At 43.1% G+C, this 65,903-nt stretch overlaps 1 protein-coding gene across 1 annotated transcript; it reads left to right on the top strand.

Annotated features, from left to right (window-relative positions):
* Positions 1 to 7,341: 7,341 nt before the first annotated feature.
* Positions 7,342 to 32,683, top strand: wnt10a (wingless-type MMTV integration site family, member 10a). Its single transcript, XM_062403419.1, has 4 exons — positions 7,342 to 8,014; positions 9,938 to 10,203; positions 16,098 to 16,471; positions 29,980 to 32,683. The coding sequence occupies exons 1-4, from the start codon at positions 7,953 to 7,955 to the stop codon at positions 30,535 to 30,537; spliced, it is 1,260 nt and encodes a 419-aa protein (XP_062259403.1). The 5' UTR covers positions 7,342 to 7,952; the 3' UTR covers positions 30,538 to 32,683.
* The last annotated feature ends 33,220 nt before the right edge of the window (positions 32,684 to 65,903 follow it).

Genomic DNA, 65,903 nt, shown 5'->3' with positions numbered 1-65,903 from the left:
TGAAAATAAAATAAGTAATTAGCGTAATTCTAAACAAAAGTGGCCGTATATTGATAGTAGTAATAAAGTAAATAAATGTGGATTATTGCAAATGAACATGAATATGTTGGGGAAAATACACTTTACTATATAAAACAGAGGATTATTGCACATAAGTGGTGGTATTCATTCTCAGTGTCAGACAATGGCCTTTCACTTCTGTGTGTCAACACAAGATGGCGTCCTTGTAGCAGAAAGTTGATAAACTGTACCGCTACACCCCACCATGCATGGCACACTGCACTGAGAGGACTAATCATAACAATGACCAAAATAAGTATGTTAAATATAAAAGAAAGAGAATTGAATTTAACAGAAATAAACTAAATATTTAAACATAGTGTTTATGAAATCATGAAATAATGGATTAAAACGAAAGATGGCAGAAAACCCAGACCTGGCTTCAATCCCCTCAACTCTTCTGCCAGAGCAGCCATGTGTAGAATATTTACATCATGTTTGCTTATGTTACAGTGAGTGTGTGTATGTCCACTTTCACAAGTGTCAGACAGAGATGGAGAGACTTTCTATTGACATTTTGAGCTAAGTTACACATTAGGGTTTGTAAACACATTCATGGATTGGCTGGGCCCGCTACCTTGTATAGTTCCAGAATAGAGTTACACACACACACAGACACACACACACACACTCTTAGACTTACAAACGTTTGGAGTAAACAATGTCATGCAAACTTGTTGTAGCCTGATCATTCCAAATAAGAGAAACTCAGAGGTAAGTGCAGCGATGAGGAAAACAAGCAATTTCAATCCCTGTAAACAAACAGACTTGGTGAGTGTGTGCGTGTGTGTGTGTTTGTGTGTGTGGCTGTGTGTGTGTTTGTAAATTCATACATATATGCATTCCATATGGTATTTGTAAGAGCAGCTTGATTTTTGCCCCTACTTCTCCCAGACTCTCCCCGAGGCACATTCCTCACGTTTTAACATTTTTGATTTCATGTGATTTAGATTTTTGACACAATACCAAGAGGTGACAGGTGGAGTTGAAAGTTGGAAGCACAATTAGAATGTTTTCCTGTGAGGGACGAGGTTCGGCAAAGGTCACGGACTGGGCTCAAATCCAGGACGTCATACCACACATCACCACATGGCGTGACACTGAGCCCCAAACCACTTCCATGAGCCAAAAATTGTGTTTGGTGATATAAACACCTGACTGCATAGGTGGCTACATGCACAAAGTACATCATTTAAACAGTTTTAAGCAACATTGCAGAATAAAATCTGCAGAATGAAAAAAATCCAACAAATTCTAAGAAATGTGTTATCGTGTCCCCTTTTAACAAATCCCAACGTGAGCTGTTTTTGAAATTCACAATTACTGCTCGAAACTTTAGTTGAACTGAGCTCATAAAAAACGACTTTCACCTCGTCCCTTTCCCAAAATACACAACCTGGGAACTATTTTCCTTTCCAATCGCCAGAGGACAAAAAAACACAAGGAAGTTTCGTATCCCCACTGTTTTTGTTAAAAGGATCCTGGGTGAAGTTTCCCCTTCCTCTGGCGGGTGTCCTCTGTGCATCATCAGGGATCATCCAAAATAAAGCCAGTTCTCACAGCCCCGGGATGTTCCAAGTCTCCTGCAAAGATGGGTTAATAGATTAGAGCCACGCCGCAGTCTGGACATGGGGATTGCAACACACGAGACAGCACATTACACCGAGAAACAACTTTGTGACAGTTCTAATAACATCCATGTGTTCCTGGCATTGGGCAGGTACGGAGAGCATTTGATCCATGGCACAGCGGAGCATGTTTGGGTGTGTGTGTGTTTAGCAGATTTCTAAGATAAGATGAGATGAAGCGATTCGAGACACAGTGCGTGAGAGAACAACACAGTGGTAGTCATAGTGAGCGATGTCCCACTTGTGCTGTAAGAGATGGAGCCACACAGTGTCGTATTGTTGTGTCAGCCTCGAAGACTCCAAACCAAGTTTCAGGGGGGGGGGGGGGGGCAGAAGAGCACAAACGCTTTCATACACATTCTCTTCTTAACTTTCTCTTTTCCAGACCAGCACTTCCATCACTGAGGCCATCGATCGTCCATGCTGATTGTTTAACGGGCAGCCCTGTCATTTGTCCCCGGCTCCCTGTGGTGTAATTGCACATCTGTCCCTTCCTCTTGCACTGTTTGTCCTGCTCCCCCCATTTCACACACAAAAAAACATGTGTCCCTGCATGCAAAAACACACAAACACCCGTCCTCCATTGACAGCCCCCGTGCACCCGTCCCGCACACACACACACACACACACACACACACACACAGACGGAGAGCCAAGAATTTGCTTGTTAGAAGTTAGTTACTAGTGTCGAGCCTTGTAATTGACTAACCTCTGCTCCGCCGCGCTCTCCCCAGCTTTGCTTATTTTCGTCGGCCCGGGCCAAAACTCTCCAAGAAACGTGAACTTCGCGTGAACTCCCTTCACCGGGAGAGACGCGGGGAGAGAGAGAGGGTGTGACAAGCATAACTCCTGTCAGTTAATATATACGGCACAGTGTAGTGTCCCAGTGTTGTCGGCCCCGTGTGCTGAAAGAGAGAGAGAGCGATGTGAGGAAAGGCCAAGGTAAGGGGGGGGGGGGGGGGGGGGGGGGGATGCAGAGAGAGAGAGAGAAGATTTTTTGCAAAATGGCCACGAGCTATCTTTAAATGACTGCGTGCTGTAATTATTTCTGACCTCCTATCGTAAATCCCATCACCGTACCTTCTACTTAATTTGGGACGTATGAGATCCCAGGTCGAGAGCAGCAGTGGTTTTGGTTTCACGATGGTTCCTCCACGAGTGCATTAACTGGTGAACGTAGCCATGACACCGGCTCGGCTATTTTCTGCTGCAGTGAGGTCAATCTTCAGAAGTCCGCGACCAATAAACGGATGTCTAATGGAAGCGCATGCACTGTATAAAGAGGCACAAGGTCACGGCACAATGGGAGCCCTCTGCAGTGTTGAGGGCAGTACTGGACAAACTTCTCCCATTTTAACTTCACAAGTGTATGACCGACGTAACCAGACCAAGGGGTTACCATGGCTGTCGCCCAAGCATGAAAGCGGCCATTCAGCTGAGCATCGGAGTTAACAGGAAGGAAATAATCTGCCAGAACCAAGAGGCCTTGACAAAGTGTTGGAACCTGTTTCCTCCTGCTTCGTATTAAGATGCATTTATTTATTTATTAGTCCCAAACACATGCAGAGACATGCAAAGGGACACTCATGCAGGTAGGGACATTTAATCTCTGCTTTTGACCCATCTGGTGCAGGACACACAGAGCAGTGAGCGACCATGTACGGCGCTCGGGGAGCAGATGTTGGGGGAGTAAGGTGCCTTGCTCAGGGGCACTAGACAGGTTAGGGAGAATCCTCTTGTAGGACGAACCTACAGATCAATATAGGTTTGTCTTTTGTTGTCTCTCCGTGGAGTCGAACCAGAGACGAACCAGAGACCTTCTCTGCCCATAGTCCAAGTTTCTGCCACTAGTCCACCGCCTCTTGAGCATGAAGATGAGAGAACGGTACTGATCTTCTCTTCACTCTTTGAATGAAAACAAATAGGTGTGTTTCCCAAAATGGTGCACTCAATATTAATATTTGGCCATATATGTACAGCGACATTAAGAGGGCATCTCAATAATTTTGAGGGTCACTTCGATTAATTAAGTTATTCTTTAATTTCTATGGTACAAGAGGAATGGGAAAACATTTTGTATTTATTGCAGAAGAAGGTCACATGATAATTAAAGGTGGGTACGGTCTTTTTCCTGGTCAGATTCTTACAGTATCAGGAAAATATCCGAACATGGAGAGCATAATGTTCAAATCCTGCCGTGGTGTTTTTGTTTGCAGCACATTAACAATGTCATCTGCACTTATCAATAAAAGCTCTCGAATCTCTTTGTCTTTCAGGTCGATCAAGAATCTTTACATCCAGATATATCTGTATTCTTTTTGCCTTTTCCCCTAACTCTGTTCTAGATATTTTCTGTATTCTGATCAGTGTCCTCACATGGGCTCAGTCAGACATGTTTTGGGACCGGGGAAACTCTCTGGGCCATTTGCATATTCACATGCAGCCCCTCTGGAAGACCTCAGGAAACTGTCTGGAGCTCAGTGCATGTCTGACTGTGGGTTTTGGTGTAGGAGACTTTATGTTGAGCCTCAGGCAAAGGCTTCATGACAAATCCAGTTTTAACACTTACTGTGTTAAGGCCTTAAGCCTCATGTGAGCTTAAAAACTAAAATTGGAGCTGACAGAAGACAAACAGAAAAGACCACAGAAAAAAGTCATATATATTTATGTATTTCACTGTACTGGTAAATCACTGCTGTTCCGTGATACCACACTAAAAGTTAATGGTGTGACGGCCATAGACTATATATTCGCAAATACAGTATGACATAATGTATTTACATGGCACTCGGCACGACTGTGAAAACTTTGCTCGGCCGTGTCTCTCCCTGCAGGACAATAAAGTTTCAATTGAAGCAGACGTAGCAACTCCACGAAAACACCGGCTCTATTGGGAAAACTCCATGTTTTAGTTTGTTATTGAATTACACGTTCAGCAGGTTCATATTTCGTGTTGCAGAGCGAGTGGGTGTGAGCGGTGCGAGATAAAAATAATAAAGGCTTCAAGGGCTGCAGGAAAAAAACGTGTTGAAAGAAAAAGCTTTAGGCTCAAAATAGGGGAGAATGAAACGAACCCGGGACGAGAAAATAAACGAAAATAAAGTCCTAACGTCTCCAGACACAGGAGTCGAGCTGATCTGAGACCAGCGGGGGAACGATTCCCACATCACTTTTAACGAATGTTACTGAACAGGAACACACTCGCCGGTGAAGAATGAAAAACAATTAAAAGGTAATGTGTGTGTGTGTGTGTGTGTGAGAGAGAGAGAGAGAGAGAGAGAGAGAGAGAGAGAGAGAGAGAGAGAGAGAGAGAGAGAGAGAGAGAGAAGAGAAGCACAAAGACAGCAGACCCAACTCTTTGGCTGAGGCCTGCAGACCCGATGGAAGTTGTGTGCGTGTGTTGTGTATCAGCCTGTGCACATGTTTGTGCAAGATATCCTTTTTCACAATGAATGATGGGCAATAGGTTGACGGCATGAATATGTAATGCATTTACATGTCGCCTGCTGGGGCCTTACATTTGTCATTCAAATTAAAATAACAAAACAGAAGGCGGCCTAAAGGTCGTTATCCCTGATATGTTTTGCAAGTTCCAACGCTCCATTGAAAACTGCCCGAGACTCAAAAACAGGTTAATCATCGAGTTAGTGACGACAAAGATAAAGTCACCTTTAAAATGCCAACAATAAATTAAAGGTTAGAATAAAGTACACACACAGTGCACATGCATAAATTTTTCCCTCCTGTTTTACAATAATTTTTTAATTGCCACGTGTGGGCGCAGCAGCCGCTGTTTTATTAAAAGTTGCGTAAAACCAGCTTCACACGACAAACAGGTCGCTCACCGATAGCACAAAAGAATCAAGTCAATAAACGTGTCAGTCAGCCGAAGCAGTAGGAAGCTTACTCAACAGAGCAGGTGTGTGATTATTAAATATGGATTCAACTCTCTATTCTGGATGTGCATCTGCAAAACCTTCGGGCAAGGCTCAGGAATTTGGGTTTCACACAGGTTAACAGTCTGTGTGGAAATTAAAAGATTTATTTATTTGTATTCATACGCAATAATTATGTTCATGGACTTACAATTAACATTTTCTGCTTTTAACATTTCATTTTGAAACCCACTTTTATTATATTTTCGGTTCACAGGGTCACACATGATTTCTTCTGTGTGTGATCCTCCGAGTGGAGAGAGGGGAGCGACACATGAGTCACGTTTCCGAGGAACTGGGACTCGGTTGGTGATGTTTTTATTAGTCGTGATGACAGCAGGAGACGCAGAGAGACGCGTCCCAACTGCAGAACTCAACACAAAGTCACAAAAGCCAATAAATCTTCTAACAAGCCCGCTTTCCTCACAGGCCTTGAAATAATTAAGCACAAAGTCGTCGCCCCGGCCAAATCTTGCAGATCAGGGAGCTGTGTGATGAACCCCTCGAGGAGAACTTGATGTGGTATTGTTTCCCTGATCTTCTAAATTTGTGTACGCGACTTAATTGCGTCTGAATGCTGAACCCGTGTAGGGTTTTACTACTCGGGTGACTCCGTGCTGGCAGAATGCTCTCGTCCCTCCACTGGTGGCGGGGGGGGGGGGACCTTTTTCATTTGTGGTTTCTGAAATCTTTATTCTTTATTCTTTATTCTAAGCTACTCATAAAGCGCTGAGATGAGTGATATCATGTGGTCTCCATCAACAATGGAGCTGTTTTGTTTGACTTTGTAGACGTTTATATCGTGAGATTAAAGGTCGGACACAAAGGGAAGGTTAGAGAGTAACGAAACCTTCAAGCTGACAATTTCAACTAGCGCCGATTTCTTTACAACCCTTTTCTTAGAGAGGACAATGAGGTCTCCTTGTTGACAGAAATCCCTCCAAATTCACCTCCAATACACATTCTGTTGGAATATAGATAACACAAAAGTGTTAGAGTGTCAAAAACCACTGGAAGAGCTTTGTTGGGTCTGAAGAAAAAACCTTTCTCCCCAAAAGTGAGGCTCTAGTATCTCGTTCGTCACCTGCTGGCAAAGACCATAAGTGCATCCTCCTCCATGTTGGTGGATGGGTCTTGAAAAAAATCTAGAGGACACGTCAAATAATTGTTTCTCAAAAGTTGGTTTCTGTCATTTTAGGTTGTTCTTACCACACTGATGTTTGTTCAAGTGCTTTATTTGATGATATAAAGACATCATGATGACAATGATAGTCTGAGAAAGTGGAGACATGGTGTCCTTCTGCTCTATCGCCTAAAGAACTTGAATCTATAAACAAATGTCTCTTTTTTTGACTCACCTGAAGTTTCTTGAGTTGTCTTTTCAAGTCGCAGCAGAGGGTGAAATAAGTCTTGATTTGTTAAAAGGTTTCTATACATGTAAAACTTATAAGGGTGACATTTAATTCATTAAAGACCGCAGTAAAGATGATCACGGTTAAACCTTCAATCTGCTCTGTGCAATCCATCTCATCATCATAAATCCTCCTCTTCATCATCGTCATCCTAACTTCGACCAAATCCACGAGCCTCAGTTCAAACCCTTTCCTCCTCCTCCTCTTGCTCATCAACCACCACCCTCCTCCTCCTCCTCCTCCTCCTAAGCATCGCTCCTGCAGTGGATATAAAACTTCCTTCCCTCACAGAAGTGCGCACGCAAAGTGTTTCTTATCCGAGGGGATCTCTATCCTGCGCTAACGAGCCACTTGACCTCCCTCGGTGCGCGCCCCTGCTCCCGGAGTGACGCAAAAAAGAAAAAGTGGGCTGGCGCAGCGCTAAGTGCAGCAGTTTGGAGGAGAGGGCGAACTATCACCAGTCAGGCAGACTTCATCCTGGATCGGCCGGCTCTCCCTCTCTCCCTTTCTCTCTTTCCCTCGGATGTAAAAACCAATGCAAAGTCCTCGTGTGGCTGGAGATCCCGGGATGTGTACGGATGTGTGTGTGTGACAAAGTCGAGGCTGCACGTCCCCCCCCCCCTGCCCAACACTTCACAGCAGCCTCCTCCACTCAGTGTAGCCGAGAGGCGCTGGATGAAACTTTTTTCTTGAATGAGTATCCCGCCTCTGGCTGGCACATCTGGACGCACGGCACACGGAGCTGTCAGGTCCTGCGCCAACTTTAAACCGGACCGGACCCGAGCTACCCCCGCCTCCTCTCCCGCTGTGTCCTCTTCTAAACTCCAAAGCGGAATATTGGACTTTTTTTGATTTTTTGATTTTTTAAACTTTTGTTTGTTCCTATTTGTTTTTATTAATAATTGAAAGGCACAACAATGGAACAGCCGGTCCTCAGAATAACGTGCGTCCTGCTGGTTGTCTGTCTCCTGGATACAAGGTGAGTTGGAATAAATGAGGGGTGTTTGAATCAAAGCTCAAAATCTGTGAAAAACTTTAAAGAATATATGTAACTCCACATTTTCTCACTCTATGTTCTTCTGTTCTTTTGATTCTGATTTACCAAATTTGTTAAACGACTTAAACTTCAACAAAGTCAATTTTATTTTATGTTATTAAATGTCAAATGAGTCACACTTATTCCTCATGTGATATTAACCTTTACATACGAAGAAAACATTTAGAAAGTAATTAAAAAGAGATGAATCATCGGCCTCTATCTTAGTTTTATTATTCATTCCCAATCCTCTGCTCTTTCATTCCCAGAACAAAGTTGCCAGTTAATAATCTATATTTGGAGTGAGTTGTTGAAACAGGTCTCATCTCAAATCAGGAAACACAACAGGTAGTGACAGAAGCCGAACTGGAATCACACGGTTCAAAACGCTGCTGCTGACAAGTAGGGCACCAACCGTGCCACTGAGCACTTGATGCCACAGCAAGTTGTATCTTTGATTTTGTGACTCATGTCCAAGGCTGGGTGCTTTTTGCAGGAGGTGATTAGTGAGAGTTTCAGTCGGTTTCTCTGATGTGGACACTTGCAGAGTAGGAATGTGCAGACGATATATACACTTTGACAAAACTGGGTAGAGAGTTGTCATGCAAATGTGCTGCAGCTGTGTGTGTATTTTGTGTTTGTGTTACCGTACACGCCTCCTCACACCTGGGTATTTGCGTGTGGGTGTGCTGGGTGTGCATACAGATGTGTGTTTGCCCACAGCCGCGTGCATGCACGCTCCACGCCTGCATGTGAGTCTGTGTGTTTCCCAGTCGCACAAACACTGGGACACGCAACCCTGTGTTTTACTTGTGTAATGACAATGAAAAAGAAAAGCTGTGCACCTCTCGGCTCTCAAGCCATCATCAGAGCAGCCTGTGTTTTCCTTGTTACTGCTCTTACTGTTTCTCTGTGAAGAAGAAAAGGGGCTTTGCTGAATTACTGTGTTTCACATGATTGATCTGCAGCAGGGGCAGGAGACAGCTGAGGAAAGACACACACACACACACACACACACACAACAGCTGTAAAAGTTACTCAGAAGATTTTGTGAGGCGGATAAGTTGCTGCAGGTAAAACTGTTCCAAGAACTTAGAGCAACTTTAGATCAAAAATCCTGGTTCCAAATCACAAGTCTCTTATTCTGTCAATCTAATATCAAAGTCATGGCCAGGAGGCAAAACTGAATTAGAATCAAAATCAGAATTGCTTTTATTTATTGCCAAGTAGGTTTTACACAACATGGGATTTGCTGTTTGTGCCTAAACATAGATATAACAATATCAAAATATAAAAATAGGAAACAGTCTGTAATATAAACAGAAAGAGATTTGAACGCTTCTAGACTCTATGACCGTTATTGGGCCTGGAATCAGCACTAGGAGCAAACATTCATGGTTCATCTTATATGTCCAAATGCACATTTAATTGTGCCTTTATAACTTCAGAAGCCCTCGAATAAGACAACTCTCCTGTAAACTCAGCCTCGGATGTGAGAGCCATTGTTTTGTTTTTTATCCACTGTTATTTTGGCAACAGTTTTACACGATCGTAAAAGTGAATCCGTCTCAAAAGCTAAAAAACAACAAATAGTGCATTTCCCCTTCCGTCAGCATCTGGAGATGGTTTTACAAGTGTTAACCCACATCACGTGTGTTATTGAGGTTTTTACAGCAATCAACTGCACTGGGGATCATCAAGTCCGGGCGCCTGTCTGCTGCTGTGGGAACTGAGTGTCGCTGTGACGCCCATGGAAACTTTCCCAGTTCGAACTAGACTTGTGTTAGCAGCGAAAAGTGACCGACCAGTGATGAAGGAAGTTGTGTCTCCATCTTGTCAATAACCCGACCTGTGTGCTCCATGCAGGGTAGACTCCAATGAGATCCTGGGCCTGAAGCTCCCCAACATTGACCCGATCCTGAACGCCAACACGGTGTGTCTGACGCTGCCGGGGCTGACGCGGCGCCAGCTGGACGTGTGCATGCGCAACCCGGACGTGACGGCCTCGGCGATCCAGGGAATCCAAATCGCCATCCACGAGTGCCAGCACCAGTTCCGAGGGCACCGCTGGAACTGCTCCAGTCTGGAAACTCGGAACAAAATACCCTACGACAGCATCGTCTTTAAGAGAGGTCAGCTACATGGTCACCATAGCAAAACACAGCACACAATACACTCATGGGTCATTTCAGTTCAATTTGTATATATTTTGGTTTTGTGGGCATTTTACATCCCGGTTGTGAAAAGTTGCAGTTACGAACTTTTCCATGTTCTAAAAGTTACAAATAAATAATTACAGAAAATGTATATTTGTCTTAGGGGTCGTGAAGTGAGCTGTCACCACAGGCTACCTGCTCTAAAAAACTATTAAGATCAAAAGTTTGGTCTTCAAATAGGCTGTGGGTTTTTATTCTCAAACCCTCTGAAAGAAAAGGCTTAGAAAGATAAGCCACCACAAAGATACACGTCCCTAAACAAAAGGATATTGATATTATACCGTTATTCTTTAATCATGGCTTTAAGAAGAGATCGTTTTACCCCAAACTGACAACTCTTCAATGCTGTCCCACAACAATAAGCTCCTCCACGTGGTCAGGTTATCTGTGGTGACCAGCCGGCCGGTGAGCTCCGTCTAACCGCCGCTCCTTGTCTCCTCAACAAACCCGTTCAAAGGAGCAGGTAACTTCAAAAGCAGTTAGTCACCTACAGATTACCAAACCCTCCCACAGATCGGTTTCCTCCGAGGCTTTGTAGTGATCGGAGCTTTGCAAGGCAGCTCACAAAGGATGAAAGAGGATCTTTAAAGATGGGAAGCCTTTCGGACGGACTCGTGCCAGGTTATTGACTGGAAGAGGGCATCCATTTCTTAGTGGCCTGAGCACCTGAGCAGATGAACGACACACTGTGGAGGTTGAAGTTTGAATCTTGAGTTGAGTTGCAAAATGAGGAAGCAAATTTTTTAAAACTTAATATTATAAGACTTCTATAGCAAAACATTTAAATATTTTCTGAGAAATTATTGAGATTACCACTCAGATACATTTAACTTTGCTCGCCCATTGCTTTGATAATTTATAATAGCATTGTGTCAATAAAAGTTTTGTCTATATGTTATAAAAAGTGTACTGACAACTTTCAAAAAGTTAAGCTTCTGATTAAATGGTTATAGATCCCTCGATCCTGAAAAAATACTAACTCATTATTTATTAGCTTTGTCCTGGATGGGTGTTTCCATAAATGTATCTTCTCCTTAATCTGTGTGCTGTGTAATCGTTAAACTCTAGTTTTATCTCCCTCACTCCTGTTACCACCACAGAAGACTATCAAACAACGACAGTACAAACTCTCAACAACGCACTGAGCTTACACACCTCTGTTACTTTCACTCCTCGCTGACTCATTGAGAGGCTGTTTGTCATTATTAGCAGAGGCAGTTGCTTGTTGTCTGGCATCCCTGGTTTGCCCCGGGTGCAGAAACTCCAAACCACTGACATAAACAAGCTCTTTAAATCGGATGATTCATCTGTTACATGTTGATACATTCCGCTCCACAGAAGCTGAAAAATGGATGTGAGTAAACATGCTGCAGCCATTACGGCGTGCAGCTACTGGCAGCGCTTTAATTGAGACGTATTTACAGTCGTGGATTAGGCTGAATTGTGGTGATCAGTGAGAGTTTTCGGGTGCAACTGCCCATAGAGAAAATAAACAATCCCGTCTCACACGGCGTACGAGTAGCAAAGCTTCTGTTTCTGCCTGATGGATCATCTGCTATCAGAAAAATGTATCTGCTGCTTTTTTTTTAAAAGCCAGCAGAGCCGTGTCTGCACCTGAACAACTCTTGGGAAAACTGAGGGGGCTATCAAGTGCTTCACGTTTCAGTGTTTGTTTTGGTGTCAAATGTTTCGACACCAGAAGCTGCTCGGATCCTCTCTGGCGCTGCCACGGATCTCTCAGCTGATGGTCTGTAATAAAATTCATGGGCCTCTGTTCCTTCGCGTTTAGCTCTGCATAAAAAACTGGGCTAAAGAGGACGTCAGGCGAGACATGGACAGACAGAAATAGGAGAATCTCCCTCTCCTTCTGTGTCTGTGTCTGTTTCCTCCCTCGCCGGGCTGCTCCTAATGCTTTTACTTCCCTCGCCAGTGCGAGTGCTTGTGAGTTTGCTCTCAGCACTTTCCCAACTCTCGAGGCAAAAGCAGAAAACCTGTTTAGTCGGTTTCTGTAACACAAAGTGACAGTTTCCTTTGAATCTTTAATTCTTTTTGCCACTTCCTCTGCCATCAGTTCAGCCGGGCGTGGCGCAGCCGGTGAATTATTTGTTAGATTGATTTGTTCCCGGTCTTCCGGGGGCCTGAGTCGGGGAGCCCGGCTCGGAGCGGGGCCGGAGCTAAAACAGGCTTTCTGAGTATGAGGATGTGCCTAAGTGCCATCCCTCTCTCTTCCCCCTCCTCGTGTAAGTCAAGTTGGTCCGGGGGGGGGGGGGCAGAGTGGGCGTGAGTGAGTCAAATTATATGTAGTCCGTGCAATCTCAGAGATTGTGTATGTGCATTTTTTTTTTCTGGTATCAAACCAAACATATAATCAGATGTCGAACATTCGAGCTGCAATAATAACTATTTTTCATATAATGACACCGTATCAAATTGTTACTTCTGTGTTATAGAGTTAGCAGATTTATCTCAGGACTTTGCAGTTTAGCCTCGCTGTCTGCCTGCTTTTTAAATGCAGCATGAAGCTAGTTTGATGATTTAAAAGTTGACAGGTTGGTAGAAACAGGATTCAATCCACAATTCTTAAGGGATGCATTGATCGAAATTGATTGTAATGTTCAAATTAGGCTTTTTGATGTGTTTTCTTGCTGTGTCAAATTAAGTATTTTAAATTAACTCTATCAGCATGTCCTCTTTGATCTTTCTACAGTAGCAACAATGGACAAACCAAAAAGTTGTTTTCACTGCGGATTCTCTAACGTGCTTTGAAGTTTAGGGGTGAGAGATCTGGGTTGATTGCAATCTGCAGCTTCACCACTAGGGGGCCACAACAAATTCTGCACACTGGTCCTTTAAACGTTGAAAACATGTCAATGATTATAATTGTCTTGTGACTTTTTGAGGGCAGGTTGTTGAAGCGTGACTCACAGTATAATGTCAGCCTTCATCGGATCTGCTTACTTCTTACTTTTTCATACTGCACAGATTATACATGTACAACTTGAGACAAGAAAGTCATTTGAAGACAGACTCCTTCATACCTTTTAGTTTTCTTTTCACTCCGGGACAAAAGTCAGTTTAAATGTGGACTTGCTGTAGTTTTGCTTCAAAGGGGAAAAAGTTCTGCACCACGAATTCAGCCTTCTCTTGAGAAAGTTACAATATGTTTGGTAAATTCTAAGCCTCTGTTTTCGGACCATCATACTGAAGGAATATGGAGTGACACAAGCTTTATAGTCAAAGTGACACGTACAACTTCTGATGAATATGAGTTGCTTTGGGGAACTACAGACAGTTGGTCTGTGGATAATTGTCTGTTTCAATTCCAACACAAATGCAAATGTGTGATATGTTACATCATATCTCACAAAGAAACAAACTAGCATCACGTTTACTTGAATACATAAATAATGAAGTGACATAAAACATTGCTAAAAAAGAAAAAGGGGCAGTTCCAGTTATTGGCTTTTATTTGACTCCAGCAGCCAGCCTGAATCATTTCCCCTTCAAGCCCTGTGCTATAAACCCGTAAGTGGTTTCTTTTCATGTCGTCTTTACAAGTTTCCAGTATAATCTTCACTGTTTTCTACACCAGTAAGTGACGGGCCAGTGGGGCTTCTTTTATGGAACCTGAGGGTGCCTTGCTCGGGGGCAGTAAATATCTCCAACAACAAACACCGCAGAGGCTACGAGAGCAAATCCTGGTGTTCATCCTTCAATATTCAGGTTCATCGATTCTTTTTTATCATAGAAAATGTGAATAGAGTCCATGTGTCAGTTTTTATATTACGTGTGTGTTAGAGAGGAGATCGGCAACATTGGTCTCCTGAATTACAGACGGGTTGTGGTTGAGCTGCTCATTACATGTGCCGCATGTAAGTAAGACTTTCTAAAGCAAGAAAAAGTGTGTTTCGCTCTAAAGGCAACAGCTGTCCCACATCATATAGAGTTATTACACACACACACACTCATTTAACCACCTCGTGCAGCCTGAGCCGGTCTCAGGTGATTAGAAGGCAAACGCTTCTGTGCGGTGTAATTGGATCCGACTGAGCTAAACACGTGCATGTAAAATACAGTAAAGTACAGTGTCCACGGGTCATTGCAAGATATTGATATGACATAAACAAACAAAACTCATTCATTTGATCCCAAGTCTCTGCCAGGGATCCAGGAATCCACCCATGGATTAGGGGAGATGACAGAGGGAGGCGTACAAAGCCTGAGCTGCATTCAATGAGGTTCAGGAGCTTCACACCTAAAGGTTTTGTGGCACAGACAGAAGGAGACAGGGTTGAGTTTAATAAGAGAACATGAGTCCTCTGAGGGGAGCGACAAGGATTTGTTAATTTTCCACTAGTCCACAGATAAAGTCTCAGTCTCTTATACTGTCTCGGAAGTTTCACTTGGTTTCATGAGACTGGACATATGTGCACTGTAAATATCAGGGCTTCCGTCTGTGGCGCTAGAATCAGGATGAGTCTGAAGCCCCTTGTCCACTGGTCAATAATCCCTCTAACACCCAATGACTTCAAGCTTCTGTTTGCAATGAATGGACACAATCGTCTTTTAACTCCCAGGTCAAATGACACAGGTTTTAATCGGTTCTGGCTCCAATCGGCAGGGATGGAAACCTGATACTTGGCACGCTTTAATTTCTCCTTCGTCATGTTGGCAGTCTAGACACTTGACGCTTCAGCTTGTCCTACGCAACATTAGAATGAAGACTGAACTTCTGGGCGTTGGCACGTAAATAGCCATTAACATTTGTGTACTTTTTGGACTTTGACATCGCAGGAGCATCGTGCATTAAGGATTTTACGACGATGCATTATCTTCTGCCTTCTGCAGCTCACAGCAACTAATATGATCGGTTGTTAGCACACATTAGCTTGCAGGGCTAACGTGATGCTTGTTCCGTGAATGTCCCTGGCTGTAACCCTGACCATCTCTCTGTTCAAAAGTCTGGCAGTTTGATAAAGCTTTGTTTAAAAGAATGAACTAATTGACAATTAAAAACAATCAACTCTGATTAGACTGTGACAATTAATCGGGGACTTAGGGTGTGCAATTAAATGCCTGTGTGCATCCTTAACTCTTTTTTATGAGTTTTACTCAGCATGTGTCGACTAAAACATGCAAAGTCGCAAACAGAAAAATGAAGAGATTCCTTCATCTCGCACGCTTAGCTGCTGTTAAACCGACTTTTATGGATGGGAAAGTCATTTCACATCTTAAAGTTATTCGGTACATTTTACAACTCAACTTTAACGAGGAAATCGAAATAGTTCTGTTGCTCTTCGGATTCTATTTGGGTTTAAAATAGAAGAATCAACCACAGCTGAAAAACATGCAAACAGCCCCACAGTCCAAGTCCTCTGCAGACGTCTCCCTCCATCCTCCTTTTCCCTGGTAATCTTCTCATTTCACCTGACAGGTTCATGACACACATGCACTGGTATGTTCTGCCTGCAGGTTATCGAAAATGTTTTTAACTTTTTACATAAGCTCCATCTCATAGCTCCCTGGACGCTTCCACAGCGGCTTCTTTAAAGCAACGAGGCACATTCCCAAATACTGACAGAGTCCTCAAGCCAATCAGTCAGTCCTCACATGTCATTTTGGACATCGCTGTGAAGCCCTGTGTCGGTTCAGAGACAGTAGCTTCAGTCAGCAAAGTCGTGGAAGATGAAAAAAAGTGTTATGACCGTTTTTTTGTTGCGTTTCTTTTCTTAAACATTCCTGATTGCGGGACATCAACCTCAGTGTTCTGCTCTATGTTAACTCACTATCGTCTCTGCCCTCACCTACAGGCTTTAGAGAGAGCGCCTTCGCGTACGCCATCGCAGCAGCAGGCGTGGTGCACGCTGTGGCCAACGCCTGCTCCATGGGCAAGCTGAAGGCATGCGGCTGCGACGAGAAGCGCCGCGGGGACGAGGAAGCCTTTCGCATCAAACTGCACCGCCTGCAGCTGGAGGCCATCCACCGCGGGAAGGGTATGGTGCACGGCGTCATGGAGCACTTCCCTGCCGACCTGCCGGGACCCCAGGACTCCTGGGAGTGGGGCGGCTGCAGCCCCGACGTGGAATTCGGGGAGAAGTTCTCGCGTGACTTCCTGGATGCTCGTGAGACCAACAAGGACATCCATGCCCGGATGAGGCTGCACAACAATAGAGTTGGGAGACAGGTGAGTCTGTTTGTTAGTAGGACTGTTTCTACATGTTGAGATCCTGCATTTGGATACTTTCCTTGGGATTTCTTTACCTCAGGGACGAGTGTCTATACTGGAATGTTCGGCCTGCAGGTTATCTAACAGCTGCGCAGATACATGATTGGTTAATATTTAATATTATAGTTAATATTACACATCCAGTGCATTTTACTCGAACGATGGAACCTCATGTCATGCAGAAAACAGGGTGCTTGGGTTGAGATGACGGTTTTCAGAGAAAGTAGTGCAGTTGAAAGTGAGCGGGACGGATCCTATAATATTCTAAGGTAAATGATTATTTGTCATTTAGTCATGTATTGGCATAACCAATGAGTGAGAGAGTCAAAGAACTCAAAAACAAAATCCTCTGACACCAAAGATGGGTTGTGTTGTAACTTCTGAACAGCTGGTGTTCAGGCTCCAGGTTTCTGTTGTTTCAGTTTTGACTTTTTTTAAAGTGAAAACTATCAAAAAGACGGTAAACACTTATTGCATGACCACTCATGCACACTGGTCATGCGTGTGCCGGAGGACACGGGAATTGTCGCAGACTGCTCGAATAACAGCTCATCTTCTACACTTGTGTCATTGTAAAATGCAGACTTTAGAGACAACAGGGTCAGCAACACTTGCATTCTAAATTGGTAGTCGAGGCTGATACTGGTTGTTTTCTTCTGAAAAGGGGTTCATGTGATAGGAGCCTGACGAATCAGCTATGGCTATGTTGTGACCGAGAAGACAATCACCAAGCAGTTGTGAGTGTGTGTACATCACTTTGTTACTGACCGTCCAGACTAAAACGCAGCCTCACAGTTTTAAAACAAAAATGGTGCCAGCCACGTTTCCTCTCTTCTCTAATTTAGAAGCTCTAAAACTCTGGAGTACTGTGGACGCCGGGTGTGTCTGTAGCAGATCGTATGGATCTAACCTCATAGAGGCCTCTGAAAGAGCTGGCCTCATAGAGGCCTTGACCGGTTCCGTTGAGAGGAAAGAGAGACCATGAATTTACACACACACACACACACACACACACACGCACACACACACACACACACACACACACACAGGGAGTTGAGGTCACTGTACAGTTCAGTTTACCATCTCCCAGTGCAGAACACAGACAGTGTATCGGTGAAGGTGGCCACTGGGGGAATTTCCAGTCTGATTCTTCTCTTATGTGTTAGTCTTGCCTCGGGGATTACCTTAATACACACAGTATGTCTGGAGTAACTTTATACTTTCCACTCCATTGATATGTCACAGTGTGATGTGAAAATGTAATATTTTGAAAACATTCATTTTGAGAACTGAAAGGAAGCTTTGGCTCGGTGGATGGTGGGTGCTGGGGGGTAGTACTACTACAACAAATGTTTTTAATTACTATCACATTAATTCAGTCGATGCTGGCATGTCGTCTTTCAGAAGCCTTAAGAACTATCCCCTCCCAATATCTGCGTCTTTCATTAACAATGATAAGTGAAACAACTAATTGGATCTAAGCTGAATTTTAGAGGAATTAAGTTTAGCACGATAGTTATGTTGTATACGTTGTCTAGTATTCTTTAGCAGGTTAAATATACATTTCTCGATTGGTTGTGTCTTCAGGGAAACTCCTGTAGAGCCTCCATCCCTCAGGAGGACACTGTCAAATAATTTGTCCTCTGACAGGAAGTTGTCACTTTAGACTAACATTGTTTTGTTGAGATTCGCTGGCTGTGTTGTGTCAATCAGTGCCAGATGAGCCAGGAGGTCAAACAGGGTGATGGCCCTCTCACACCAATGATAATAAAACATATAGGGAATTGTATTTTACATCAAGGCTGTTTATGTTGTTAATGCCAGGCTAAAATATTTAAAGGCTCCTATATTGTTTTATAAACATTCAATATTTGTCTCTGCATAGTCTAGACATCTTTTCACTGACTAGTTCCAAAAGTCGTTTGCCTCGAGCAACGCAGCAGAGAGATGTCCATGACGGAGATAACCCTCGACGGCGTCCAGCTCCGTGGTGGAGCGGAGGAGAAGCCACCGTAACTTGCTCATTGTTCCCCGTTTCCTCCGGACTAATTTGGGCCTGTATCTCTCCATCAGTTTACTTCTGGTTTCCTTGATTATGCAGACACAACACAAATGCCGAGTGCGTCAGATGAGCTCCGCGAGCCGCCGGCCTCCCTGCAGGAGCTGCGCTGGTGGAGCCGCTCACATAAATCCCAATCACCGATGTGGACGTGGGGAGTAAACTGTGGGTCGGGGGCCGATATGACATTAGCAGTGATTAGTTCACGAGCCAAGGAAGGTGACTAATTTGTCTCTTTCAGTGTGGCTGGAGTCGGTATGATTATGAAACTCGATCACGTACAGGATCACAATGAGGCCTCGTGTATGTTGTCTTTACTCTGAGGCCGCATGCCCCCCAATAATCACAAATACACTCGTACATTCATAACATCCTAAATGTGATCCTGCTTTTTTCTTTTCCCTGTCAACGAGCCTATTTGCAGGAGTATATACAGTTGCAAGGCCACTGGATGGGATCGTCCTGTGACTGGGTGTTGGTTGGAAAGTCTGAAGCTAGTCCAAGGGTTCCATATAGAAAGAAATTGGAAGGGACTATGAATAGCTGTTAAAATGATGGTCATAGATCATTCACTGTTTGTTGAATGGCACAATAACACAGATACCAATTTGTCATTCAGCCACATATTTAAGTGACTCCTCTATTATATAGTAGTCATTTAATTATATGATGTGACGCAGGACATCTTATTCAATACAACAGTTTCAGAAGTCAGTTGGCAACGTGATTATAGGATTAAAAGAGAAATTGATAGACAGCTAGAGGAGTTTCTCTTTCAGAAACAGACACAAATCTAAGTTATCAATATTGATATTAATTAAGATTATATATTTAAAACAAGCTTATGAAACCAACCCAGCTACAGTCTTTTGGCAGGTGAAGTGCCCCAGAGAAAATCGTTCAAAAACCCGAACCTGTAATCACGCCGTTCAGACTCTAAGAAGCACAGCAGTCGCGCTAAGAAAACAAACTATAACTGGCACCACTCAGCTTCATTTTAATTTACAGTTTGATCTTTTGCAGAATGATATTTAGAAAGGCTAAAATATTGGCTCTGAGGTTCCTCACAATAAATTTTGCCTGCACTGTGCCAGACGGCCTGTTCCCAGCCAAGCGAGCAGAGGCATCCATCAAACAACAGAAAGAAACTTTGACTCCCAGTCATCAACATCAAAGAGCCGATACCTTGTTCTTGGCGGAGTTGCTGGTTAGAACCAGCAGAGGCTAAACGACACCCAGTGATCCTTTACCTCTCGCCTTCTGACACAAGCCTGACGACCCCTGATGACCCTGGTAGGGTTCAAAGCCAAAGTGTTTGACCCGCTTGCTTATCTGATACATCTGGTTCTATGTCTCTGTTACACAGGGGTGGGGTGGGGGGGGACCTCTTCAAACACTCAGCTGTAATTGTGAGAAAGGTCAAACCCCCTGTGCTATTTATAAATGACAAAATGGGCTTAATGGACGTGTTACATGGGGTTTAAGGCCATGAAATCAGGGACTGTGAGAGCGTTTGGAAACAAGGGGTCTTAGGGACCTGTTACATGTCACCACAGGTTGGAGATCATCAGCTCCAACGAGTGCAATGTACAGAGGCGTGATAGAGAGATGGAGAGAGGAAGAGAAGAGAGAGAGTGGCAAGGAGGGACAGAGAAAGAGGAAGAAAGCCAACTCACTATGAGTCATTGTGGAGTTGCTGTAAAATACCAGGCACCTTGAGGACTTCAAATAGTAGAGACAGCCACAACAAAGCTCCTTAAAGACCATGCATGACACACACACACACACACAAACACACACATGCACACACACAAACACACGCGCACGGCCCACACAATCAAACAGAAAACACACTGACAGGTGGCGGCCTAGAAAATAATGCCGGCCCTTCCCGTGTGTCTCTTCTCCCCCGAACCTCCCACCACCCTGCTCCTCCTCTCCAGCCCCCTACCCCCCCAACCCCCCTTCTTTTTTCAGCGAAGTAGTCTTTAGGCTGGAGGAATGTGGTGGGGCTTTTTTTTTTTCTCTTTCGCGGGGCGTGCATGTCGCCTCATGCCCACCCCAGGGTTCTCACGACGTCCCGTCTTGTTTTTAGCCCTAATTAGTGGCTGCTGGCAGTTTGGAAACAGATGTTTAAAACCCTGCAAAAGATTTTAGACTTCAAACGGCCGCGGCGGAAAGTAGAAAGAGATTCGCCCTTCCTTCCCTCGCTCCCCCTCGCCTGCTCAGGCCTCCACCGACTCCTCTCTCTCCGGGCCGGGCTGATTACAGAAATAATACTGTATTCTGAGGAGCCACGAGACCTTTTACGACGAGGGGGAGGTTTATTTACACACGGTGTCAGCGGCATCATCAGCGTATGTAAAGCTCGGGCTGCTTGTTTACACACAAAATAAGATTAATTTGAGTGAACAGGAAAAATATGTTTATTTTGATGTGACTTGATGATGTCCATAAATCAAGCAATCCAATATCGCACTCGTTTTTAAAAGAGGATGCGAGATGCCGCTTTCAGACGTGTTGTGGCAGTGAACCCGAACGCACTACTGTGCAGCAGTTAATAAAGCCGAGTTTTAAAGGCTTGACTTCATGTTTGAGGTGTCGAGCTCATCACATGGAGACACTCCACCGAGGCAGTAAACTTCTCAGCCAAGTTTTTTTTTTTTCTTATTTTTTCTTCTGATCGTTTTTCTCAATCGTTTAGAGAGCACACCTCAAAGCAAACGGCACGGCTGCTCGTGTGCTTGTTGCACAGCTCCGAGCCATGCAAGCCACGCTGAGGTGCTGTTCAGTCCTGTCTGTTTATCAGGCAAGTGGCGACAGTGCTGGCTGGCAAGCGTAATTTCAATTTACCACCAGGGTCTATCTTCAGGGGAGTAAGAAGAGACGGCGTGGCACGCATCAGGAAGGAAACTATACGGTTCAACTCAGCTGTTTAATAGACTTCAGGTAATCATCTGCACATTGGAGACGTTTGCCTCCAGTCTATCCAAATCATTTAAAGGGTTTTGTTCGTGATGGCACTTGACTCTTGATTATCATCACAATGGGGAAGTTGTACAGCAGGAAATGTGAGGTGATCCGACACTTCAAAGACACAATGAAACCACAATGACAGCCGTCTGTCATTCAACACATTATGTGTGCAACTGAAAATGGACTCAGAGTGAATCCTCCAGATATGACTGGATTACTACAAATATGGGAATGGCTTTCGTGGAGGTGCTGCAGTATAGTGGGCTGCAGTGGACAGTGGGTCACACTTCATTCATCTGCATTGTTAAATCCGTTGGCGGACCAAGAAAAATAAAATGATGGTGCAACAACACGGTGAAATCAAATGGCAGGTGAGCTCAATGGGGGATCCCAGAGACCCCTGAGGATCCCTGAGGAGTCTCTGCAAACAAGGGGAATCATAAGTTTAAGATCTTCTGGTCCTGAATCTCATACACCTCCTGGAATAAAACACCTGAAACCCAAAATCTGGTTAAGTGGTGCCTGGAGTCTAGTTAGTAACAGGGTCCTTAAAGCACTTATTTAAATCTTACACACATTTGGAGCAGGTTCCTCTGGTTCCCTTAGACACGTACAAACTGAACATGTTGACCTATCTGAGGCTATTTATCTGAAGATGGCACGTATTCTCTCTTGATTGATCTGAAAATGACTTCCTATTGGCAAAAGATGGATTCACTTGTGTCTGTGTATAAGCCTCTACACTGCAGCAGCTGATAAAGCACCTCTGACTCTTCCACCTGATGTTTTCAGACAGTTGAAGCAACCTAAACTCTGCGTTTCAAGGCACAATATGGCTCCACCAGACCACTGAGCATACTTAAGAAGTTTTTAGTCAAACCATACTGGATTTGAGTGCCTGCCCCCCCTCTAGCTTGATCCAAACTGGTAATAGTGGGACCCCTGCAGATCCTTTAATGTCTAATTTAACCCTTAAGCGGTGATAAAGTGCTCTGGAGATCCCATTCACGTTCCTTCATTGACTCGGAACCCACACGAGAAAAAAAGCAAAGTGTGTTTGATCAAAAAATAGCAGCATATTAGTGCAGGGTTAGTGCAGCGTTCCTCAGAGGCCGGTTTATATCATCAGTGGTGTGCGCAGCATTCCTGAGTCCTGACAGTACAGAGGCCGAGCATTTGATGTGACCCACCACACACAGCACGCGCACTGACATGTGCACACACACACACACACACACACACACACACACACACACACTCTCTCTCTCTCTATCTCTACAACTCTCTTTCTCTTTCACTCACACACACACTCTCGCAAACGTACACGGAGGCAAATGTGTCACAGTAAGAGCAGCAGGTGGAAGTGCTTATGCTGGTAATAACATTTTATTACAGTCTCTAAATGAGAGCTGTGGACATTAACAGTGAGTAAATACTGCACACATGCACACTCACATTCTAATGCGTCTGCCTGTTTACCCCAGTTATGCATTTACTCAGTAATTACATGTCATTGTGTTTGCATGTGCGCGTGTGTATTGGTCTGTGTACGTGTAATTGTTCTTTTGAAGCGGGGCGTTTGATTTGTTTAAAGTGATGTCTGGGCTTAATGTGCGGCTGTGGGATTTGTTTGTGTGTTCTTTGATATCGCCCTGGCTTTCTGCTCGGCTTTAAAGGCCCTTTAGCAGATTGTCTTTGAACTGGGACGAACACGAGGCAGCACGCAGTCGAGCGGGCCGCTCTTCAGCGGGAGAGGGCCGACTGCGGGACACACACACACACCAGATTAGGATTTTTCCCAACAGAGGTGATGACACAGGGATTGGCTCGCGCTTAAAATCAATTAACCAAACAAATCCGACAATACGGCACAAGTCGTGGTGCAACGGGTCTGGAAGTCAAGCTGCTCAACTCCTGTGCCTCTGGGTACTGCACAGAGACCAATAGGAAAGTATTTGACATCAACTAACAAACCATTACAGCCTCCTCATCTTGCATGTGATCAACCCGAGGGCGGGATCATACATTTCACAGCAGGGAGAACAATGAAATCCTCTTTTATACTTTTTATGTGCTGCTGGATTCCTCGTAAAACGTCTCGCAGGCACATCAATCCCTCACTGGCTGTTTCTGCTCCCCGTTGTTTATGTCGTGCCACAGGACTTTCCCTCTCCGAAAAAAGAAAATGCTGTAAGTCATCATCGACTCCTTCATTACCACAGACTCACAAGTGACTCAGCCAAATTTCAATATTTGCTCAGGATGACAGAATAAAGGTCCAACTGTTAACTGGAGTCCTGCGTCACAGCGTTCATTATGACGGAGCTGAACCGACCCCTTGCATGCAACAAATGAAAAAAACACCTTGTTGTTTTCAGAACAAATCACTGTAGTATGTTCCTCTTATGAAACCACATTCAAATTCGCTAGATCCAGATTTGTACTGGGACCTGTACCAACTGCAAGTATCATTTTTCTCATTGATATCCATGAATTAATCTTCCGAGAAATCTACGAAAATTAGGAAAGAAATTCCACCTGTATCACATTTTCATAAAAAGGAATAGAAAATGTCTGGATCTCCCCTGATTTGAATCGGCACCAGCTTTAATGGGTTCTTTCCTGACCCGTACTTCCTCCTTCCATCAAGTGCTCTGGTAATCATTCACGTAGTTTTTGTGTAATCCTGCAAATGAACAGACAGGTGAGGACATAAACATAACCTCCTTGGCAGAGGTAATAAAGATTAGGACCATTAGTGAGGATACAATTGTTCTAGTTTTCAAATTCACACAACTGAAACTTTACTGGTTTAACTGGCTGGTGGACCATCACCCCCAGTAGCTCCCGTCTCGGTTTCCTTTATTTTGATCCAGTCTTCTCTTCATTAAAAGAAAAGAAAACCCAAGAATACAAACTCTTGTACCTTTATCTAAGTAATGCACTCAGATCCTGGCTCTGATCTTCAGTTTACTTCAAACCTCCTCTCCATTGCACGGTAGTCTGCTCTGCTCCACTCGACATGTTGAACCCCCCCCCAGTCTACTGTATTATGTAGCCTGCAGACCTAATCTGCCACCAACATGTCCTGTTTGATCTCTGTCTGGGGTTGTTTTATGGACGCCTCTGTCTCACTCATTAAAACTCGCCAGATGTGGGTCCCTAGCTGTGGTCCACCGTTGACTTTGAAGCGTTCAGATCACAGTTGTGTACATGCGGCCGTGCACCATGGCGTCATAAGTCAACGGAATGGCCAATATTAGCAGGTTTCCATCTTTGTATCCAGTTATCCATGTTCTTAAAAACAAATACTTACTGTTTAACACAGTGACCTGTTTGACTCTTCTCAAAGGGGGGACTCCCGGCCCCAATTGATTCTCCACATAAGAACAGCGCAGCTCAAAGAAAGTGTGTTGCACAAGGTGTTCATTTTCATGAAGGCTTTTTATAGCTCTGAATTTCCCCCGGGATTAATAAAGTATCCATCTATCTATCTATCTAGCTGGTGGCTCATGTTCTGTAAGACCAGGACCCGTCTGTGTATTACATTGTCACGATGGCAGGTTACATGCTGATTGCGATCATATCTAGATTCACAGCAGCAGGACATGGTGACTGAAGGAGAGCAAGCTAGACGTACACGTGATTTGTGATAACACACACACACACACTCACACACAAACACACAGCATTTGTAGTATCAAATGGTGGAGAGGCCGCAAAAAGATAATCCGAAGATCATCTCCTCCTCCTGTCATTCGCGTTTCCTCTCTCCTTTCCTTTCCTCTCCCCTCCTCCACCCCCCCCCCCCCATAATTTTTACCCCCCCATCAACTCCCCCGCCCTGCCACGCCTCCACCAGCCCCCCCAAATCCTTGAGGCTAAATCTCAACATCTACAAGAGGGCAGCAATAAATCACAATGCGTCACTTTGCTTCCTTTTCCCCACAGTCGTCAAGTCAGATATCGTAAAAAAACACAGAGACAGACACATCGTATTTTTCTGTCTTTTCTCTCTCTCTCTCTCGCTCTCTCTCTCTTGTCTTTATTACTCACCCCATAGCCTCAGGTACTGATGTGAAGGAGCAGGAGGAAAGCTGAAAATCACATCCTTTCATGTGATTATTTATCCAGCCTGAGTTTGGGAAAATACCATTGAAAGGTCGTCTGGAAGTCTCGTATCCTCAGAGACGAATAAAGAACATTCAAAGACAACAAAATAAAATAATACCTGAAATAACAGTTAAAAGTAATTGTGAAAAGAAAGGAAAACAGAGACGGATAAAAGTAACGGACGACATCCAGAAAACACCAGTCAGAGCTGTTATCAGAGCTGTGTCTGATTTGAATTATTTCAACTGCAGGGAATAACTGGACAGCAGGTTTAATTAAGGCGAGACATTATAGACATGACAGATAACGAATCAGTGGTAGGAGGGTATTGTTACCGTACATAGAGTCGGGTATTTTCCACATAACGATTGAAATCAGTATTATGTCTGTGGGACCCCACAAAAGAGAGGAGCACGGGATGAAGAGGAGGAAGAGGAGCGTTCACACGTAACAGAGAAGGATCTGCTGCACAGATATGTGATGAACCAATTCAGAGCTACAGTGGTGCCAGTGGCAATTTGGACAGATCATTATTACACTGTGGCCCCGAGTGTGAACGGCTGAGCACAAGGAGCTAAAACGAGGCCCCCGGACCGAGGGAGCCACTGATCTGCAAATCAATGAGATTTGGTGGAATGGAATTTTTTTTTTTTTAACTACCTCATATCGGCATCAGCCCGAAAAGTCCATATCGGTCAGGCTCGAACATGCACAAAATGTTCTTACCTGGCTCCTTTGTCAGGTGGATCAGCCCTTCACATATCATACTGACAGACCACTTCTAATATAGCAAGAGCAGACAGCTTCCCCTATTTCCTATTACCAGTTAAGGGTCTGGAGTGTACCTGTTTTACCTGTACCTGTTTTTTGTACCTGATTTTCAACTGAACGTCAGACGACGCACACACACACACACGAGAACTACCCTTCACTCGGAGTTGAGTACTTTTGTTGAAGGTTTAGAACCGGGCCTGAACCGAGCGGGGCCCAGTCAGGCGGTGAGCATCGTGCTTCACGTGTCTGAACGATCATTTCACCCCTAAAAGAAAAGAACACAGAGAAGTTTTTTTTCGTGATGGTGAATTTTGGCAGATGTGTCAAACGTTCATTCTAATGTTAACTGCTGTGCCTCCTTGACTAATGTTGAGCAACAACAAGCTGTAAACCCAATTGTCTGGCTCTGACAGAAGAAATCAAACGTCTAGGATGCAGCATTTCATTTTATAGCGACACATAAACTTGTGGCGAAGGTTTCCTTTAGCCAGCCCCCTAAGGCATCCTGGAGTTGACAGTTAGTTTGCACGCAACACAAAACTCAGTTAGTAGAAACAATGGCTGTATTTTCATTCCTGTCCAACATTTATTAATTCTACCTTCCTGAAATCATTGCTACGTCATAGCTACATAAGCTAATGTAAGATTAAACAGATTTTATACTTGTTTTGTAGTTTTATTTATGCAAAAACTACGACTCCATCCCCCCCCAAACTCTTTAAAGGTCGAAGTTTGATGGCACTCCAGCCCTCTACACATTGCTGGCACGTGGATGGAGAAAATTAAACCTATGCCTATCTGTGGCTGCCAAACTGAGACTGGACAACTGATGTTTTGAGGAGCGATCAAGCAAATGTTGAATTAAATTATGGAGCTTTCTGAACATTAGGTATGGAAGCCAGATGTGCTGCACAACTGGAAAGCAATCGTTTTGTGGGAGTTTGCAACGAACATTGTTAAAACAGTTTGAGACACTCTGCCTCTCTTTCTTTATTTTATTATTCGTACCCTACAATGATCTGTCATTAGAAACACAAGCTTTCTGGCTGTTTTCTGTTGTTGTACTCCCCTTTGAAAAGCTTGGTCCTGTTGTGAAAGCCCCGTCACACAGTAGCAATGTGGATGCAATTATGACTCTTAGGTCAGTTCGTCTCCTTAAGGTTTAGGTTAGAGCATTTTATGATTACAGACTCCGCTGTATGTTTAAGGCCAGTGCGTTTGTGATTCTGGGGTTGCCTCGGCCTTTATGCAAAACTGAGCCGAACGCTGCAATCTGATCCCAGTGCTGTTTGAGCTATTATCGTGTTGTTTACTATAAAGTCGTACTGCCTCTGTAGTAGCTATCTCCTCTCCACAGATTCTTGAAACTTTCTTTTTCCACTCGCGATTACACAGGAACCATGTTTGTTTCTTTACCAAATGCACAATTTATTTTCACTTTCTGTTCCCTGTACACAAATTATGAACAAAACATGAAGTGATGACTGTAAGAATGTTGATTTTAATCTAAAAAACAGTTTCTAACATTGAATTGTCATAAGTGCACGTAAACATATGGCCAAACATAAATGTATATACGTACAAATACGTGTTTAAATATGTTAGAGAACAATATTTACACGAGCACTACACAGTATTTCTTTTTACAGCTCTAGATGGATGCAGCAGTAACTGGATTTTTTTTATTAAACTTTAATGTTTTATTTCTTGTAAACATTCCCTGGTCCTTGTTGACTTTGGCTCCGTGGCAATCAGGATGGTTTTACTTCTTCTTTTGCTTTGCTCTTCGCTCGTTCATTCCAAACAGATGAGTCAATTTATCACACCTTCGTTGACTCATCCACCTTTTACACTCATTCATTCCACTAGTTAGAGGAAACGATACAGTTCCCCTGTGTGACAGGTGGAGTCGGTACAAGGATACTGCAAGTGAGGAGTACGAGGTCTATAAAACAAACCCTGCTCAACAAATTCTTAAATTGGTCAAACCTGTGTGCCCCTCTGTCTCGTCTACCTAACATTTCAAGGAATCCCTGCCTGTCTGTATGTGGCTGGCATATCTCAAGAGCTGATCATTTTATCAGCTCCACGCTTGGCATGTGTTTTGTTTAGGGCCAAAGGAAGAGCCGTGACAAATTTGGTGCAATCTGGACACGGGATACATTCAATACTGATAAACTCTGAATAAACAGGTGAACAGCTCTTTGTGCAGCAGCGGCGTTGCAGCTTTACAGATCTGAGGACTGACTCTTGCTGTCGGCCTTTATTAGTCACGGCTTTATTACTTCAGGTCACTTTTACGGTTTCAGAGAGGAAGCTGCAGCTTTACCACAGGCCAAGCTGACAGTCCATTCTGAACAGGCAGGTTTAGAAGGGAATCTGAACTAGTTTTGAATTAGAATATGTGCGTGGCTCCTATTTTGTGTGTGTCCACGGATAGAAGCATCATTGTCGGAATGTGTTTAACTGTGTATGAGTGCTGTATGTGTGTGCCCCTGTATGTCAGAGAGTCTGTTTGTGTGTGTGCGTGTTGATAGGGGGTGCAGCAGCGGCATCAGCATCTGTCAGTGATCTGGGTGGCCTTAGGTTCCTGTAGGTAATTGAATCCTAAAGTTTAGAACGGGTGATGACTGATAAACAGGCACAAACACATGTACATGTGTACACACATGCAGAGCCTTGAGGAACATTACAGGACAGGATTTATGCGATGTGGGATGTACCAGTGTTTATATGTGTGTGTCTGTGTGTGTGTGTGTGTGTGCCACAGACAGAGGGTGGGGAGGTCCTGCAGTGTAAGTCGTGCTCTAGCAGGATACTTTGTGTCTGTGCTTGTTTATGCATCCAAATGTACTGTAAAAGAAATAATACTGTGCCTGGTGTAGCTTTTTCCTTTATCAGCTTCGACAGTGAACCTTTAGATGAACAAGCCCAACTTGTGTTTCAAAATGGCTTTCATTCATTCTTTCATGTCCTTAAATATAAACTAAAACAATACAATGTGGATTTTCCATATCGTTCTATTCCAGTGTTAAACCATAATATTTAAAATATGTAAATACTGAAATGCTCTGATGCCTAATGTGCCGTTATATGTGGGTCAAGCTCGAGGTCGCTCCCTGCTGCCAAAATATGAATAATGACAATCACTTCTGTTTGGGTAATACCTGCATCCATCTGGTTATTTGATATCAGCGTGTTTGACAAACTGGCTCGGAGTCGGACCACCTGGCTTTTGAAATGTGGGACCGATTCCTTCAGGGCATTGTGTGTCTCTCACTTCACAGTGGAGCAGTCGATCGCTTAGAAGAACAAGCAAAGAAAAGTAAAGCCGGTATTCACTGTATGAAATAGGAGACGCGCCCCTGCAACACGCGGTACTTGTATATATTAAACTTCAAATGCAACCAGTGATCAAGAAAGTTATTAATCCTTCTCATTTTCTCCCCCCCCCTTCCTCCTTTAACTCCCTCGCCTCTGCTCATTCCCTCGCTTCATCCCACTCTTTCTTTTTTGTCTGTATCCGTCTCTCTGATTTTCGCAGGTGGTGCTTGACCACATGAGAAGGAAATGCAAGTGCCACGGCACGTCGGGCAGCTGCCAGCTGAAGACCTGCTGGCAAGTCACCCCGGAGTTCCGTGTGGTGGGCTCAATCCTCAAAGAGCGCTTCCACATCGCCACACTTATCAAAGCGCACAACCGGAACACGGGGCAGCTCGACCACTCCCACCACAACAACCACCACAGCCACAACAACCATCACAGCCACCACAACCACCACAACCACCACCATCATCAGAACAGCCACCATCACCACCACCACACACACCGGCGGCGGCCGAGCGTCAGCGAGCTGGTCTACTTCGAGAAGTCGCCGGACTTCTGCGAGCGGGACCTGGGCTCGGACTCGACCGGCACGCAGGGACGGATCTGCAACAAGACCAGTTCCGGCATGGACAACTGCGAGAGCCTGTGCTGCGGCAGGGGACACAACATCCTGCAGCAGACGCGGAGCGAACGCTGCAACTGCAAGTTTCACTGGTGCTGCTACGTGGTCTGCGAAGAGTGCAGGATAACAGAGTGGGTCAGTGTCTGCAAATGAAGAAACACACGTCAAACAGACTTCATCAAGAAAACCAAGGACAAAGAGACATTTTAAAAACCGAGACTTTTCATTTTGAAAGGGGGAATATGACTGTAATATTTGTACCCCCGTTTCCTTTTTTTGCGGTGGACTGCTGTTTTCCAGAAGAGCGAGGACAGTGCATGTGAAGCGGTCGGGCCGGCAGACAGATAGACGTGCGTGGGGGTTGTGCACATGCAGGGTTTGTGTCAAGCTGCCACATCGCAGAGAGCTTGGACGTTTTACTGCCTTCCTCTTGAGACAAAGGGGACACAATTATATCAGATGAGTATCTGAAAAGTCCGGACATGAGATCTGAGCTCTGAAAAACAACAAACTCTTAATGTTGACTGACATTCAGCTGCGTGCGATTCAGGTGGGCAGAGAGGAAGTCGAGCGTAAACGGCAGATTGCAGAAAGAAAGAAAATAATATTGCTTCATAGCGCCTGAGATATTTAAGGTGGAACGGCTGATGTCTGCAGGGGGAAGGGTTTTCAACCACATCACAACTCAAACAGTAGTCCCTCCTGTGTCTATATAATATCACAGCATTAACATTTAGCATTTGCTGTCTCCATCTACAACATACAGGGACAAACATAGAGCTTTACAAAGACACAAGGATTCACAATGCACGGGATTTGACACAGCACAACACACTTGGAGCACTTAAGGATTTAGTGCCTTGTTCAAGGGGCAGTTACTTTTTCAGTGTTTTATAGCAGATATCATGTTATATAGAGGACATCAGGGGGTTTGTAAGGCTCAGGTGGATCAGTCCTAAATCTCACCCTGCGAAGTGTAATGACACAATAAATACATCCACGCAGTTTGGTACAAAAAAAAAAGGCGGAAATGAGAAATTCAAGTCCCAGGGCAAACTGGAGTGTTTAGTGGGAATGTCAAAATTCATAAATTAGAAGTTTGCATTAAAAGAGCAAAACTTTAATAATAATTGATGGCAACTGTGGAAAGGAGGGCATTACAGCAATGATGAAACCCCCTGGGACTCCTCATGTCAGACCCTGTCATCTGAAAGAATTTCCCTTTCTATACATGGAAGAAGTTTGAATCAAATTTACTTTCAATAGAGTAAAAACACAAGCACTATATTCCTCTACACTATGAGACAATCAACCTTCTGTGACCTAAGCACAAACATTTGTTTTCCAGACCTCCTTAAAACACATTGTCCTGCATTGACATGTACCCAAAACGCACCATGTGTAGTGTGTGTGTGTGTGTGTGTGTGTCTGTGTGTGTGTGTCTGTGTGTGGTATCTAACGTAAGAGGCCTGTCAGGGTACACCGAGTGCACGGCAACAATTCAATTCAACACATACAGCTTTCATGTTGAGCACGATCTGAACGGCACTGTAAATAAAAAAAACATATTGATGCTGCACAATAATATGATCAATACATTTGAAGTGCCCTCGGGCAAACGAGTACACGTGAACAGGCGTTCAGGTCCTCGCACTGTAAACAATCCGACGTGTTGTGATGCATTGTGCTGTGTGTGTGTGCGACACTGAAAGCTCCCTGTATTATATCCACACTCACCTCCTTCACATTTCTTTTCAACGTGCACGACGGAGATGTTCTGTCATCGACTTTAAAAGGTGTATAATTAAGATTAGGTCGATAAGGATTTCTGCCTGTGCACATGTTGAAGATCATATTTTTATTGTTGAGTGAGGCTCCTTATCAGACGGTGTAATTTATTTCAAGCAGATGTGTTTTAAGTGTTAAGAGCAGAGGGGGGGCGGGGGGGGGGGATAATGCTTCAAGTGCAACAGATTATTTTGAGTAGTTTTGCACATACAGAACTGTGTCCAGGAAAAAACTCTGGGAAAAAAATCTATTATATGCATTTTTCTTTTTTCCACGTCTAAAATGTAATGTATGTTCGTATTTTTTTATGTTTTAATATGGTTATTATCTAAGTTATTTTATTTTTGTGGATAACTTAATATTTGTAAGACAATTTAAAGGAAGACCACAATATTGAAAAAGGGGCTTTAATGTGATGAATAATAAAAGACATGAAACCAGTGGATTTGGTAAGAGAACCGCTTCGTGTTTGTTTTGTGATTTATCGGCTTCCATCAGCAGAGGGATGATGATGGATTCATTAGTCTCTGTGTGATACCATTACAAACCTGAACAGATTTCTCCATATTGCTCTGGGGCGACTGGATGACTACATTTATCCTGAATTAGCTTTGTACAGTTCATGCTTTGGCGTTTACCCATATTGACAAATATCAATGGATTAATCTGATACTGAGGAACAATGACTTGACAATGTGCTGATTCTCAGGTCAATTGTTTAGTCAGAATGATGCCGTTATGTCTATGACTTTTAAATCGAGTTTTTACACGTTGATTCGTGATAGTTTCCAGAGAAAATTAAATCCAGTGTCTATAAAAATGCTTGTGTCATGAGTAAGTTGTGACTGAGACAAGGTAATTGAGTCCAAAGCGAGTTGCGCAAATGGCCTCACACCTCATTGTTGCCTCACCAGTCTCCCTCCTTGCCTTCCCAATAACCCACTGGGAAGGCACACCTCACAATTGGAAAATCTCTGAGAAAAATGAAACACAACAGATCAGTTTGACCTTCCCTTACTAACAAACTCTGATTTATGGATGTTTTCTGTTCCAAATGTGTTTCCTCCAAGCTCAGACCATTAGAAAGATGACATTACTGAATACACATATACAGTTCATAGTTTATTATAAACATTTCAAAGGCTACTGTATATGTGCGTGATCTCCAAGAATCCTACGCCTTGCAAATTTGAAATTAACTTGTTTTCCATTTGTATGTGGTTATGAGCTAAACTATTTAAAAGTAATATATAATATGATACAGGTAAATACATGTCAAATGTTGCAAACACCCACAATTTATAAAGGTCTTCAGCTAATAAATGTAAAGAATATATATATATCCTGTGAAGGATGTATTCAAGATTGTATTGAATTTGAAAACCCTTCAAAAAAAGAACCCTTGTTGAAATACTTGAAGTTATTACAGTATTAACTTTCCTCGAGCGAGCTGAGCACATACCGAGACCAGCAGCGCTCACATCCCTCTGTCACCAGTTGCTGCTTGCGTGCAGAGAGAAACCCGGCTGAGTGTCCTGACTCACTCATATATTCTGTGCCCGGGGGGAAGTTATGAAGTCACCAAGTCAAGTGTAAGAATGCAAGAGATACACTTTCAAAATAAACAGATGTGCTGTAAAAAAAAAAAGCTGCTATTTCAGAGTTATGCAGTTCTATTCTTATCCGAACATACTGCGAACATTCAGGGGGGGTGGGTAAAAAAAAAAAAAGAGCCCCCCCCCCGCCCCTCTCTGCTGGAACCATCTGTACGTTGAGTTCAGCATGCACGGTGCATCTTTCAGTGCGCTGATGGAAGTGAACACACTCTCTTCATCTCCCTCTCTACAGGTATAAATAGTTTATGTGCGGACGTGTACTTACGGCGGCAACACACCACGTGTGAAACGGCATGTGTGCGTTTGTTTAGGAGAGCATGTGTGTTTCTCCCTGTGGGCGAGCACACATTTAAGTGACAGGGTGAGCTTATGTATTCTCACATTATGTATTGACAATGAACCCAAGTCGAGGTCGAGCAACTTCTGCTCCGACGTCCCTGCTGGGCTCCTCGTCAGCAGCCGAATCAAAGTTCGGCTGAGAAGTAAAGAAGTACGGACATAAATTAATGAGAATCTCTCTCTATCTCTCTCTCTCTCTCTCTCTCTCTCTCTCTCTCTCTCTCTCTCTCTCTCTCTCTCTCCTGCTTTAATGATTTCTCCTCACGTGGTAAAAAACAAAATGCGTTATGATCACATAACTCCTCAGCCCCTCAACAGATATTGTGATCCTTGATAAATACTCTTTCAATATTAGATTACTCAAAAGAAAACTAAAAACTCATTAATCTTCCCGTGAGGAGCTCCTGCCTGCGAAGGTCGGGCCTGGACTTGTGTGTTTGGTTCATTTGAACAGTGGCTGTTATTTTGATCGAGAGCAGGTTCGCGGTGGCTCCAGATATGACCTGAAGCAACACTATGCTGCTGACTGAGATTTATTATGTTGGGATCCTTTTTGCATGAGCTAGATGGTCTTGTTAAACATTCTGTAATGATTTCATGGAGGTCAGGCTGTTTAGCAGTGACGCCTCACTGGGGCCTCGACGTGCACGTAAATAACAACTCGTTCACAAGTGTTTTGACTTGTAGAGCCACCGAAGTACCTCACAAATCAACTGTGTGTCGAAATATATCTGGGACCCTGACAAGTTTGGTTTTTGACGCTGCATACCGAATTGTCAACAATTCATTAATCTCAACCTGAGCCACTGTGAGATGTCTGATAACGAACAATTTAATAGCTCCAATTAAAAAAACAATTAAAGGCATCACTGTTGCATATTCCTAGAGGCAAGCAACATCCAATCCCTGCTCAGAACAGGGTTGGACTGAAACAATGATCCAGGTCGGTTATGTGCAAAAATGTTTCATTTACAAAAAGTGGAAACTACACGCAAACTATATAGTTATAGAAGAAACCCAATGTCAGTTACAATTATTACCCCTCATAAGGAGGTTTGTTTGTCTGTTAATTAGCAGCATTACACAAAAACTACTGGACATCCTACTTTGAAACTTTCACATTACTTTCTAGTATTATGTCTGTCTTTGGGCCAAAAGGAAAATGGCCTGATGAGCTGGCCACATCTAAATCTTTGTTTTTGTCATTTCTGTAAACTTGTATTTGTAAAAGCAGTACAGAGTCTATCTCTGCACTTTGAGCATACCATGTACTTGTGATGTTTAAACACTGAGGCCCTGAGCTGTGTCAGCAGTTTCCTGAGGTAAGTTTGTTTAAACACAACACAAGGAACCAAACAAAAAGACTAACTAGGTGCATCGCTGCAGGGGATTACACCAACACTCTCTCTCTCTTGGAAAGGAATAAGGTTCAGAGACAGAAAAGATGGCCAAGCAAAGTTTACAGATGAGTGAGAAAAACTGTGCAATGTCACGGATGGAAAGAAAGATAAGTTGGAAACCGAAGATAATGAGACAGACTGGCTGCCAGCTGCTACAAGCTTGATGAGAAATAAGTGTTCTCCTTGCCTCTTCCCTCAAGGGTGGGTTGAAAAGAACATTTGTGTGGACCAGTCCCTACAAGTAAACTCAAGAGGATAATATGGAACAGTTTATCATCACAGTAATCCACATTTGCTGAGTGTGCATGCCACATGTGCATTTGAGCCTAACTTTCGAAATGTTGCAGAAAGAGAAAAAGGAAACAAACACACAGTGGATAGGGGGGCATTTTTTTCAACAGGTTTTGGTGGGATTGAACTAGGCTGAGAAGTATTGTCAAGAGGTGGCAGTATATGGACTACACACTCAGAGAGAAGAGGTAGAAGCTGATAACCAACAACAAAACAAAACTGTGAGGGACAAAGAAGAAACAAAATCAGTCTTGTTTGCAATCAACAAGAGAAAGAGCATCAGGATTTCTTTTCAAATGGGTAACTTGTTCATGTCAATATCTTCTTTTGTCTGTCTGTCTGTCTATCAGCAGCATTTCTCAAAAACTGCTGAACTGAATTCCACGAAACACCTCCACTGCCTACCGCTCTCCAGAAATGATGTCAGAATATCCTGGATACGATCTCTCTCCCATCAGCCACATTTTGTGACAGAGTCTGTTCAGAAGTGATGCAGCTGCAGTAGTGAGAACCGGCTGATACATGCGCTCAACTCACTCCATTTTTACATCATTAAAAAATGATGTAAAACACACTTTAACAAATATCAGTTTGATAAGAACTACCTGAAATGAGAGAAATTATCCTCATGGAACAATTTGAACGTTGACTTTTCAGTTTGACCAATGTTCCATCCACTAACACGGAGGAGGATAGGTTTATGACTTATTCTGCAGCCAGCCACCAGGTGGCGACCAACAGGCTTTGGCTTCACCTTCCGGGAGCAGTCATGTTAACATGAATAGATAACTAGCCAAGTTATGAGGGCGTTAGCTAGTCGATTTGTATCTATTGCATGACTCACTCATACTCACACGAGGTAGCTCATTACCAGCTGCTCCAAATAGAACTGCAGTTGCTGACTTCCATTTTAGATGTTCCACATCAGCATAGATGCCCTAGTTGAGTCTAGATCAGAGAAGACCACACAAGTGGATACTTTAATGCAATTAGCTGAAGCAGACCAACCCTCTAAGGTTAAATCTGTTTGAAATGTTTCATTGTTGACTGATTTGTTCACTGGTCTCAAATTAAGATGAAGAACATTCTGCAGAAGATTGAGGACTACAGTACGTGCTCTGTATTTTTTTTTGTAGTTGCAGATATGTCACCTAAAACTTTAAAAAGACAGCTTTTTAAAACTCTTACATTTCTGACCTAAAGATAGGTCTCGCCTTTAGATAACTAATTCATCATTCATATACCTTGTAGAACTGCTCTATTCCAAATGAAATTTTAATGTGACAGGAACAGGGAACATGCGAGGCACATCCACATTATCTCATAGGGCCTCTCTTGTATAAAGTCCTTTCAGCTTCTTTACAAATACTTGATCTGCGCTAACACAGCAGTTTGATCTGTGTTACTAATTCATGCTCTCCTCCACCAGGGAAGGATCAAAGAGGAAACAGGGATCATTTTTTTTTGTGGGCCTCCACACATAAATTATTGAGAGCGGAGGCCAACAAGTACATGCTTTTAACACCATTTGCAACATGTTCCACTCGACCTAAGTTGACACTTGCTTCACTGGATTTGAGTTCCACTTTCTCGAGGCCTGACAGGGAAGGAGACGCTGGAGAGAAATGCTATGGGCCGGCTGACGGATTCACTTTAACTCAAGCCCCACACACCCACACACACACGCACACACACACATACCATGTTTGTGTCCTTGTCATCTTGGGAGATGGGGACTGACACAAGGAGCAATTTCCTAAAATATTGATCAGCAAGGGTCAAACATGTCCTCATAGAAGAACAGCTATATATGGAAGAGGTCTACCCCCCTCCGGGCCGACAGTTTTCCTCACGAAGAGGCTTCACTGATTCAAAGAGTGGAAAGTGGAAGACAGCAAAGTGTTTGAAGGTGTTTGGACTGCACACGGCTGAAGGTGAACTTCGTAGGAAATGACTTGGGCAAAGACTGATAAAGTGTGATTTCTTGATTATTGCCCCCAAACACAGGAATGTACTTAATGCGCCATTTATGTCGGGTTTATCTTTGCATTCTTTTCTTTCCTCTTCTGTCATGCTTTCTCTGGGTCTGCTGGAAACTCTTTCCCAGCCAGAGCGCCAGCCTTCACGTACAGTGCAGGAAATACAGTATTGATTAAAGGCCTTATCATTGTTCATCCATTTAATAGTAACTGTTGAACCAAATGGACGTGGAAAGATAACAAATGGAGGCAAAGGCAGAAAGGCAGACGTAGAAATGTGCCAAGACGACGTACCTCAGGAATCTGATGATGTTCCTGTTGTCTCACGTCACGGAAATCCTTGATCCAAAGATAGAAGCCAATTTAAACCAGACCTGGGAGAATTTACAGGCCATTCTTGTAAAGTCGACATTTTGAAACTGAGTCATAGTGTATATGAAAGTATCAGCCTTTGAGTAGTTATCTAGCTTAATGTTCCTTCCTTTGTAGTTAGCGACCAAAGTTGACCTTCTAATTTCTTCAATTACTTGTGTAATACGTTTATTTGGAAAGTTCTAAAAAGGCCATGCTTCTTGCCCTGCGGCTGTTTTGGTATGGATGCATTTCACATATTTTCACTAAGTAGCACGTTGGAATAGTCCGAATGGCTCCAATTGATTTCCAGGTTTGAACATGATGGATAATTCCCAATAAACCCCCCACATTGCATAGTGCGTGATCTGAATTTGGGGTTACTTGTGAAAATTGAAATCACTTAACCTTTAAAACTTTTAGAATCAATCAAACTTGACTGAAACTGAACTTTACTTTGCGTGACACTGTCTCACACTCGTCATAGGTTCCATGTTAAAGCGTTTCTCTCTCTCTCTCTCTTGGTTTGACTCCGTTCATAGTTGCAAGGACTTCAACCTTCCCCCCTTTTACGAGCTAGGCGGGTGTTCTGCTTTGATCAGTTATCTGCCCCAAACAAGTTAAATTGCTGCAACATCAACCAAGACTTGAAAACATCTGAGACAGCATAATTAGTAATTTGGGCATTAATAGCACAACGAGGGACAAGCAGTGTTCCCTTTAATCTTCGGCTTTTCAGAGGGTTGTTTTATGTCTCTTCTCCTCTCCACCTCCTACCTTCTTCTTTTCTTGAAGTGACCCATGATAGATTGCAACCTACGGCCCTGAACCAGACCAGCATCAGAGAGAGGGTGTGTATGGCTCTACAGACACATCTGAAAACAAGTGGTGAGCCACAATACTTTATTTGTGAGTAAATTCTTATTTTTAGTCTTGTTGATATTCTCTGTTGCAAATCAAAGGAGTCAAATTAAGACTAAGAACCTTCATTACTTAATTAATGAAGATGCAAATAGACAATAGGCTGCATGTGGGGGTTTTGCTTGGTGATGATAGCATTCTAAATCCTCACATTTTATTAACTTACTTCACTGGTCACTGACAAATCAAATGAACATTTAAAAACACATAGTCTGTATACTGTCATGGAGTTTTGCTTCAAATTCAACAGTGTAGAGGAATTCCAGTTATCCGTCGCAATGACGGTTGAAATCTTGACCGACTTCATGGCCTTGATCTCAATCACGGTCATTATCAAAACTGTTCTCAGCTGTCGCCTTGATGAAAACTTGGAAGAAACTAATGAACTTTCCTTCATGTCCTGACAGTAAAAATCCAGGGGAAAGAATAAATAGACATTTGAGTCTGAACTCAAAGTGTTTGGTCTCCTCTAGAACCAGCACTCAAGTATTTGAGAAATTAGATGTAGTCCCAAGGTTTCTTGAGTCCTAATCACAATCATATGGCCTGTGTTCATGGTTCCTGAAGAATTCAATGATAGTAAGTCCGTTTTATTGTGAGGATGGTTTGATCAAACTCAAAACCAAAATAATTCTAACCTGCATCATCTGATACATTTGAGTGAAGGTCAGCAACATCTAGTGTGAGAGGAAAAAGACCAGTAAGTCTAACTAGCTACTAGATCCAGTTGTACTGAGACACACAGACCAGTTACTTGTCCTACCCTCTGACAGTTAACATCAGAGCGGTGAGTGTGGAGACAGATTGGAGGAATGGGCGTGTGATTTGATTAGATGTAGTTTTATCAGTAGCAAGTTCTTTGTGCGGAGGCAAAGGGAAAGATGTGTCCCCGGGCCATTTCTAATACCTTTCTTAGAGTTCACTGCGTATGCTATCGCTGCACAGACCTGTCGGGCTGAGCTCACCCTTCATTCCTGGCATTCTTCCGTCCTGTCCATCCCTCCTTTCTCTCTCCCATGATCCCGCGGGGCAATGCTGTCTGCAGAATGTGGCACAACATGGGCAGATGTGCCAGGAACAGGCTGGATCACCTGGCCTTATTTTACTTTTTGTTTACTCATACTCATTATTTATTTCTGTCACGCTTACACACCCACACACACAGCGGCTTGACTGAGTCCAAACCTCTATGACAGAGATATACAGTAAATCATCGATGTCTGATTATCTGTGTCCGTCACAAGTGATTGAGGTTCAAATAAACTCACTTTTTCACTGGTCTTCTTACCATAACTTTAAGTAAAGGGAAGCGTGTGAGGAATGCAGCCCAACACTTTCACCTTCTGCTTCATACAGGTGTGACTGGAGCTCATAGCTCCTGTTTCATGTCACAGCCCATCCCCCCCCACATCCCACCACCCCAATGCCCCATCACCACTTCTGGATGAAGATGCTGCTCTCGGCTCCTCCACTTAAAGCCAGAGGTGCTTTATTTTTGACCACATAGTAGTAAATAACTAGATAAATTACAGAGGAACACCCAGAATGCACCATTTGTTCTGCTGCCACCCTCCCTTCACCTTTTGATGTGACAGACGTGATCCGGTGCAGATTAAGGGGAGAATCAGTGATGAGGACAGATTGGAACATGTCAGGAGGGGAGTGCCAAGGCTTCACTGCTGCCACAGTGTTCAGACCTGCCCATGCTAAGGGCGTGTATGTGTATGTGCCTGTGAGTGCGGTTGCACACATATATATATATATACTGAATATATATGTGCCAGTAGACCCTTATACAATTTTCTATTAAGCTCTTATCTTAATAATGAAGCTGATTAGTAATGGTCATTATTGTCAACATAAAAAGGGGCTAATGTGGCTAAATGCTTTGTCCCTGCTTCTAAGAAACCTGCTTTCTATGGCCTTCAGTTGTGATTAGTCAGCATTAATGTCATTACAGCACAGAAATCCTATTAAAAAGAGATGAAAATTATGCTTCTGAATTCAGTTGATTCAACTCATGTAATTTGACTATAAAACTGCATTCACTTGGGTAAACTCAGTGGTGTGATGTGCAGCAGAGCAGCACAGGAACCATCCAAAGCTGGTGTCCTAGCGTGTTGAGGAAAGATGTGCAGAGCCTCGAGGATGCTACGAGTGTTGTAGACATGTGAAAGTGTGTTCTGAGACATTGTAGATGTCACGTGGTACATTCCAGTGATATTTCAGGTCTTTCATTAGTGTCGGCACTGCTGCTGTTGCTGTAAAGCATGAAGTTTGACATGACAAAATAAAACAACAATACAATCAAGTTTTAGGTGACACTAACAAGTATTTCCAGTACACTGTACACTGTATTTTACAGTGTAGTAATAACCTTTACCCTTTGCACATCTTTGCCTGTAAACAAAATGTTTTTTAAATCATGACAATAAACAACATTTTATCATCACTAACTTAAAACCTCCAGCTGAAGATGTGTTATCGCAGGAATGGCTATTTTAACTATGCTCTTGCAGTCACCATAATTAGTTAACTGTTATTTCTATGAAAACATGTTTCTGAAATCATGTTGTGAGTAAAATTACACATGTGCTCTATCGTGTGCATGTGCAACGTGTCAAAGCGAGTGAGGCCCTTTATGTCAGTTTTGTGCCGAGTGTAGAACGAGGTGCATGAAACACTCCCCCCCCCCCCCCTCCTCCCCCCTCCTCTTGTCATCGCCAGCACCTGAACACGATGACATAATATTTGACCGGTTTACAGCACCAGATGTCTTATGAACAGCATTCCTTCTGGTATGAGGCAGCCGCTGCTGGTGTCTCACCGCCGCTCCACCGCTGACAGGATCACACCTTCTGGTTGGATGACGTGTGAGAGGGAATTCAGAATCAACCCTGTGATGTAGCCAGTTAGCATTCATCTTACGTGATCTGCCCCAACACAATGATACACACACCAGACATCTGGATGGCCGCGCTTTAATCGGAGCTATGACATAAGAGTATACTCTTACAGGCATTAAGAAACTGTGTGTGTGTGGGTGTGTGTTTGTGGGTCAGCATATGCGCTCACAGGTACCTGCGTTCCCTCATTGATGTTTGCGTGTTTCCATTCATGTAGTGTATGCGTGTGCCAGAGTGTAGGGAACAAAGAGATCAGGTGGATCAGACACAAAGGGGGTGCATTTAAGAGCGCGCCTGCCTCCCGGAGACACAGCGATAGCCTTCATCTCACCAAGAGGAACCACAACACAGGATCGGGGGGGGGGGGGGGGGGGGGGACCTGACCGGCATATGACTGATGGGACTCACCTGAGGGGGAATTCCACCCTAAAACTGAATTCACGTGCAGGTGGGATGGACGACACACTACTCCTTTATATAGGTCTTCGTGATAATGGCAATTGAGCTAGATTCAGTTTGAATAGATAAAGATGTTGCTGCAGAGGCTCAGCTGGGGGGGGGGGGTAGAGAGTCCACTTTATCTCAACTACTTCAGATAATTCGTGAAATACATTGTAACAGCATTGGGATACCATTTATTATTGTAGAAATACTCAAACCTTTTAATGACCTACACTAGCCTGCTGTCTTAGATTATTAAAATATTGTTGACGAGTTATCCCTGAAGGTGGATTCTTAATTAAACCTACATTTATTTTTTTGACCTGGGGGAAGTGAAGTGCTCCCAAGAGCCAATTTTACAGGTATGCATGTATGGGAAGTGTATTACCGAGCTTCTGTGCGGCGGTTTAGTGATTTGGCACCGACTCTTTAAGATGAAATTACAATTTGTTTGTGTTTTTTGTGTGTCAGCCTGGAACATCGATTAAACAGCAAGACACATTTAATTAAATGACTTCAAACAGTAAGTGGGATATGTAATGTTTACTAGCAGATCTAATGAAGTCGATAGCTGGTAATGTGTGAAGCAATAAATATAAAATGCATGAATTGTTTTCGTTTATTAATTTAATGGGCCTGTAAACTACTACGATAAATAACTTCACTTGAGATGACTTGTTCAGAGAAGGTAACAAACATAAAGTGTCGATCCTACGATGTAAAGTGAATAAAGCTCTTGTATATTGTGATTTGCCACTATAATAATAACACTGAATTGAGATATTCAGTTGATTACATTCTGCTCTGCATACATTCTGAGATACCACTGCTCAAAGCCTTGTACAATCACAATAGTAAAATTAATCAATTTGCTATGTGAATGTATTTATAGCTCTTGTTTTCTCCTATCCGAACTCAACGGTTACTTTTACCTCAGAAAATGATTTGCAGCATCACCATTGTCATCCAGGGTTAGTTACAGCCCCGGCGTGACCTTTGACCTTCTTCACAGCTCCGAGACATTTTTAGTCTGCAGCGTTGCAACGTGACGACTTTGTGACCCGGCCACTGACAGTCGATAAAGATTATTCCAGTGGCTGCAGGAGGACGCTCGCAGTGCAAAGTCATAACAGTCCCACATCGTAAGCATTTCCACAAATGAGCAACGGCCCACTGTTATTCCTCTGGTGAGGACAACTTCCGAGTGGCACTTTTACGATGCCGGTGATGGACTGTTCCTGTTGCAGCTGCACTTCAGGGAAAACACAAACATAAATGACACACCTTCTCACTACAGTTCACCACAGTCATAAAGTTGAGCTTTTCTCACTCCTGCTCTTTAAGTTTAACACAGTAAAAAAAGAATACATCTGACGAGCTCGACATAATAATTCAGGTCGGCGCTGCTTGTTTATGTGCAGGTTTTCTACGTGGTCTGACTTTTATTGTCGAGCCATCGAGTGCTGATTTGCAGGTAGCTAGTTTCAAATGAGCCGGGTGGAAATAATTCAAACTTAATATTAAACACTCAACATCATCTTAATATCTAAACCAGCTACAACTAATAAAACAAAGGAGTTTTGACTCCTTTTGAAGGCCTGGGTTGTAATATTGGAAGAAAAAAAATTACAAAATACAAAATAAAACAAAATTACAAAATACAACTTAACAAGATGCTCCTCATTCCTACGTTTTACACAGTTAGTTAAAATAATAATAAAATTATGAATTTATTCTAGTTTTAATGTGTGTTCATATTTATGTATAATACAAACAGCCAGCAACAATTAATATTTTGGCAATAAAATCTACTTTTGTCTGCAATCCCAAAAACTGCTATACATTTTTAATAGGATATTCCCAGTATTATCATTTTATACCTGCTTCATCCATCCATCCATTCATTCATTCATCCAACCAACCGTCCATTCACCCATCCATCCTTCCATCCATCCATCCATCCATCCGTCCATCCATCCCTCTAACCACTCACTAAGGGCATCCAGTGCAGTGCAAGCCTCTAATCTGTGGGCCTGAGCAGCTGCTGCCTTGTGGCTGACAGGCAGCAGGGCTCTTATTATTGTACACACATGCATGCACTCACACACATGCAAGCGCACACATACATGCGCATACACACATGCAAACACCAAAGTCCTCTCATGTGGTCGGCCAGCTGCCAGTGGCGTGCCTTTCCCTCACCAGTGTGACCCAAACACTGCCGCTCCAGCTCCTGGTGCTACTGCACAACTCATGGGACTTTCCAGTATATATGGGAAGTGAGAGATGGAGCGAGCGGTGGGATCAAGAGACGCGAGAGAGAAATGAAGGGATGGAAATACTTGCAAGGTGTAGGGGAAAAAAAGCAAAAGAGGGGAAAACGTAGTAGTGAGAATGCAGGTATAGGATGGGAAAGGACAGAAGATAAGGAGACGAGGGGGAGGTTGAAGGAAAAGTGCAAAAGCACAAAGAGAGATGAAAACTGAACAAATGATTAACTCGTCCCAGAAGGTTATGTTTCCACCCCTGTCACTTTGTTTGTTGGCTTGTTTGTTTGTTTGTTTGTTTGATGGCAAGATTACAAACACAAAACTACTGGGCAGAGCATGAAACTTGGTGGAAGGATGCAGTTTGGCTCAAAGCAGAAACCATTATTCTCAAGGAATAATTTGTCGATCTTGATGAAAACAATGAAACATCTTTAGGAGACTGAATTCTATTAGTCTGCGAAATTCGGTGCAGCTTGATTGAATGTAAGGAGACTTTTGGAGCTCCTCTAATTTTGATATTTTGATAGTTAATATTTGTTTTGTTGCCGTTTGTTCAAAGTCTGGTTTGAAAATTAAAAAATATCTAATAAAACTAATTCAATATTCACTAATTAATGTTTTAATACATTATGGTGAAAAATCAAGAGTTACGTGCCCGTTGTGGACATTTTATACTGCATAAATATATTTACAGGTCACCACCACAAGTGGTTGTTTCACTCTCGTCTAAAAATAAACACATCAGAGTGGTTGTGCCAATGCGTGCAAGGCGCCAATGAAACAGGAGCCGTTAAAGCCTGTGTTGGCATCTGGAGTGATTAAGGTGGAAGCTTACCTGGTGACACAGTGTCTGAAAAACAACGTGACGCCTCCTGTGTGGACACGCCGATGGATGTTAACACTGGATCGGTACAGCTGATCCTTTTGACATGGCGGAAACAGCTGGAATAGCCTTTTCAGGTGTAAACATCAATGGACAGGCATGGGATCAAGTATTTATTGACAATATGCCATTACAGGCCAATCAAACTCCTTAATTGTGGTACTTAAAGAAATGACTGAAGCTGATCTGCACTGCACGGATCTCTTCCATTTCTCTCTTTCTTTATCTTATATGCACGTTGTCTTTATGTCTCACCCCCTATTGTGTGTGGTACTCTTCCTGAGTTTTCCCTTTTGCGTTTTTATGTAACCTCTCTCTCGCTCCAGACAGGTATCCACATGGTGGAGGGGACATCATGTGACTCCAATCCTACCTGTTTGGCCTCATGCACCTGGAAGATCCCACGACATCCTCCTGCATCACTATCCTCATACATGTTCACAGTAGACCTTTAGTTTAGCAAAAACACAGCATGTTCATTGGCTCCATCAGTGAACTTTCCATCTATTTATTTATACAGAGGCAAAAATGACGAATATATACGGGCGAATTGACCAAAGCAAGAACTCGGATGGGAAGTGTCCATGTAAATTCAACAGTGCACCTCTGCCCTGCCCCGTCGTGGCCGGGCAGCCCAGCACAGCTTGCAGGCTGCACATCTGCTGGTGAGGTCAGCAATCTCTTCCCATCGCAGTAACATGAGGATGATGGATGCTTGGGCAGCAGAGGGCTTCTCTGTGGTTTCCTCCTCTATGGAGCGCAGATCCAGATTCGATCTGCCCGTCTTTCCCCTCTCTCTAATCTCCTCCGTATCTTGCATCTTTAGCAACTATGTCATTTTTTCAGAAAGGTTTTTTGTTCATTAATTACTCTCCTGATGTATTTCTCTCTCTTTCTCTCTGTTTCCCTCTCTTTCACTCCTCAGGTTTGGGGCGGCGAGGGAAAGCTTTGGGCAGGGCCAGGCTGGGTTAGGTCTATATAAAGAAAGTGGAGTAATATCTGTCATATGGTCTGCATCCCCATTGGTTGGCAGTGGGAACAAACAAAAAAGTTTCTGATGGAAGCCTAAAATTGTCATTATGATTGAAATGGGAGAACTGCACTGTAGTCTTCCACTCTGTGAATTATAACAATATTTCAATCAATCCTCTCTTCTCCTCATTCTCTTCTCAAGTTCAGCTTGGGCCGCAATTAAAAGTAATCGAGCCAGACAAAAACTCTTTTTGTGTTTGAACACGACCCGAGACTCTTTCACCCATTACAGACTTGTGCAGTGTTGAAAATCAAGTAGATAATGTGATCAAACTCACCCTAAACCTGAATATCATTTTATGAAAAGTTGCTTGAACCAAGCCTGATGGTTGGACTGGTCCCAAATGAGTGGCAGCAGCTCCCATTGGATCCCGATGCACTTGGGATGGGTGTCCAGTCGCTCACAGCTCCAGTTTATTAACAGGCTATTTACTTCAGTGAGCAGGGAGACTGAACATGTTAATGTAACAGCCAAGATCTCACGTCAGCATCAAGTAATGCACTCTCCCCCCCCCCCCCCCCTACAGAAAATCTTTAGAAAAAGCACAGCTGTAAAAGAATGAATGCGTTTTTCTCAGCGTCTCAAATGCGCTGAAATGATTTACGAGGAGACTTTAATCCATTCAGACCGATAACATTTGGAAAGTTATGTATGATTCGATTATTTTGTCCCCTCCATGTGTGCAGGAAGCCAAGATGGAGGCACATGTTCTCAATCGACATGGAGACCCTGGAGGCCCATTGAGGATCTTCCACGGGAATCAATGGGACACCATCTTTGAACAGGGTTCTCCTTCACACATCTAAACTGCTAAGTCACATTACTAATTCTTCTTGGATCATTTTCTGTGCCTGGCAAAACAGCTTCATGTGCATCCCCAGCACCCTCTGCTCATGGAGGAGGGGACTGATGTGTTAAATGCATTAAATGGATATTCTGGATATGAGAAACTCAGACCTGGGACTCACTTCACGAGTGTGGCACCATGTGGAGATTCACGAATTGCGTGAGGACAGAATACGTGTATATTTTTTCGTGTATGTTCTGGACAACATAAAAGCCAGGCCTCAGAACCATGTGTGTGTCATTAAAGCCATAGAGCAGCTGTGCTTGTGAGACGATTCCACATTCCGACGGCATCGAGCGACATTGAGGGCGACGTTTACAATGCATCAGGGAGCTGGAGTGTACGGCTGGACGTACTGAACCATGAGAAACACTCGATAGGACTCACAGAACTCACGTGAGTGCAGACTGACTGTAGCTGCACCATTGTTTTCGGCTGGCCAAGTTTTTCGGAGTCTCTCAGTTGGATGCTTTCTATTTCTGCTATTGGAAAAAGCACCTAGCGCCAAATCTGCTGTTTTCCACAGAACCGAGTCACACCTCACTTTGTGTTTACTCAGTGAGTGGCAGAGGACACCAGTTCATCTCTCAGACTTGGCTGTGCACCGATAAAAACTGCTTCCACACATGCACTGCAACCCTGAACTCACCTAGACATGACCCGGAGGAGCTGGACGTTCAAACACAAACTTTAAAATCAATCAAACTGGACTTTAATCACTTTAACATTAAAGAGACTCAACCCCCGGCTCTCTGTCCATGTAATGTCAGAGTTAATCAATGTGCAAATACCATGCGATGATGTCATTCATCTGTAAATTGGTATTGTGGTTCCATGACGTGTTTTGACTACATCCTCAATTTTACACAGTGCCTTTACTGGTGGAATCATACACAAGGTTATGATCTATAGTCTTGTTCAATTTCTACCGCTGTTTCTTCGATGCCAGGAGTTGCTTTGATTACACTCTACATTGATGGTTCTGTGGTTTTTGAAGTGAATACCAGTAAAGGAGCTTTGCAGCAGGATGTTTTGAAAAACGTCTGGTTGGATCACATGTGTTACCTGCTTCAATTTCCAGTGAACATCACACTGGGAAGGGGGACTGGGATGAGCTGGAATCACACATGTTCATGTCATGTATGGGACTTTCATTCACGTTCCATTCAAATGGATAATACTGTGTATATAGTGTCATACACTCACATAGACACGCAAGCACACACACACACACACACACACACACACACACACACACACACACACACACACACACACACATATACTTACAGCCCCATGTGCGTCTGGTCATGGGAGGTGATGGTGAGATCAAAGCAGCCGCTTGTCACCCCACACCGAAACCTTTTCCTGCTCCCTCACGAGCACACACACACTCACACACACACACACACACAGACTCGCACACACACACAGGATTCAGGATGTTGTTAATCAGTAGCAGTTGGAGCCACTGGGGAGGAAGATGAAGAGCTACAGGAGAGATCTTTTTTTTATTTTTTTATTAGATGTTCATGGCTGTTTTACGAAGCCCAACAGAAAGGACAGATTGAACGGTTGCATTTCACAATATTTTAGATAATGATAATAATTTGTATTACAAGCCCATATCAAATGTTAGTGATGTTGATTTATGATGAATCCATAACAATCCGCAATGCTTGTTTCAATATAAGTGAATTCAAATACTATTTTTCTGTTGCATATAATTCTGATGGTAAAGGACATTGTGTAATACATGAGTAATTAACATTGAAATATCAAATAAACATGAAGGTCATGCAATCTGCACTTCAGTCTCAGAAATGTTAAGGTCTTGACCGTCTATGTATAGAGCCTTGCGATAATGTATATTATGATTTGGCCCGATACAAATCAAATTGAATTAAGTACCATGACCTTCAGATCTGCTTCTCTCTATAGTCACACATCAGCACAACTTTTTGGGGGAGGTGAATCCTTTTTTCTGGGTTTCAACTTATCTTTCTGCAAGTGTTCCCAACATACACACCTTTGTGCAGGAAACAGTGATCGCAATTTCATTAGATTTACAGTTTATGACCAAACTGATCATGAGCAATGCTCCGTTTTTACCACACAGTTATTTCTGCTGCTCACTCATGACCTTTGATAATGTGTCATATCAGTTAAGAGGACCATTATAAGTGTGACTCATGCAATGACTTAGTAAATATGAAATCACTAAATTTAGCTTCCAGTAAAACTCACTTTTAAATGTACTTTTTATTAAAGGTAGAAGCTCTAAATACAAGAGCAATTATTGGAATTTGATTGTTTTAAAACTAAAATACATAAAGCAAACCAACAAGATCCAATAAAGCCTTGAGCTATGTCATCCATGTTTCCTATATTAGTATCTAAATAAATGGGTCGAACTGGTCTGTTGCATGACGACATGTCTACCACACAAGGAATACATTTGCTGAGGCAGGCATGTGGATTCTATTACGTTACATAGATTTCAAATTTTTTAGATATTCCCTTTTTAAAAGCAAAGAACCAGAAGAACCAGATATCCCACTGGTTGCTGAGCCACTACACAGGATCCAGAGTGAGTCACAGCCGGTGTCTGGTGGGTCGCCACATGTTCTCTATGATTCAATGGGCTTGTGTCACACGATGAGACTGTATTTCCCAAATTCAGGTGCCAGATTGAGACTCAAGGGAACCGCGTGAAAAAAAGACAAATCCTCTTCAACACACTGTTTTATTTACTGATCGACCAATCACCGCTTCTTTTTTTTTTTCCAATAAAATTTACACAGTGTCCCCAGTATAAATCTCCCTGGCCGTAAAGACGTCTGCAGTGACCGTAAATTGCTGCGTATGTGGGATGAAGTCTTTGATTCCCGGGGCAGACTAAGTAATGACATGGGAGTCATTAGATGAAGAGGTTAGTGCTCACCCGCACCGAGGGGGGCAGGCTATGTGCTGGAGCTAAATAATAGGGTGGGGTCGACTCCCATATCAGGTGAATGAGTACTTGTCATTTGTTAAATGCGTCACATTCACAGACACACACACACACACACTTGTGCTCACAGATACACATGTGTGTCCACTTACAGGCACACACACACACACATTTGCATGAAGTCAACACTTCAAACACACAGTCATAACATGCATAATATCCATAGTTATGGTAATTGAGTCATTTTCTCTGCTGGGATTACTAATCTGGAAAGAAAAGATAACACACTCACTCTTTTCACTCCAGGGGAAATTACAGGCATTTAGGTCGAGAGGCTGCGACTCTGTAAACTCTCCCCCGGAGCTGCTCTTTAGTGAGGATCATCTTGTGTTATCATGAAGTGCTCTTGATGTATGGATATTTGAAACCAGGTGATTTTCATTAGTCTTTCCAGTAAAAACTCCAGCAGCTGCTCCACGACCGCCAACAACTTCCAGCGGCTACACACACAGTTGCAGGCTGTCTCCTTTATTTAAAAATGTTATGGGAACGAGAGCCTCGAGTTACGGTAAGTGTTTGTGTGCGTCTGCGCTGAGTCACCGCTCGAGAGCCACTCACCAAGTGAGGGGTCAAAGGTCAGACGAGGTCCCACCTGGCCCTGATGGGAGCGTTGTTGTTTTGTGTAGTCACGAGCTTCTTGTGTGGCTCCGTGAGATCGGACGGGATTGAGAAAATAAAAGTATCACCAGGAACGTCCCCAGCGTTCACACACACAGGCTGTAATGACTCATCTGTATCCAGAGGATCGTGATGGAGGGAGGATCTCGTGTTTTTACAAACACAGACCTGACAGACTTAGAGCTTCTGATTGAGATAACAGTCTCAATCCAGCCGTGCTTTCATAATCTGGTAAAAAAAGAAATGCAGAGAACCCACTCTCCTACGTCAGTGTGTCCTCCCACTTTCCCTTTGTGTGTCTAACTCCACTCGTTGTTGACTTTGGATCAATGGAAGTTTTATTCCCTAAAAATTAAAAGTTCTCATAACAACGACACTTTCCCCAGAGGCGAGTGCTGATGTGATGTGAGAACATCGTCCTGGAACGCAAACAATTCGTTCAATGTGCGAAAAAGAAAGTGATAAAATAGAAGGAATATGTAACAAAAGGAATATGTTGAAATCTCGGACGTGATGTTCCACTGGCGGATCGATGTTTACACTTGTGTTCAGTTTCCACAGTTTTCTCGGGAGGGCGGTTTGCTGATCCTCTTGCTGAGTGCTCCCAACGTTCCTACTTGTGATCGTGTGCTTATCCAGCGTTGTTTTGAATCTCTAACTGGAGATTTGACTCACAATGAAAACTAAAAAATTGCCTTTCCAGCTCCTAACGTAGACGTTTAATCCTGTGATGGAAGGCGAACATAATCCTAATCAGGTTATTTTGTGTTTCAGGTTCCAAGGCTCATTTCACATCTTATTTTGACACTCGTAGCGCTGAGAGAATCATAACATCTCACTCAGGCCCCAAACTGAAAACTGCACTAAAGCCTGAGTAGAAACAAAACAGCGGTGAACCGGCCATCTGCAGCGTAATTCCCATCTTTTCTCATTTGCCCGTGTTATTTTGAACTGAGCTGGAAAGAAGAACAAAGTCCTCTGTCTCTGAAATATACCGTCACTGGTTATCATGATGGTTCTTGGTCTTGAGTCTGTGTAATGGTTGGTTACAGTCGAAGTCCCGGCCATGCACAGCCATAGCAACCGTGTGTGTGTGTGTGTGTGTGTGTCTGTGTGCACATGGCGTATCATGGGAATGTTTTATCGAGCAGACAAGAGGTCCAGACTGAGGGGTGAGACTTTGACAACTCGGTCAATATTTCCATGAAGTCAATGATTACTCCACTCTCACAATTCAGCCTCCATCAGTGGCTGTGTTCCTGGAGAGCTTTGTTCCTGGAGAGCTGCCAGCCGATGGAGACCACAATATATTCAGGAAGGTGCGATAATTATACAACTATATACAACACACACATGCATGTCATCACCTTCTACATAAACAAGCAAGAATAATAGTGATTTCAAGAATAAAGAATGTGTTTATGGTTATATTAACAAATATTTTGTAAATAGTCTAATCATTCATCAAGTTGTTGTCATTCTCTTTAATTACATTAATAAGCAACCTGTCCTGCAGGAGTTGTGTATTTGATTCCAGCTCTGTCTTTCTGTCTTTCTTTCTTTCTTTCTTTCTTTCTCCACCATGGCCCAACACCCTTTTTATAACAAACACATTTAAGTTCACTAGATCCAGGTTCTTGTTTGGATCTGCACCAAATTACCCACACTCATAAATAGTCTTCCAAACATGTCAGATTTTTTTTTTCATAAAGATCCACAAATTATTCTCTGATGAATCAAGGAAAATGTTTAAAAAAAACAGACTTTCTCACCATGTCAATGAATGTGAAAGAAAAGCCCTGCCCCTGATCCAAATCCTCATCTAAAATAAAATTTGTACTTTCCTCAGTCGGGCCACATCCTTACACTAAGTTACTTTGAAATCTGTCAAATAGTTTGTGATTATAAACAAATTGAGAAGGATGAAAACACAACTTCCTCAGCACAGGTTATGTAGTACAGATTTGAATGAATACTTACTATTTAAATATTTCCATTTAACAAATTTTTCAACGATTTTGATTATTTAAAGGACGGTTTTATTTTATTATCATTCATTAAGAATTTATCAAGCAATAAGGAATTTAGCTCATCTAAGAAATCTTCATTCTATGTAGCTTCATTCACTTCAGTGTGAGATGGACACATGCATATGCCTGTTACAGTTCAACTAACTAACCTCTGCATGTGTAGTTTCCTCTGGTGTATGAGCACCACTGTCAATAAGACATCTCCTGCACATCTGCCCAGAGGCCGCACCTGCATGTTATTAGCCCCACAAAGCCCCCATTAACACCCTGCCACCATCAGCAGGTAATTTATTGCTTTAATTACAGACAGAAAGAATACCAGAAAGAGTTTATAACCACTCTAATAGGTATGACCCCTGCAGGTCACCTGTAGGGGTCAGAGAGGGTCACCATCACTCTTCATAAAGTGAGTTCAGGGCCTGGGAATCTGAAGAGGACACGAGACTTCAGGACTTCAGGTGCTTCAAACACGTGCTGAAGCTGAATGTGATATTGAATTATCGTGTTCCTTTAAAGGTCCAATTATTAGGGTCATGATGGAAGATGGAGATGCTCAGACTAGAAAGAAATACTGGGTTAGACAGGTAACATAATTTAAACAAATATGTGTAGCTCATTAACAATTACTGCACTTCCTGAAGCTAATTATTGTCTTATTATTGGGGCTCTGTAATATATAATATATCAAAGCTGTGAATTTACTGATTATAAGATTATAAAGTTAAATATGTGGAGTCGTACATTACATTCTGTCCCTGAGTCAAGACAACCGCAGTATGACATCTCCAGCAGCTGCAGCTTATACAAAACAACCTTCACCAAACATTGGGAAGAAATTGTACTTAACGTATTTAACGTTCGCCTTTGATCCCGATTCCAATTCTCAGTGCATTCCTTTCCCACGGCATTTTTTAGATATCCACAAAATTTCTAAAAAACCAACCAAAACCACAGTAACATCAACCAGATTCAACGAGAAAAATGTCTTAGCTGGAAAAACATTATTGGTTTGAACCCCTGCATGGCTCCATATGTCTCTGGTCAGGCTGAGCACGCATCTGTTTGTGTACGTGTGTGTGTGTTTATGTGATCGGTGAGGGTATTTGCATATATACTAGAAAACAGTCTGGTCAGTGTGTCGTACTGGCATGTTTGTGTTTATCGTGTGACATTTGTGGAAGAAAAGTCTCACTGAGGCGTGTGAGAGTGTGTTGGTGTGTGTGTGTGCGTGTGTGTGTGTTTGTATGTGTGTTTGTTGCTCTTGCTGGTGAGCAGGGTGGGGCCAAGGACCCTGATGTGGTCGTCCTCTGCGATACCTCAACACATGGACTGGGGCAAGAAGCTCCATGCATCACCAAGAAAATCTGGGAACTGTGTGTGTCTGTGTGTGTGGTGTGTGTGTGTGTACAGAAGGATTTTTGATTGGTTGATCTGGCCATACCGATCATTATCTATTTGTGTGCCATGACGACGGCTTGGGAATATTTGCTCCAGATACTGGGAGCAGCTGCCTGGCTGAACCCTGAATGGTTCACCACCATCACTGTCACTCATCCTGGGAATATGTCTCTGTTTGTGTATTTGTTATTGGTTGTGTTTGACAACATGTGCTCAGCAGCATCTCTGTGAGGGGCTATAAAGTGGGACCAATCATGAGTCTCACATCCGTGCACAATTCCCAGCTCCCAGTAGAGTGCATATGAATCATGTTTTGTATCACTGTTAGCTCTATAGCTCTGATTCAAAACCACACATCAGTTAATACATCTTTTCAAATTGCTTCTAGCGCATAGTTAACTTAAAAAAAGCTTACAAACTTCTTTATAAAAAACATTATATTTATTGTTAGTATTTTTAGCAAGTGGCTTTTTAAAGACTCAGATTGACTCATTTTCCAGTTGTATACCCTTGTTGTGACTCTGTACACACACACACACACAACCACACACACACACTCACACTCACACTCACACACACACACACACACACACACACACACACACACAAACAGTGCATGGTACCTGTATACAGTATAATGTATATATACTTAAAGTCACAAATCACAGATATATAGAGAAAGACTGTTTCATGACTATATAACTGTGATTTACTGTGAGCTCTTGAACCTATCACCACAGACCAGTGACACTGAGGAGCATTAGTCATCCGCAGTGAATAAAAACCAAAGAACAGTCACATAAAGCATGACTACATCCAGCTTCTCAGTGAGCAATGGCGTCCCTGTGTGTGCACGTGCAACGCACATGACAGCGGAGGACTTACACAGATCAGTCATGTGTGGGTATGAGAGTTTCTGCTTTGTTTGTAAAGATCTTACAGCAACACTTTACAAAGAAATTAAGATCTCTGCCCCTGCTTATGAAATAAAGCAGAGACCTTGTTTTAATGGGAAACTCCACATCGCTTTTATAGTTTTATACACCATTTCCAAAATAACTTTGTAAAGTGTCGTGGTATCATATATCTGTTTCACAACACACGGCTCTGTAAATTGTGGCTATGACACATGTCGAGGTTCTCCGTGCGGTGCTGTGGCGGTTCCCCGAGCGGTTCCCCGAGCGGTTCTCGTGGTGTTCGCTCAGCGAGCAGCTGCACAGACTCGGGGCCAATCTGCTGCTGACTCGACTGTTCTGCTTCCAGGAGCCGACCGACCCAGGCGAATGGAGTTCAGCTTTTCCAGAGATCCCGGGCTCTCGGGATCAAACACCGCTGCTAACAGGCGGCCCCGGCCGGCAGGCAGCGGTCACCGCAGCAGCGGCCCCTGGGCCAGAGGGAAACACCCTCCCTGTGGCTTCCCTCTCCTAAATATTAAAGACCTGGCCTTCCTCTTTGGCCATTCCTGCTTTCCTTTATGTGTGTGCCATTTGTGGTGGTGTAAATAAGAGAAAAATATCCAAACAAGCTTGAGCTCCGTTATTTGTGTTTAATATCTACGAATTTGGTGACACATTCCACAAAATGCAACTGAAACTGAGCAATCTGTTGAAATACTTTGAGTGAGTTGCTTTTCTCTAAAGTATTCTTGTTATGTCGCTTTAATATGAGGATGCATTTTTTGGAGAAATCCTTGCGGCGCTTTCCAACATCAGCTGAGCCCTGTCTTGTTGCTCGGTCTTCTCCTTCCTGTCCTCCTCTCTTCGCCCATCCCTCGCTCTCCTCGCCCATCCCTCACTCTCCTCGCCCATCCCTCGCCCTCCTCACTCTGACAGGGCTACAGGATGAGTAACTCTCTTCCAACGCAGGGCCTCATGTGTGCAGATTGAAACTCACCAGGGATAATTGCGGCACAGGACAAAGGCTTAACACTCCGTCAGGCACACTCCACCGAACGCCGCTAACACTCATTATTACGTTTCGCCTGGTCGACAAAAAAAAAATCCACATGTTGCACTTCACCCATTGTTCAAGCTAAGACTAATTTTCTCTCTGAATCATTATGTGACTCATAAACAATTTCACATGTGGCAAGTCCCTCCCTTCTTCTCATCCCCCCCAAAAGAAAAATACACCAATTACCCAATTTTTAGCCGCAGTTCACTTTGGTGTTGAAGTGTATAAAAGAGGCATTGAATGTAAATACATCATCAATGTCGGTTTAAGGGACTCAATCGAGCATGGAGAGGCCATGTGGGGGGGGGGGGGGGGGGGGGGGGGTAATGGGAGCGAGGTGAAGAGGTTCCCTTGTGTCTCCAGGTGGTGTTTCAGTTCCTTCACCTCACCTTCACTTCCAGGAGCTCTGGCATAATAAAGGCTTGTTTAAACAGTCAGGGCTTGGAAAAGAAGGGTTGAGGAGAGAGAGAGAGAGAGAGAGACACAAGGTAAGAGGTGAGAGAGGTGAGGAGAGTTCACAAAGAAGGCTGTGTGTGGGTGTGTGTGGGTGAGAGAGAGAGAGAGAGAGAGAGAGAGAGAGATGAGATGCTTACTAAAAAAAGCCGCAGAGTTTGAAAGTCAAGCTCGTTTTCCTCTCTGGAGGAAGAACACATCTGGAGAGCAGGTGTTGCAGCCAGCTGTGGTACAAAGGGGAGTCGGTGCAAGAGCGTAGGGCGCGGCTCCCTCTACAGGCCGCCGAGGAGCATTACACCTCAGAGGTCAAGGACAGAGATTGACATGTCCAGGCAAAGACCAGTCGGTTCCAGAAGGTTCCCACTTCACTGGTTATAGACATGTTCATCAGACATTCAAACAAGAGCATATTATCAACTGGTGTTCCAGCTGTGACACTGATCTGAAATATCTGTATTAAAAGTTATTGGATTTCATGTTGTATAAAACAATGGAGCGTTTTGAATGGAAATAGCTATATGGTATCGGCATGTGAACTTTTTTCCCCATTTAGTACTTCGGTAAATGTTGAGTTACTGCCATTGGAAATGTAAAGGAAACATTTGTGGTGCAGCCCACACACACACACACACACACACACACACACACACACACACTTCCATCCCTCTCCCCGGTCCCTCTCTGTGTTCATGAACACGTCCAGTTGCCTGAGCGGCGATGGTGAGACTCAAGCACTTCACATTAAAGTCAGGGTGAAAAATGATCTCAGCGTGACAGACCATGTGCTCAAAGTAAAAGAGCTCCACAGGTTGGTGTTTTAATCTGTCAAGGAAAAATTCCTATCTGTGTGTGTGCGTGTGTGTGTGTATGTATCTGTGTATGTGTGTGTGTGTGAGTGCTCTTACGTGCTGTCTCTCTCTCTTCTGAAATAGGTATATCCGGTGTGTATATGCCCTTTAGTGTTTGAATACAAATGATAGGCTGTTCTCTCAGACATAATAATAACAATATTATTTGTTTAATTATAATTGTTATTATTAATATTTTCAAAAGGTGTAGTATTAAATGTTTAAGGATTTTTGTCCACTTGTATACTATTTACTAATACTATTTTGAGGCCATCAAAATAATAACAAATCTTTAAAACCGTCATTGAATCGATGCAGGATATTGAAACACACACAATCCATGATATGTCAATGAGTAAGTATTTATTTACTCTTGCTGAAGAAGAGGGTTGCTGACCCTGAGGAGGAAAATAAGTAAGATAGATGGAACCAATGTATCGCAGCCTGCCACACACTAAAGAGAAGCTCTGTCTTTACTTTGAGCTGCAGGATTTCAGTCCTGGTTGATTCGGCGGCACGTGTAGTAATGGTGGTAAAAGCAGATTCATACTACACGTCACAAACTATGTGTCAATGAGGTAGTCAGGGAATAACTGGCCCTTTTCCATCAGTCTGTTCGCAGCTATGATCTGATTTGATCCTGCACAGATTCATCTGCAAACATTGGGGCACAGTGAAGAGTCTGACTGAGGAGTTCAGCCTGTTGCCTGCAGCTCTTGCACTGACTCCTACTGACGCCGCCCCGAGCTATACCACTGTTTTGATGTGTGTTCAATAAATGATAGAGGGAAAGTGCCACATCCACTGACAAACACGTATCAGTATATGCACTTAAAGAAGGTATTAAAAAACTATAAAGAAAGTAAACTTGTTTTTATCAAGAAAAAGTTTTTAATACAAAGCCGCAGCAGTGAAATGTTAACTTACGGGAACACACACACACACACAATGTTTGTCTCTCTGGATGTTGCGTGGGACAACCAGCTCATAACACTGCAAGTATATAAATATTGTAATTTGAATACGGCCAATTAATGACTAGGTTGAAGATGCCATTGCTAAAATAATGTCGCTCTAGATTATTAAGTAGAGAATAACTGTTTGACCACAGGAAATCATGGGGGAAAGTAACAGCTAAATGAAAGCTGTGCGATGGCACAGATTTTTTGGACTTTACATTTAAAACATTTGCTGAAATAAAAAGCATTTAAATATATATATATATATATATATATATATATATAGCACGTCAATCCAAAACATGTGAGCATATACACATTTGTATACATATGCATATGGTAAATGGATTGCATGGCGCTTTTGACTACAAGTCATATTCACCCATTTTTAAACACACTTTTCCAGAGCGGCCGTCAGAGGCAATTTGGGGTTCAGTGTTTCTACCCGAACCACCGACCTTCTGGTTGGTGGACAGCTCCGCTCTACCTCCTGAGCCACAGCCACCACATGTAGTCCCTCAGACAAAACAGTCAAATTAAATCATTCAATTATTCCTTTTAATAAGTGCTCTGGGGACGGTGGTTTCCGTCTGGAAACACCGGCCAAAAAGAAAATGTGCTTTCCCCCTCGTTGGGAAGTGAATGTGGAGAGAATCGAGCACCAAACATAAAACAGTTCTGAAGAATATCTAGTTTTTCACGGCTACTTACCACAGAATTCATTCAGCTGTTAAACCAAATCATCGGCTTAAAGAAAAGGGCCCGAGATGGAAGCAGCCTAACTGAAGATTTGAACCTGGCATGATCGCATGGGACCTCACATAAAGAGGAAAATGAGGACATGTGATTCTTCCTCCTGTGGCAAGATCGGTAACCTATGAGCCTAAGTGTCCTAACACAGGTCTGAGCCTGACAGTCTCACTCTATATCTCAGAGATAAGCTCCACATGGTGATGTCTTACCAGGAATTATATTAATCCACTCCCTCTGTGTGGATGATAAATCTGAGAAGTTCTACCGCTCATTAAATACTGACAGTGGAGATGTTATGACAAAGATCATGTCACAAGCACGAGTACATAGTTGTGTTCGTGGCTGCACATTTACGTGTGTGTGTGTCCTTGTACGTGTGTTTGTGTACGCAAATTACCGTGTTTGCACATTCCTTGCCCTCCAACATCATGTGTAATAAGCTTTACTTTGACGTGCCCCGAAGATGAACTGGAGCATCGTTTGACTTCTGAGCTTTTGACATGGCTGCCAGTCAGCATCAGTGGTGGGATGAAACCAGAGCTGCTGCCCTCAGAGGATCTTCTCTCGCCCTTTTCTTTTCTCCGGCTCTCTCCCCTCCGCACCCCCCCGTGTTACCGCTCTGTCTCGAACTCTCTGTTCCTCTCTCCACTGCAGTCAGGTAAATCTGTTTCATATGACTCTGCAGAAGAGGCCCCCTCTGCAAAAAACAATATAGTTATGCAAGATAATTTAACGTAAGTACATGTTTAAATAGATAATTTCTTTATTACTGTTGGTAGCTATGAATCCCTAATTAAGATAAAACAAGATAAGATAAGGTAAGATCAAATATATTTATTTCTGAGATTTTTACAGCAAAGAGGAAATATTGAAATACACAATAAAAGCACAAACAGCACAATTTAAACACAAGTAACTATGTGACATGTGCAGTGGGATGTGAGACGCAGTGTTACAGTATAACTGTGATGCACATACATTGAATGACATCACACAAGCTTTTTTAACCTCATGCCTTGATTAATGCAACAGTCTTTTCTCTGGTATTACTCTGAAAAACCCCTCAAACTATTGCAGCTTGCGTTTTAACTATGAGACATATGATAACATAACATCTGTTTCATAATTTCTAATGCCGGCTCCCGTATTGTTTTTGGATAGATTTAATAATTTCATTAATTTCTATTAAGGCTCCTCGTGGCCTGGCCCCCGACCTACATCTTTCAAATCCTTACTTACTTCTATGCAGCTTGCGTTCTTCGGGCGAGTGTCTGCTGTCACTGAGGGGGAGAGAGAGAGTTCACCATCAGGGGCCCGAGGCTCTGGAATGAGTCCCAAAGAAATCAGACTGTCTGAGACAGCGTCTTCCTTTAGGACTCCACTTTTCCCAGAAGGCATATTCCTGAATTTACATGGCGTGCCAGGATTTTATTGGTCTTTTATCTCTATTATTACTATTATTATTTTTACTATTATTATTCTGTATTTGTCCCTTGATGTGTGGCACTTTGTACTTTGTATTGAAAAGGGCTCTTATAAGTTATAATGAGAACATTGTAATGCACAGTGATTAATAAAAAGTAATGTGTGCGACTAAGTGAAGCTAAGTTTGTTGTTTGTTTTTTTAACGACAACGGAATACTCAGTTATGGATTTTTAAAGTTGCTTTTTATAGTTTTAGCAAGCGACTTTTTAAAGGCTCAGATTGACTAATTTTCCATTGTTCATCTTGTTGTGACTCTGTATACACACGCACACTACACATACACACACACACACACTAACACACACAAGTACATACACACACACAGACACACTACAGAATTATTAAACAGTGATTTCAACATCTCTAGAAAACAATTCCAACATTATAGGCCTCTCATAGAGTTGATTTACTGCCGCATTACACTGTGCTGGTTTCATCTCAGTGCACCCAGTGAACTGCCAGCTCAGTGTGCAATTGTGATTGTCAGTTGTATGCACAGGCTGCACAGCGCCTGAGTGGAATTTATTGGTGCGGTTTCTCAGCAGGAGAATGATTTATATGCATTAAAATAGCAATGCATTTACACCTGGTGGCTAAAAGGTGTTAATCAATTTAATCGTTTTGTCGTATATCATTATTTCATCATTATTATTATCAACACATTTAAAAAAAAAAAATGTCCACCCCTGAATCTTTTCATCAAACTCTTGGCGAAGACAAGAGGAGGAGTGTGCTTCCAGGAAAGTCAAACAATTACTCTAAAACTCGGTGTATGTTTTCGGAGCTCTCGTGTTTGTTGGAGCACGCACAGCTGGGATATTTTTGCGTCGGTATGAGGATGTGGTTGTGTCACTGAATCTCACAGCATATCTTAATTATCCCCTGAAACGTCAGACCTGTATACATTGAGCAGTTCAAACAAACCTCATAATCCAAACCCGAAGCAGATTAGTTTGGATTTGCTCTTTTTTTTGTCTGGCCACAAGTTGATGTCACGTATGTCCTGCTCTCCAGGAAGACGATGGGAGATAATGGACGGGCCTTCACACTCGTTATGCTTGTGAGGAATCAAACGATGATTTGGTTCTGAATTGGTTCTCTCCTTCTTCTTCAACTCGGGCTCTGGTTTATCTCCCTCTCTTCACTTCCTTCTCTGTCTGTCATTTTATCTGTCTTCTTAACCTGCTCGCGTTTCATAGGCCCATAACCTCAGGTCATCTATTTGTCCGATTGTGTGTTCGTTTGTAGGATGAAGCATAAACTACTAGAAGGACTTCCATGAAATTTTGTGAAGTAGGGGGACAGTTGATCCAGATCAGGTTGTGATTCCAATGTGGTTTCATAAGGTGACTGTTGGGCCTTGATGGTGTCCTAACAGATTATTCTATCTGAAGATGGTTTCTACCTTGTGAGAGCCAACAAAACATTGCTGGTCCAGGAACATGTATGACCAGACATGCATTTACTCGCCATAAACACCGCGCTACAGTTACTGTTTATGCGCTAATTCACATATACTGGGATAAAGAAGATTTAACCAGGTCTGATGCTTTCAAAGATATTTCTGTTTCGAGCAACTTACAAAGTCTGAATCGGTTGAAGAAACCTTTAACCTATGATCTAAAATCCCTGAACCCAAAATGATCTTTGGCCTCTTTTCTCTGACCACTCACATTCACTCTCTTCCTGGTGTCAGATATCATCCACATGTCACTGATCACAAAGTTAAAGTTATCCAGAAGCTCATCTGTGTTTCTGTGCCTCACACATACAGCTTCTTCTTTCTGCCTCTATCTCTCTGACCCCCACACACACACACACACACACACACACACACTCCCGCAGCAAAAAATCAGAGAGCACAAGGCTACAGAGAGCATGATAAGTAGCTCTTTACGTGGCCTGATATTATCGTATTCATGCCTCATTCATAACAGACAAACTGATCAAAACCTCGGGCTGTTCCAAAAGGTCATCTCCGGGGTTCGCCGTGGGTCGACCCAGCCCATGAAAGCTGAGGGTCATGGGAAGCTGCAGTTCTTGGCTCGACTGGATAGGAACTTCACTGACAGGTTCTCTCTGAGGATGTTTGTAAAATGGCCGACCACTGATACCACAGCAAAGAGCAGCACTCTGTGACTGTGCCGTACATCCTGGGCCAAGGACATGGCGAGCACATCATGACCAATGAGCTGAACCAGGGAGGAGGCTCTGAGAGAGGGGGAGGAAGAGAGAGGCCTTTACTCTGGGTTTGGAGTAGAAGAAGATGTGTAGACGTGTGTGTGTGTGTGTGTGTGTGTGTGTGTGTGTGCATGTGCCCGTGTTTTAGTGGGTTGAATTGCTTTGATTACATTTGGAGATAAAAATCAGCTCCATTCCAGTCGCTGCTTTAATGTGTTTGATGTCCGATGAGCATCCAGACCGAGCTACTCAACACGCACAGCCTGTTAATGTACACACACACACATACACACACAGAGGACATGGAGTTGCACCACAGGTGTGTGAAGAGAACTTGACCTGACATCACCTTTCTGAATTCCCCCCCCCCCCCCCCCCCCTTGGTTCTTTTTGTCATCCTCCCTATTTATTTGTCCATCTGTATTAGTCTGGATATTCTTTGTCGTTTTTTTTTTTGGTGGCAAGTGGTTTTCTTTCTAAGTAAACACATTTGGAAATGCTCTGTCACTGTTTAGGGTGGGAAAGGAGTGTGTGTGTGTGTGTCTGTGAGTGATTGTGGTGGGGAGGTACATCTCTGTCTCTCTCACACACACACACACACACACACACACACACACACACGCACACACACACACATGCAAATGTTTGACTCGATGCCGTGGAAACGGGGCGATGTTTGGTCCTGATAGTTTCTCTCTCTCTTTAATTGTGGGGGAAATGGGTTTCAGATGTTACTGTGCGACTGATCACTTCGGGCCCTGCTCAGCCCCGTCATGTCCTCCCAAACCACATCAAGGGGCGCTGGGCTGATGTGGGACGATAGCGGCCCAGCGGGGGGAGGCCCACTCCGGGGCTGCAATGCTCCTCTGGGTGCCCTTGCAAAAACAAGATCCACATTAGCAGTAGCCGTGTGATCTGTCTGCGAAGCTGGGCCGGGCCGCTGCCTACCGTGTGACATGTGACGCTAACTGCACAGGAACAGCAGATGAAAAATTATTGGAGCAAAGGATTTTCATGCAGATAGAGTTTGTTGAATGTATTTTTTTTTAGATGATTCTCAACCTTGAGATGGGTTTGATATCTGTAATAATAAAAATCGCTGCTGTTGTTTGGGGGGGGGGGGGCTGCACACACAGACTATGAGCAGGCCAAGTCCTTGACCACACAGGAGCTTTAAAGGCTCATATATTCACTCTTTTCCTCCCATGTATATAAATATGTGGTGACCGCCAATTTGAAAAAGCCTGCAAAGCAACATTCAGAAGTTTATTTGTATAATCAAACTAATGAAAACTGTCCTCCACATGTTTTCAGCACCTGTTGAGGAGATGGCAGATCGCTGTGGGTGTGACAAACCCACATTCCAGTAATAGAGCCTTTTGGTTGCTCTGGTTTGTTTTCCTTGGATGACTCCTTCCCCCTGGGTGAGGACTCTGGTAACTCACAGGGGGGAGAAGGCAGAGGTTGATGTCATGTGTTCCAGCTTTGAGAGCAGCAGAAAAATAGAAGGGAACACAGAGATGCAATGCTGCCCTCTGTTGTTGGGTACGAGGACATTATCCTCAACATATGGATCAATATGGACAGAAAAAAATGACTTAAACTGCCTTTTTACATTTCACCAAAGCTGCAAGAATCCTGTGTGTTCTGGCGAGACAGTCTTAAACCCTATAGGAAGGCTGTCATCCCTGAACAGCCTGTTACAGCATTAACAGACAAAAACCCTGGTGTCTTAACCATACTGCAGCCAGGCCCTATTGAATTGTGTATTTCTATATTTCTCAGTACTAATGATAATGTCCATCACGGTCTGCCCTCAAACAGCATTTATCTTCATACAAGACTGGACACATCTTTTTTTAAACTGTTTTTCTCATCAGACTTCACCAACTTATTTCACTGACTTTTTCATCTTATGCCTCCTCCCCTTTGTTTCCCATTGCTCAACAGTGCTATGATCAATCTGTAGCTATTGGGTACAGTTCTTTAATTTGGTTGTTATTCTACTTTTTTTGAATGTTTTTGATTCCGGTGTTCAGAGCGGTAACTAACCTTCACTTCAATCATCTTTAAGTGCCTTATATAACAGAGACAGCACTAGTGAGTGTTGCCTTACTGCTGAATTCAACACCATTGAACAGAACATCCTGTTACAGAGACTAGGATGAAAGGAACCAGACTGAGCTGGTCCTATCTATCGGTCCGTCTTAGCTTGGTCATAGTGAATCCTCCATGTACGCAACAATTAGATACAGAGTTCCACACAGCTCTATGCTTGGACCAATTACATTCACCTTATACATATTTCTTTTAAACAATATTATTAGGATTTCTTTATGAACTTCAAATGCTATGCAGATGACACTTAATTATTCTGATCGATGAAATCTGAAGAAACTGATCAGAGCTCAATTTCAAGCACCTCTGAAGAACATATGACCTGTAGACAGACATTATGTAAATTACTATGGTTATGCCATATACTCAAGAATCACTGGGAACCTTTCGACCATTGATGCTATCGCGCTTCTCTCCTGTGGAACCATGTTGACAGTTTGATTCTCTGAGGCAAACACCCTCCACAAGATAATGCTTAAGACTTTCCTTTTCGACAACAGTCAGGGCTGGCTCAGGCTTGCCTTGAACAATCCCTTAGTCATGCTGTAGAGGCCTCGACTGCCAGGGGACTTCCCATGATGCACCCAGGATAAATAATTAATTGCAAGTAATTCTCTTACTGTAGGCTACTTAAAAAATCCTTT

This window comes from Platichthys flesus, chromosome 13 (genome assembly GCF_949316205.1).
Source record: "Platichthys flesus chromosome 13, fPlaFle2.1, whole genome shotgun sequence".
In the NCBI taxonomy this organism is placed as follows: Eukaryota; Metazoa; Chordata; class Actinopteri; order Pleuronectiformes; family Pleuronectidae; genus Platichthys; species Platichthys flesus.
This window is presented reverse-complemented; position numbering and strand designations above follow the sequence as displayed.

What these genes read in the sequence shown, in the direction of transcription:
- wnt10a (XM_062403419.1), top strand. Translation starts at nt 7,953, where the DNA reads ATGGAACAGCCGGTCCTCAGAATAACGTGCGTCCTGCTGGTTGTCTGT. An exon ending in GTCTGTCTCCTGGATACAAG is followed by an intron (nt 8,015 to 9,937) that starts GTGAGTTGGAAT and finishes TGCTCCATGCAG; the next exon opens with GGTAGACTCCAATGAGATCC. An exon ending in ACAATAGAGTTGGGAGACAG is followed by an intron (nt 16,472 to 29,979) that starts GTGAGTCTGTTT and finishes TGATTTTCGCAG; the next exon opens with GTGGTGCTTGACCACATGAG.